This window comes from Crocuta crocuta, unplaced genomic scaffold (assembly GCF_008692635.1).
Source record: "Crocuta crocuta isolate KB4526 unplaced genomic scaffold, BGI_CrCroc_1.0 scaffold24, whole genome shotgun sequence".
Taxonomy (NCBI): Eukaryota; Metazoa; Chordata; class Mammalia; order Carnivora; family Hyaenidae; genus Crocuta; species Crocuta crocuta.
In genome coordinates this window covers 9,303,589-9,375,677 of record NW_027530974.1, presented here as the reverse complement: position 1 = coordinate 9,375,677, position 72,089 = coordinate 9,303,589, and the positions used below count along the sequence as shown (strand labels likewise).

Sequence of the window (72,089 nt, the reverse complement as noted above, 5' to 3'; positions counted from 1 at the left end):
CGGGGTTGCCATTAGCTAAGATGGGGTAGGCTGAAGGAGGGGCACTTAGGGGAAATGGCAGAAGGAGAGAGTATCAAGAGCTCAGTTTTGAACATGCTAAGTTCAAGCTACTAGATTTCTAAGTGAAGCATTGTGTAGGCAGTTGGTTATATGAGCCTAGAGTTCAGAATGGAGGCACAGGATGAAGATACAAATTTGGGAATCATCAGCATATTGTGATACAAGGCATTTATAGATTGTAAAATGCTAGTCCAATATACAGCATTGTTACTTAGCAATTCCTCATGAATATAACACAACAGCAATTATTGCCCCACTAACCGCTCTGTTTGGATCACCAAAGATACTTTTTAAAAGATATTGTTTTAAGAGAACATATTTTTTTTCTTTCTGGAAAATAGGTTATATACAAGGGATAATTTTTTCTTGTTCTACTTCCCAACTGCTGATGTTAAATGCTAAGACATTGAGAGGTTGATAATCAACTTTAGGCTTGCAAAGTATTATCAATTGCAAGTTCTAGGCGGCCATGTAATGACATCCTCTTCAAGAATGCTTATCTTCCTAGGGACCGAAAAGCTCAAATGTGAATTGTACAGTCTTAAAGAAGCATGAAGCTGCTAGATCAGCCATTGTCTTGATAGTAATCATGCACTGAAGGACATACTGCCAATCTCTGATAAGAAATATGCTGGTAGTTAAAAATATACACACTTTAGAACACTCTATCCTATAAAAAGAATTGAAAGAAAACTCTAGGATTTAACCACTAGAAAGACAATTATTTAAGGATGAAACAACACATGAGAAACACAAGGATGAGAGTATATGGGAGAATTCCAAGAATACTGATTCTATTCAATCACTGAAGTCTTGATGTTATGTTGAGAATCAGAATACATATCTTGCCATTTGGCTATTACATATGTACATTCATAAAATTCATAAAAGTCCAAAGAGAAGTATTTGGGGGTTGTAAAATGCAATCCCGTTGTGACATTTTTGAAGTATCAGTATGTCAAAGTAAATTCTTGAATTTCTAGTTCTAGAAATGGGTGGAGTGGCTTGTGTTGGACTAACTCTCCATAAACAGTTCTAAACTGTGGGCAAATATCAAGTTTCACTATTTGAAGACCTTGGAAAGTCATCAGATTTAGGTAGATATTGGAGGGCATTTGACCCTTGAGAGAAAGGAACCACACTGGCTGCGGTTCATGTTTATACAGTCCCTCTCCTGAGAGTTCACCCCAGTCCACACAATGAGGAATGTCTAGAGCTAGAGCATAACATTGCAGTGTTTTTGGCTTGTCAGAGGATGGAGTCTGGGGCTGACAAAGCAGCTGGGGACTGCTTGCTTATTTCCAAGACTCTGTCCCCAGTCTTGAAAAATAAGAAGCCACAGAGAGTATGCCCCAAATCTGTGTATAAACTCAAGTTAAATCTTGCCTGAACCCTGAGCTGTGCTTGCTTAGATGAGATACCATGTAGACCAATGTAAAACAACTGCTGGAAAGTTACAAAGGCAGAGGAATGAATCCTCTGCTATCCACTGCAAGGGAGACCACATTTGGAGTTCGCATCTCACCAAGTCAAAAGGGCCTGGTCAACACTGTAGGCTTTCCACCAAAACCGTACAAGGGCCACAGGGAGTAAAGGTTATATCCTACTTCTAAAGAATTTACCTTAAACAAATGGCAAACCTAAATCAAACCCATCTTTAAAAGCGTAATACCAAGCATTCACAAGTTCATGGTGATTAGTCGGCAATGTAATTGACTATGTAAAACAAAAATCAACACTCTATTAAGTTTCCCAAAATGGGTGAAAAACACACACAGATGTATTCAAAAAGCTTGATGAATCTCAGAAAGGATAAATATGAAGAAAACCATAGCTGGGCTCAGGACTGACAAATAGCTGAAAAATAAAAAATAAAGATCCTAAAATCCTCAGATAAAAATGGAGGGAAAATGATCAATGTAATTTCTGACATCTCATCAGAAATAATAAAGGACAGAATAACATCTCCGAAATTATAAAAGGGCAAAAAAAAAAATGTGTCAACCCAGAATTCTATATCCAGCAGAAATGTTTTTCAAAAGTGAAAGCACAATAAAGACACACCCTACAGGCAACAAAAAGATAACAAGGAAATATTATGAACAACCGAAAGCCAGGAAATTAGACAACTGGAATGAAATGAGAAAATTCCTTGGAAAACAAACTGACCAAAACTAATGCAAAGGGAAATAATATTTATGAATCCCTCTGTGTTTATTAAAGAAGATGAACTTGTAATTAGAAACCTTCCCATAAAGAAAACTCCAGGCCTTGGTGATTTCATTGATGAAGGCTAACAAACTTCTAAACAAGAAATAAAACAAGTCTATTCCAATGCTTTCAGGAAATAAAAGAGGAGGGAACACTCCCTGGCTGTCTTCATGAGTCCAGTATGGCCACAATATGGTAATCTGACAACACACTGCAAGAAAAAAATTTCAGGCCAATATTCCTCATGATGGTAATAGAAAAACCCTTCCCCAAATATTATTAAATTGAATCCAGCAATGTATAAAAAGCATAACACATCACTTTCAAGTAAAGCATATCCCAGTTAAATTTTGATTTACATTTTAAAAATTGACATACACTGGATATCCACCTTGGGAAAAAAATGAACTCCAACCCTACATTACCCTCTATACAAATATTCATTTGTGATGTGGTAGAGACATAAATGTAAGAGCTAAAACAATAAAGCTTCAAGAAGAAAACATAAGAAAATGTCTTTGTGATTTTGTAGTAGGTAAATATTTCTTAGAACACAAAAAGCACTAGCTGTCAAAGAAAAAAGTGATAAATAGGGCATCATCAAAATCTAAAACCTCAGCTCATCAAAGGACACTGTTAAGAAAATGAAAAAGCCAGGCACAAAGAGAAAAATATCTGCAAAATGTGCATCTGACAAAGAACCTGTATGTAGAATATGTAAAGAACTCAAGTTGAGCAGTAACAAGACAACACAATTTAAAAAATTGCCAAAAAGCTAGAATGCGTGTTTCACAAAAGAAAACATATGAATGGCCAATATATACATGAAAAGGCGTATTGGTTGTCAGGGAAATGTAAATTAAACTAAATGAAAAATTTTGCAGTCAGCAGAATGGCCATTTTTTGTTGTTGTTTTGTTTTTTAGTGGAGAATGCCAAATGTTCAAGGATGTGGAGCATCTTAAAATTCTCATGCGTTGCATGTAGAATCATTAGATGGTACAATGACTTTGGAAATCTATTTGGCAGTTTCTTTTGAAGTTTAACATACACCTCCCTTATGATGCAGCAATCCCCCTCCTAGGTATCTATCCCAAAGAAACAAAAACATATTTCCACAAAAGAGATTTGTGCGAGAATTATTGTAGCAGCTTTATTTATGTGAACGTCCATCAACGGGAAGATAAATAAATAAATTACGGTGAATTTGTACAATGGAATACTATCCCATAATTTCTAAGTTGAAGAAACCACAGTAAATTTCAAAACATTCTTTTGAGTGCAAGCAGAGCACAAAAGAGTATATTCTCTATGATTCCATCTACATGAAGTTCAAGAGCAGGCAAAACTAATCTAAAATAACAGATATCAGGGGCGCCTGGGTGGCTTAGTCGGTTGAGCGTCCGACTTTCGCTTAGGTCATGATCTCGCGGTTCGTGGGTTCGAGCCCCGCGTCGGGCTCTGTGCTGACTGCCAGCTCAGAGCCTGGAGCCTGTTTCAGTCTGTGACTCCCTCTCTCTCTGACCCTCCCCTGCTCACACTGTCTCTCTCTCTCTCTCCTAGAAATAAATAAAACATTAAAAATAAAGTTTAAAAAAAATAAATAAAATAACAGATATCAGATGCAGGTTACCCTTAGGGAAGAGGAGTAAGCTGGTCAGGAACATGGGACATTTGGGACTGTTCTACACCTCAATCGAGGTGGTGATTACAGGTACATACATTTATAAAAGCCCAAAGAATTACACATTTAGATCTGGCATTTATGTGTGGAAATCTTACCTCAAATTTTTGAAAAGTGAATTTTTTTTGGATTTCCCAGATTAAAATAGTAGCCTGCATATGTATATAACTCTAGAAAGAAATAACTTCAGAAAAAGGAGACTAACTTAAAGTAAGTCCTTTATTCCTAGTGAAAGTAAATTGGTGAAAAACTGCTATATTCTTTTTTTTAATGTTTATTTATTTATTTTGAGAGAGAGCGAGATAGCATGAGCTGAGGAGAGGAGCAGAGAGAGAGGGAGAGAGTCCCAAGCAGGCTCCATGCTCAGTGCAGAGCCTGATGCTGGGCTCAATCTCACGACAGTGAGACCATGTGACCTAAGCTGAAATCAAGTCAGACACTTAACTGACTGTGTCAAGAAAAACTGCTATATTCTTGAAGATGTATATCCATTAGGGGGTAACTCAAATATACTTTTAAATTTTTTTAGGTTTATAGAAGGAATATTGATTAGGCTTACACACTGTGGATCACTCAATGTCCCACTGCAGAGAGAAATATATAGAGGTCCTACACATTTAGATGCTACAACTTTCTCTTAAAATGATTGTTTTAAAAGGGGCACCTGAGTGGCTCAGTTGGTTGAGCATCCAACTCCTGATTTCAGCTCAAGCCATGATCGCAGGGTCGTGGAATTGAGCCCTACATCACGCTCCACTCTAAGCATGAAGCCTGCTTAAGATTCTCTCCTCTGTCTCTTCCCCCCCTTTGCACGCTCTCTCTAAAAAAGTAAAAAAAAAAAAAGGGGGGGTGGAGGGGGCTCCTGGGTGGCTCAGTCGGTTGAGCGTCCGACTTTGGCTCAGGTCATGATCTCACGGTTCATGGGTTCAAGCCCCGCATTGGGCTCTGTGCTGACAGGTAGCTCATAGCCTGGAGCCTGCTTCAGATTCTGTATCTCCCTCTCTCTCTGACCCTCCCCTGCTCACACTGTCTCTCTCTCTCTCAGAAATAAATAAAAACATTTTTTAAAAATGTAAAACAAAATTTTTAAATGATCTTTCTAAGGCAAGTGAAACCCATTGATCATACTCAATGATATTCCTCCCCCAGAATTTCCCATTTGGCTTCAAGCATAAATTAAATCCATATTTACAAAGTGAATGTAGAGATGAAGCCATTGTTGATATAATTGAAGTGGCCCCAAAGTTAAAAATCTGGAACTGTGTTTGTCAAGGTGGGGAAGCAGGGAGCTGTTGAATCGTTTACTCTCTTCAATTCTAATAAAAACAAAAGCAACACATTTTCCAAATGTCATTTCTCGCAAGTAAATATTTGTGGGTCACCTTTGCTTTATTGTATAATTATCTTTAGCTTGGCTCAGCTACAGGGACAGGGTAGGCTCAGGTTAGGCTTGGCTCAGCAGCACATATTTCCAGGGCTCAAATTCTAACCATATTTTAGCTGGCTCTCAGATGGTCCCCTAAGGAGCCAGACAACATAAAGAGTCCCTTAGAGTCGGTATTGTCACATCCTCACTGCAATAGGGAATGTGACAGAAGCCATTACAGTTTGAAAGCTAATTTTATTTCTTTTCTAAAAGTAATTTTTCCTTTATATAGTATATACACAAAATACATATATTTTATTTTTATTTTTTTTTAATAGTTTATTGTCAAATTAGTTTCCACATAACACTCAGTGCTCATCCCCACAAGTGTCTATTTTAAATATATGCAGCAAGAGAACATACTATTTTTACTATGTGTATATGTGTATTGTGTTATATATTTTATGATGTAGAGTAGCTTATATTAAATATTAATATGTTAATATTTTATGTATACAATAAGCTTCCCAGTCCCTGGGCTATCCTTCCCAATTTCGGATTCCCACTACCCTGAAGCAACCATTTTCAAATCTTTAAAGCATTTCTTCTGGTGTTACATATTTCTAAACCACAGGTTTATACCACTGTTTCTTCCTTCTACCATTTTCCTGGGAGTTTTTCCTCTCTCCTGTATTAGATCCTCTTATTCCAAGATCCTATATCTCCTTTTTTTGATTTATCTCTCCTATCGGTAGCTCACATTTTCTTTTTCTTTTTCTTTTTTTTTATTTATTTCTAGGAGAGAGAGAGACAGCGTGAGCAGGAGAGGGTCAGAGAGAGAGGGAGTCACAGACTGAAACAGGCTCCAGGCTCCGAGCTGGCAGTCAGCACAGAGCCCGACGCGGGGCTCGAACCCACGAACTGCGAGATCATGACCTGAGCGAAAGTCGGACGCTTAACCGACTAAGCCACCCAGGCGCCCCTGGTAGCTCACATTTTCAAGCATCCTGAGAAAGGACGCAAAGGAGGGTTCTTTAGGAGAAAGAGTGCACATCTCAAACTGGAGTGTCAACTACAAGGTGGAAATCAACTTTTCCTGAGATTTTGAGGCCATTGTTGTCTTTTGTTGGCTTGGTATTTTCCCAGTTTCCAGCATCAGCTACCGCTGTGATTCCTAATCGTATGTTTGTGACCTCTTTGTTTGTTTGTTTAAATGTTTATTTTGAGGGAGAGAGAGAGAGAGAGAGCTCGCGACCAAGTGGAGGAGGGACAGAAAGAAAGAGAATCACAAGCAGGGAGCCTGATGTGGGGCTTGAACCCACAAACCAAGAGATCATGACCTGAGCTGAAGTCAGATGCTTAACTCACTGAGCCACCCAGGTGCCCTGTGACCTGTTTTTGTTTTTGTTTGTTCTGTTGTTGTTGTTGTTTTTTTAATCTTTTTGGAAGCTTTTAGAATCTTCCATTTGTCATTAGTTTTTGTTTTGTTTTGTTTTATTGAAATTTCTCTGTGATGTGTCTTCACGCCCCCACTCCCAAATCTTTTACTGGGCATTCGGTGGGCTCTTGCAATGTGAAAACAAGTGTCCTTCAATTTTGTATTATTCTGCATTATTTCTTTGATTTTTGATCCTGTTTCCTCTTCTCTTTCTTCTGCTCATTCAATAGTTAGATGAAAGACTCCACCCTCTTACTTTCTACCCTTTCTCTCCTGCATATTTTATGTTTTAACTATATGTCATTCTGTTCTGATTTCCAGGAGTTTTCTTAGTGGATCTTCCATATTTTATTAATTTCTGCTTATCCTAGTTTTATTTTCTAACAGTTCTTTTTTGTTTTCTGCTTGTTATTTTTTATAGAATCATCTTCGTTTCATAGACGCATCGCTTTCCATTTGTGTCTTGGAGAATATTAGTCATTGTTTTGGTTTGTTTTGCTTGTTTTTGTTTGCTTTGTTTCTTTTTCTTTTTCTTTCTTTTTTTTATGTTCCCTGTGCTATTTTTCTTTCCTCTGAGTCAGAGAATTCCTTCAGGTTTCTCACATTCCTTAGTTGGGCGGCACTTGTGAATGAGGGGGATTTAACTATCAGGGTCTGCAGGGTTTCTTCTTGTTCCAATCCACTTTCCCAGAGAGTAACGTTCTCCTCTATTACCTATGACACAAGCCACATGCCATCTCTCTGGAAACCAAGCAAAGAAGGTGGCCTAGAGTCTCATCCCTCAGAATGCAAGTAACTCTCTTAGTCTGCCTCTTCCAGCAGGTGCAGCGCCCGGCCTTCTACCGTCCGAGGGAGGGGCGGTCTCTGGTTGGGAGCTAGAGAATAAGATCTAAGGATCCTCCTTTTACAGATTTTTTTTTCATTTTTTAAAATGTTATTTATTTTGAGAGATGGAGAGAGAGAATCCCAAGCAGACTCCACACTGTCAGCACAAAGCCCAATACAGGGCTCGAACAAGAACCACTAGATCATTACCTGAGCAAAACCCAAGAGCCAGAGGCTTAACCGCCTGTGCCACGCAGGCGCTCCTCCTTTACAAATTTTCAGCCAATCCTCCTTTCTTCAGCCGCACCCCAGCCACTCTCTGGGGGCCCTCAAAACATCCGATTGCTACACTTCATCTGAATGTGGCAGCGTGAATCCACTTTCTGGTGCTTTCACAGTTAGTCTTGGCAGAGTGTTTCCTGAAACGGGTGAATGTTTATCCTCAGGAAAAAGTACTTTACTTTTCTCGATTCACTCAAGATTTAGGGTTTGTGAGATTGTACACAAGTAAACAAAAAATAAGCATGGGTTGTTAAAATACCAAGTGGATTGGGCTAAGTCTAACCTTTAATTTATAATGGAACAAGCTCTTTTCTGTTAAAAAAAAAAAACTGTTAAGTCTTGACACTTAAACACACATCTAAATAAATACCTCTAAAATCTCCGTATGAAGCTGATTGAAAACCACACTTACCAATCAAAGACTTGTGTGGTGTTTTTAAAATATGAAGCTTAAATTTACCTCCTGTAACTAAAAAAAACAAACAACAAACAAACAAACCCTGCATTGGTTTCTTGACTTCTGTTTTTAAAAATAACCTACCCCCTCAATGTGACCCGAATCAAGAAGTATGCATTTAAAAAAAATTTAAAAAGCTGGGAATGAAATTTGGAGTGTCAATTGACACGTGTCTTGATCATGTCCCACTAGTATTTTTAAAATTTTACTGCAGAGGTTTTTCAGCTTCATATGGGGGCAGGAACTTGATGATATATCATCTTACAATAAAATCTTCTAAGTCAGTGAATAAAAAGTATAAACAAAGTTGCTGGACCTAAAAACATATTGATAAAGATCTGTTCCACAAATCCATTTGACAGAAGCAAACATACTTGAAGTGATATAATTTATTACTTCCTCCGGAGCAGGACAGCCTCTGGACTTATTCGTGAAAGAAACAAAGTGAACTGAATAGTCCGGTTACATGTAATGCAGGGAAGCACCTGCTTCTTGACAGACAGGCCGGATCTCACGTTCCAATTCTTGTCCTCTGGTCCTTCAGGACAGGTAGGGTCATCCACAGGGTGCTTTGTGCCTAAGGCTCCAATCAAGTGTTTTGGGTTTAATGTCTTTTGATCTCCTAGATGTGGGCCCTTCCTGGCAACCTCTGGGACCTCCCTGAGGTGGATGCACTTAGTCAAGTGCACCTGAAGGCACTTAACCAAGATGTTTTGTATATCAGTCAATGACACCAATGTCCTTGCTCTGGTAACACAGGCTGTGAACACTGGTAGAAATCAACACGTCTACACATATTCTTGTTTTGGTGGAAAATCTGTTTACATGGTACTACAGAGTGGTTTTCTTTGTTGTAGTGGCCACTGTTTGCTTGACGAAGTGATACTAGCTTTTATTGTATAATAAGATTTTTGCTCTAAAAATAAAGTGGAAAGAAATCCAGCAAAATACTACACAGTAAAACACGGGAAGATAATACATATTTTCTCCTTTTAAACTTGCCCAAGTTTTCCGATTGGTTTATATTTGAAAAAGTGAAAATAAATGTTATATTTTTAAGATAAAATTTTAAGTGCTTCTATTGCAAAGCAGTTGCTCAGAGAAACAAATCCAAGAAGCAATTTGTTAAGAATCTCTCTATAAAAACATAACTGAATCAAACCCAAAAGATATAGCATTTACCAAACTGTACACTCCTCTGGAAAAATTCAAATTCCTTTTTTAGAACATGAGCTGCTCAAGGACAGAATCTGTATCATTCATTCATTCATTCATTCATTCAACAAATGTTTACTGAGCACATACTCTGTGCCAGGCACACTTCTAGATGTCATAGAAACGACAATGAACAAATCACATAAAATCCCTGCCCTGTGAAGATTATAATCTCATGGGGATGGAGGGAAAAACAAGCAATAAGCACAATGAGTAATTAATTATATCATATATTACAAGGTGACATGTGCTATGAGGAAAAATAAAGCAAGTGGGGTCATTCTTAAAATTATGACCATATAGAATTCGCTTTGACTTTAGTTAAAATTTGACCATAATCTTATATCGTTGATAAATTTCTTTAAAAAATAATTTAATTTAAATCCAAATCATTTGAGGTTGGCTGGATCAGAGTTGGGAGCTGAGAAGAAATCTAAGGAGGACAGTGTGGTAAAAAGTGTATTGAAGCAGGAATGTTCTGATCCCTTTGTCATTCATTGAACTTCAGGGCTACATACTTGGCATTGAGACTGAGGAAGGGGTCGAGTAGGGGCTGGATGACCCTATACTCTGCATTCCAGGGTAACAGGGGAGGTATGGTAAGATGGAGCAGCTAACTTCAAATACTGGCAGGGTCAACATGTGGGAGAAAAAGTAAGTCATTAAGGGATACTTTCAACTGAAAATGGAAGTAAAAATCAATGGAAGTAAAATGGAAGTAAAAATCAAATGACTAAGCAATATGAGGAATTTTCTGGCTCTTGCAGGTGAAAAGACCAAGAATAGACTCAGGAATAGTTTTCTACAGGTGCGCAAATGCTGTTGTTTGGAAAGGGTCTCATTCCATCTCATCTCTCATTCGACTGTGTTCATCCTCAGCAAGGGCATGCAGCAAAGATGTCCCCCAGCCAGTCTGGGCCTTCATTTTATGCTAAGGACCCCTTGCAGAAAGAGTACCTTTTCCCCAGTATCTCCGAAGCATGTGCCCATCTACATAAGCCAAGCTCTGAGACTGAGGGGCCTCACATGTCATCCCAGAAGCTGAACCACGGAGTCGAAAGGATCAAGGTGTCTCCCCAAGGGAAAATTGGGGGTCACCTGACAAGAGGAGTAAACACTAGGCAGGCAAAACCAAGAAATCCACTGTAGATTGTACAGGGTAAAATTCAGGGTATGGTCAGGAACTACAAAGGGACACGTTGCCATTCAATAAAAGGACGATGTAAACCATCGAAACCATCCCAAGTTGAGATAACGGGAGATAGCTCTGTCATGGGAAGTTCAATCAAAGACTTGCATTTCTAAGTTGCTCAGGTTTCTATCAATCTGCTGAATCCATCAATGGATCAATTTGTGAATGGACACCGCAAAGCCTCCCTGTCTCTACTGCTTTTGCACTAGTCCATTCTACCATCATGTCTTAACCATTCAACGGCAAACTCCTCCTTCTAACTAGCCATTATCCCTACTCCCCGATGGCCCCCCTACAATTCATTCCCTGGAGAGCAGCCAGAGGAAATGCCCATTTATGCACTCAGCAAATATTTATTGAACACCTGCTTAAGGGACAAATCCATTGCTCACCAAATACATGCATCTCTGTCTTCAGGGAGCTTCTGTTCAGTGGGAGAGGCAGAAAGAAAACAACGTGAGCCAGTAGAATATATATAAAATGGTGAGAGCTGCTAAAAAGAAAAAAACTAAAGCAAAGTGCATGGAGTATTTAGCAGTGGGGTAGGTAGTTGGGATGGTCAAGGAGCACTTTGTGGAGAAAGTGATTTAAAATTTTTTTAAAAATATTTATTTATTTTGAAAGAAAGAGAGAGAGAGAATGATGATGATGATGATGTTAATTGTAAGGGCCATATAGATATTAAGGACTGACTAATATGAGCTGGGCAATATTCAAGTTCCTCTAACTATTCAAAATTATGCATCATTAGCCCATTTCACAGAAAAGAACATGGAGTATCAGAGATACTATGTACTTTGCCCAGAGAAAAATAATAACCATTGTCAGTAAGAGGTGGTAGAGGGATTAAATCAAAAGTCTACATACTTTCAACCAAACCAGCTTTCTCCCCTGAAATATTTATCCCTGAGGCCACCAGCAAATTCTAAATAACGATTCCAGTGAACACATTTTATTCCATTAGCAAGATGTAGCCTAAAGTATCAGAGAAGCCTAACTAAGAACAGTTATTTTTTTCGTCTGGGAATGCTTAAAAATTTTGCGGTATAAATTAATGGTAATTGTGTCTTTGCTTATCCCATTTTGGCTTACAAAACTTTTCATAGGAACACTCTCCTTTTGTATAGCAGGGGAAATTTGTATTGTGGTTTATATTTTCAACTCCAAAAATTATTACTGATTACTAATTATTAATAATTATTATTTTATACTGAGAATACTTTTACATTTATATATGTGTCAGTTTCTTTGCTCATATTATCTTTTTGCAGTTCAGCCCTTCCTCCTGGGATTATGCTCTTTCTTCCTTAAAGTACATTTTCTATTAGTTCTTTTAGAGTAGGTCTGTTATAAAATGTCTCATTTTTTGAAATCTGAAAATGTGTCTATTTGCTGTGGCTCTTGAAATATAATTTTGTTGGGTACAATTCTAGTTTGACAGTTATTTCTTCTCATTACTTTGAAGTTCATTGCTTTCATTTTCATATGATGGGAAAGCTTCATTTCATCTTCTAGTGTTCATTTTTATCACGACAGATCTGCTGTCAGTCTAACTGATCTTCCTAGGTCATTTCACTTTTCTCCCTGGCTGCTTTTAAGTTTGCTTTGTCTTTGGCATTCTATGCTTTTGTCACTTTGTGTCTTGATGTGTATATCTCTTACGTAACTTGCCCTGCTTGGCATTCTTTGTGCCTTCTTTAATTGTGGATTCATATTTTTATTCGGTTGTAGAAATACTCCGCCATGATTTTGCAAAAATTGCCTCGCCTCCAATCTCTTTATTCTCTACTTCTTAGACTCTAGTTAGATATATATTAGACTTTCTTGCCTTTCCATATCTCTTAGTCTGTCATTAACATGTCCTTTTTCATCTCTTTGTGCTACATTCTGAGTGGTTTCTGCAGATTTTGTACCAGTTCCCTAATTCTTTGTTTCTAACCTGCTGTTTAACTCACTTGTTTTTTTAAATATCTTGATAATTAGGGGCACCTGGGTGGCTCAGTCAGTTAAGTGTCAGACTTGGGCTCAGGTCATGATCTTGCAGTACGTGAGTCCAAGTCCGGCATCGGGCTCTGTGTTGACAGCTCAGAGCCTGGAACCTGCTTTGGATTCTGTGTTTCCCTCTCTGTCTACACCTCGCCCTCTCACGCTCTGTCTCTCTCTCTCTCTCTCTCTCAAAAATAAATAAACATTTAAAAATAAAAAAATTCATTTTAAACTATTTTTTCTCTAATATTTCTGGTCAAATTTTTGTCCATTTTTGTGATTCTGTATTCTTTCCTGTATACTTTTCCTACATAGCTAATGTATATTCTGAAATCCTCAAAAGTCTAAATATATTACTGCTTTTTTTGCTAATGTGCATTTGCGGAGCTCCATTTTTCATGCGGTTATTGGCTGTTGTGAAAACTCTGGGCACTTAAACTGAAGATGCTTTCTCCAGAGAAGGTTTGTGTTTGTTTCTTCTGGGATTTGGATGATGCTACCTCCCACTTTGGCCCCTTCCCAGTTTCTCAGGTTAATTTTTTAGTCTCTGGTTCAGCTCAGCCCCATGGCCACTGGTCCAGGGCTCCGTCTTTTTCTTGCTGTATAGATGGTGGATCTGTCTTTGGGCCAGTTTTGTCTTTCACACATGTTTATTGTTCCTAGTCGAGTATCAGGTACCTCTTAGAAGGAGTTGGGAGTGCTTGGCGATCTTCTATTCTTCCTATTGCAACGATGAGATAAAAGTTGTTTCTTAAGCATGATGGAGTTGTTTCAAACAAGAGGGCTCTTCAGAGGATCTAGTCTACCATCCTTCCCTCTTCTTGTTTTCTGCCTTGCTTCTTTTTTTTTTTAACCTACCTTTTAAAATTCTGAAATACCTTTTTTTTCGGGGATCTGCTACTTCTCTGAGTTTTCTTTTTCAGTCCTTCTCACTCCCTCACCTCCATTTTTCTTCCCCACTCCTTCAAATATGGAGTTTTCCAGAATGCCAGCTCTTCTTTCTTCTCAGTTGATCTCATCCACATGCTTGGACTTCAGCTGTACTTCTAGCTCAGACATAACCCTAAATTATACAACTATATTTCGAATTACCCTCTCGTAACCCCCATTTGGATTTTCCTCAAACTCAAAAATCTCAAAACTGGCTTTATGATCTCCCCCCATATTCTGCCTACAAATCTGCTTCTCTTCCAACACTTCTCAACTCCGTTTTGGATACCACTATCCACCACTCACCTAAGCCAGATGGTCCTGTCAATTTTAACTCCTAAACATCCCTTAAATTCTGTCTCCTTCCTCCTCTGTTTCCATCATCACTGCTGTAGTTGGATCTTCATTACTTCTGCCTGAGCAGTTGCAATTGCTTCCTTTTCTTTCTTACCTCCAGACTCACTGATGAAATGTGCCCTACCCAATGCTGCTTTCGTGATCTTTCTGTGATGCAGATATGAATGTGTCACTCGTCTGTGGAAAATTCCTCATCTGTTCCCCCATTAATGCATGGTTAAGTCTTAGGCTTCATAACTGGGCATGTAAGGCCTCCATGATCTAACTCAAAAAACTTAACTTTTCTGCCTATCTTTCTTTAAGCTGCAAAGAGGGCCATGAGAAATCTGTCTTGTTGACTTTGGCTAGTGCCAAGCCCAGAGCTGATACTTAATAGATAATTATTAAATGAGTACATCACTGCCCTATCTCAATCCATCTGATTCATAAACCCCTTTTCCTAGCCAATTGGGACATTTTTTGCTGTAACACAAGTTTGCCCTCCTCGCTCAACTGTAGGCTAGTTACTATTTACTCATTTATTCACACTTTCATTAGTTTATCTTGGAATTACCACTAAGACTGTAACCGGTACTTAGAAGGTTCTCTGAATGAATAAATGAAAACAAACTTAGAAGTGTGGCCTAGGAGGTCATAGTACATGAAGAATTGACTACTATAAAGGACTGCACTCCAAGAGCAATTTTTCCCCCACGTGGTTTATGCATAAACAAATAGAAGTACAGGCAACCTGTATCTTTCTCCTGCCCTTTCCAAATCAGAGAACCAGATATAATGAATCAAGTTCTTCTGTAGAATGAATCCAAACAAAACCAAAACAAAGGGCAAACCAACCTCCTACAAAACACTGAAAAGGTAATCAAGACTTTCCCAAGCACTAGCTCAATAGCGCCCAGGTGTAACGGAAGCCCCGCCCCTAGGGAGGCGGGGCTTGAATGGCGGGGCGGGGGTTGTCCGGATCAACCACGCCCTCTGTGGGCGGGGTGTAAGCCGGCGGGCCGCGCAGACGCCCGCGCACCCCCGCGGTTTCCTAGGAGACGTAACACACAGGACGCCAGAGCTTCACACGGGAGNCGACTACAAAATTTAAAAAAGGAAGTAGAAAGAAACTGGATCTAAATTCCATCCCCATTCGTGCATCCCAAATGACTCCCGGGTAAAAGCGGGATCCCGGCTTAGGGCCCTGGGACGACCCCTTTCCCGCACGCCCGCAGGACCCCGGCCCCAGGAGTCTTTAAGGCCCCAGTTTGCGAAAAAGGAGGAGAGTCGGTTTAATGAAAACTTTCTTACTGCAGATAATATTTTTAAATTTAGGGACAGAGTCGGGGGCGGGGAAGTGGGGAGCGATAAAACTGATTTTAGAGGCTTGTAATATCAATTCTAAAAGAGATTATATTAATCATTATATTATATAATCATTATGTTAAATAATCATCTTAAATGAGCAGACATCTGTCCTGATGACAACGAAATTCTCACAGAGTCAAAGTTATCGGACTTCCTTTATTCAGAAAACAACTCATTTAGGGGCGCCTGGGTGGCTTAGTCGGTTAAGCGTTCGACTTTCGCTTAGGTCATGATCTCGCGGTTGGTGGGTTCGAGCCCCGTGTCGGGCTCTGTGCTGACTGCCAGCTCAGAGCCTGGAGCCTATTTCGGAGTCTGTGTCTCCCTCTCTCTCTGACCCTCCCCTGCTCACGCTGTCTCTCTCTCTCTCTCTCTCCTAGAAATAAATAAAACATTAAAAAAAAAAAAAAGAAAGAACACAACTCATTTAGTCAAAGCAGTGGTGGAGGTGCAAGTTCGGCTCTCCTTTACGTTCCCATCCCCCAGTTCACCGTGGCAACTGGGGAAGGGAGAAACTACCCGCTTCTCCTCCACCCCAAGGCGGCCACTTAACTGCCGTTGCGGAGCTGGCCTTGGGCAAGGATGCTTGATTTCCCCGTTGGGGTGGTTTTTGGTTTTGTTTAGTTTTAGGATAATTTGTGATATTAGCACACAGCACAATTTCTTTTTTAAACCTGGAAGCTTTGTTGTCCCGTTGTAAAACTCTCCTTTTAATTTCTGCAAATACATATCTTGGTAACTTTTGAGATCTTTTTTTTTTTTTTTTCTGTTTTGCTCTTCAAACAACTTGGTGTTTTTAAGACGTTATTATTATTTTTTTTAAATATACACAATGCGAGCCTTAGAGTGATATAATTACAGTAGGTTCTACAAAGACAAGTTGAAGACTTCCAAAGGCTATCTGTTCAGTAATTGGCAGACAGAAATTTTACCCTCCATTTGTCCTCTATGTTAATCTTCTTTAATCCTATCTAAATCCCTTTTAGCTGGCAGAAGCCATTGAGCTTAAGTTTACACTAATTGTACACTCAAATAACAATACAAAAACTATAATAGGAGAGAAATTATAAGGGTGTTTATTTAATGTAGGTCTATAATTGAGCCTCTAAATCTTTTTCCTTTAAATCAAAATCTAAGGTTTGTTTAGCCATAGGAAAGTCACTAAATATTGTAGCCTGATTGTAAACAATTCCAAGTTCATAACAGTTCTGTTAAATAAGGATCATAGTTGTATTACATTTACTTGTGTTCTGCCTTGTTGCATATACATACATATATATGGAAATAAATATACAATTTGACCCTTGAACAACATAGGGATTAGGGGTGTGAGTGCCCAACAGTCGAAAATTCTAGTATAACTTTTGAATCCCCAAAAAATTAGTAGTCCACTGTTGACCAGAAACCTTACTGGTAACATAAAGAGTTAATCAGCATATATTTTATATGTTTTATGTATTGTGTGCTGTATTCTTCCAATAAAGTAAACTAAAGAAAGCAAAACATTAAGAAAATCATAAAGAAAATACATTTACAGCACTGTATGGTATTGATCGGGAAAAAATCAGCATATAAGTAGACATGTACAGTTCAAACCTATGTTGTTCAAGAATCAACTGTAGAGATGGAAATAAATACATAAGAAGTCATGTTGATAACATCTCTATCTTGCAGAATTAGTCTTCTATAGATGAACAGAGAAAAATAAATGTAGCCTATAGAGAAATATTATTGTGTGTGAACTGGGGACCCATAGGCAATCTATGTTTTCTTAAATTACATCTATTGCTTTTGACAAGTAATTCATTTAGGGCCTTACTATGCTACACTGATGAAAGTAGTCGTTTATGTGCTATAGTGAGTAGATACATGGGGGAAATTATTTTTAAAAAACCACAACAACCACCTTTCACCTTGATATCTATGCCTCTTTACATTAAGCCATTGTCTTTATATGTTCAGGGGGGATTAGGGGACAGCTGAAATGGTCAGCTTCTAACTCTGGAGAACTATTTATTTTGTCATTAAAATGACTCAAAGAGGCCTTTCTAAAGGTTTACTTAAAGGCTAGGTAGGGCTTAAACTGGACAGATTCTCTTGAGAGCCACAAATCAGACCTTTTTAAAAATCTTTGTGATATCCATAATCTTCATTACTCCACCCCTTAAATGAAAGGAGATGGGAAAGGCCCATGTTCCGTGTTTACTCTACCCTGAATATAAGTAGACCCTATGTGATAGCCACCCTCACTTGAAATAAACTGTTTCCAGGGCCACGTGGGTGGTTCAGTCGGTTAAGCGTCTGACTCTTGATTTCTGCTCAGGTCATGACCTCACAGTCGGTGGGATCGAGCCCCATGTCAGGCTCCACACTGATAGCATGGAGCCTGCTTGAGCTTCTCTCTCTCTCTGCTCCTCATCCCGCGTGCATGTGCATGTTTTCTGTCTCTCAAAAATAACCCAAAAAACGGAAAACAAAACTGTGTTTCTAGTGTTTATTTGGAAAGCGGTTGGTTAGGCTTGGAATGCATTTTCTACAGTTTCCATTGCAAAAATGGTTGGGTTTCCAGGCCAATGCAGAAAGTCATCAATAAGTGAATGATCTGAAAAGCTAATCCTACCGGTGATGGTGGTGGTTGATGGTGTTAATAGTGGAAGAAGAAGGAAAATAAAGATTAATTCCACTTTTGGAAGTTAAGTCACCGAGAGGTAGAATTTTGACTATTGTTTTCTTGCACACACTCACCTCTGCATTTCTGTTCCCACCCTGGCAGCTCCCTCTTTCATTCCCTTCTCAAGCAATATGTTCTTTTCCCAGAATTGCCTACATTCCTTCCTGCCTATCAGACCTTCCTTGCTTGTCCCCAATGAGGTCCTAACATGAAAGAAAAGATGATGCTATCATCCCACTGAAGTTAATTAAGAAATTAATTTTCGTAAGGGAGACCAGTTAGACTCTCTTCCTCCTGTGCTCCTAGTTTCTTTCCCTCCACTGTTTCTGGCCTGTATTTTACAGTGTCCTGGGCACTAGGCCAGATGCAGCCTCAGGGTCTAATAGGGTAGAGAGCACTGCTTGCAATTTCCATTCAGTCAGTAGCGTCTTGGTGGTTTAGGGTAAGGAATTGGGTTAAGAATCTGCAGGTGGAGGTGGGGGTGAGCAGCTTTCATAGTGGGGCAGAGTCTGCATGGTTTGGAGGCAAAGAGGGGGTGGGTCCTTGAGCTGCAACTGTGATTGTAAAAGCCGGTATGAATGGGTTGGTTTGAAGTTGGGGACTACCCTACAAAAAAAACCAAGCAGCTTCAAACCTAATGCAGGTACCAGACTGAGGCCATCATTGATTCTGAGTGATTACAGATACATTATTTTATAGATTAGAATTCTACTGATACAATGAATATATTCTCTATATTGTTACTTAACCACAAGGGATCAGTAAACCCATAGAGAGCGCTTTTCCTTAAAAAGGAGAGAAGTGTATGTCTTCTTTTTTTAAAAATTTTTTTAATGTTTTTACTTATTTCTGAGAGAGAGAGAGAGATAGCTTGAGCAGGGGAGGGTCAGAGAGAGAGGGAGACACAGAATCTGAAACAGGCTCCAGGCTCTGAGCTAGCTGTCAGCACAGAGCCTGACGCGGGGCTTGAACCCACAAATCTTGAGGTCATGATCTGAGCTAAAGTTGGATGCTTAACTGACTGAGCTACCCTGGCACCCCTGCCTTCTTAAATAAGGTAACTAGAAAATGTGTCAAGCAACGTAACACGTTGCTAATAAACTGCAAAATGCTGATTTAATTAAATTCTAAATGATAAGAATAAATACATTTTAGTCCATGTTTTGCTTAATCATAGCACATGGCACAAAACAACCAACCCAGGGGCTCCTGGCTGGCTTAGTCAGAAGAGCATGTGACTCTTGATCTTGGGATTGTGAGTTCAAGCCCCATGTTGGGTATAGAGATTGCTTAAAAATAAAATTTTAAAAAAATCTTTCAAAAATATATTTCCTTATACAGATAAAGGAAAAATTAAGAAAAGCAAATACATGTTTTGAATTGTGCAGAAGGTATGTTCACTCTATATTAATGCCATAATATTTTCTTTTTTATTTGAGAGAGAGAAAGAGAGGGAGAGAGAGAGAGAGAGAATCTCAAGTAGGCTCCACACTCAGCACAGAGCCTGAGGTGGGACTTGACCCTATGACCCTGGGATCATGAGGTGCCAAAATCAAGAGTTGGATACCCAACCAACTGAACCACCCAGGCACCATTAATGCCTTAATATTTTGAATCCATGTATATGTATGATGTAAAGACTACTTACAAAAAACTTCATTTTTAGGCAAATGGGGACTCATTTGTTGGCATCCATTAAGCCCATTAGCTCAGACTGAAGCTGAGAAAGAACTAAGTAGATGGAGAATCTACTACCGTGATCTCTTTTTTAAGATCCTGGCTACAGAGTTAGCACAACCTAAATTAATTCGCATGTGACTTTGAAGGGGTTATGATCTACATGAAGAAAAATAAATGATAAACTAATACACACTCCCTGTTATTTAAAAGCCCCACAGGGTTCTTCCCACATTTCCTGTGGACAAATACATTCCTGTCATAGGAAACAACACTGTTTTATGTCCTTCCCTGCACATGTTTGTTTTTTTCTCCAGAAAGTCTGCTTTTGGAAGCATCAGGTACTTTGCCAACTATAGCATAACTTTGTGGGTCCTAAACTTCTGCATATAATAGAGAAATGATTCCTATGATTTTTTTGTGTGTGTGTTAATGAAACAGTGCTACAGTGAAAGAAAAGTAATCTTTGAAGGAAGCACCAACTTATAACAGGCATTTTAAAACCAACTATTTTAATGGTGCCAAGCATTTTGCTATTATCTGCAACTAAGCGTAAAGCTGTATAACAGAACGACAGAGATTTTTTTAAATCTTTATTTATTTATTTTGAGAGAGAGAAAGAGCACAGGTGGGGGAGGGCCAGAGGGAGACAGAGAATCCCAAGCAGGCCTTATGCTGTCAGCAAAGAGCCCTACACGGGGCTCCAACCCACAAACTGGAAGATCGTGACCTAAGCTGAAATCAAAAGTCAGATGCTTAACCAACTGAGCCACTCAGGCACCCCCAAAATGAAAACTTTTTAAATTAATCTGTACAAATTTGCAACAATATTAATGCCATTACAGCCTTCATTTATTTTCGTGGGTGTACTTTTCATATATTTTTCTGCAGCTATATTAAGATGCTGTTTGGGAAATGTTACATATGGTATATTCACCATATGACTTTTCTAAAATGTGCAGATTCCTGGATTCTGAGCACATCTGGCCCAGAAGTTTCACATAAGGGATCATGGGCCAAATAAATGTAATGCAAAAACTGATTCAAAGAATGGATGTAGAATAGATGCCTGATTTTCCGGTGCCTGATTTGGAATAATGTAGGTTATATGCAGTATACAAGAAATTATACAAATAATTACGCCAGTATTTACTGAATATTCAGGGGATAAGTAATACAGTACCATGTAAGTGAAGCCTCCATAAATGAATATTACTGGTGTGTTATACATAAACTCCATTCCACATAGCACAAAGGACTTACTAACAAATGTTTAGCACATGGTATATATATTATAATTCTTCCCTGTGCTTAGGTTACCAGTAAATGTTTTGAAGAGATTCTTTAATGAAAATTCTTTTTATTCTTGTCCTTTTTTTTTTTCCTATAGGGTGTTCACAAGAATGGAAGCACTGTTTCCTTGCCAGATTCCTTATTGCTACATTTCATGAATCTACATAATCTTGGGGAAGAGCCTGCATTCAATGATGACACACCTGTCACCAGTAGAACAACCACAGTCCCAGGGAAAAAGATAAAAATAAAGAAGTCTTTACGTTTATATTCAACAAAGGAGTCACTTCCATCAACAACTTCTGCTGCGTTATTTTTCCAAGATGAACCGATACACGACCATGAAACAGTTGGGGGATGGCACATACGGCAGCGTGCTGATGGGCAAGAGTAACGAATCCGGGGAGCTGGTGGCCATCAAAAGGTACCGTGTGCGACGTGGCCAAGGGTGAAAGTCGGATCTTTCTTTTCCTTTTCTTCCGAGAGAGGTCTAGCTTAGACCCTGTTGCTTGTCTGGCTAATGTGGACGGCCATTCTGGAGAAACATTGCCAAAAGGGATTCCCCATGTACACAGTTTCAGTTTTCTGGTTTGTCCAGCTACATTGATAAATCGGAAAAATAGAAGTGCTCTGCTTTTAATGCATAAGAAATATGAACTGAAACTGAAGGCAATGTTTGGAAAGTTTTTTGCATTTCCTTAGTCTTTAAAAATTTTTTATAGTTTATTTATTTTTGAGACAGAGAGAGAGAGCACAAGTAGGGGAGGGGCAGAGAGAGAGGGAGACACAGAATCCAAAACATGCTCTAGGCTCTGAGCTGTCAGCACAGAGCCCAACGTGGGGCTTGAACCCACGAACCACAAGATCATGACCTGAGCCAAAGTTGGACGCTTAGCCGACTGAGCCCTCCAGGTGCTCTGGAAAGTTTTTAGAATTTAAAGTTGAGTGCAGAGTGGAACATATTATTTCCTTAAAACAACAGACCTCGAAAGATGGTATTCATAATATCAATGGAATTCTGAATGGTATTTTCCTAAGCTTACCAATGAAATAGAATTAATTATTAGTAACTAATAATTAGTTAGCAGAGAGAGAATCCCAATCAGGCTTTGTGCGCTGTCAGCACACAGCGCTGTGGGGCTCGAACCCATGAACCATGAGATCATGGCCTCAGCTGAAATCAAGAGTCGGATACTCAACTGACTGAGTCACCCAGGTACCCCAACTTACTTCTTAATTTACAGCATTTCTTATCTATTATTCATTAAAAAAAAAAAAAAAGTTACTCCAAAGCACAGTGATTTAAAATAAGAACAAACCTTTATTACTTCACACTTTGTGTGGGTCAGGAACTTCGGAGGAGCTTATTAGCTGGACGGTTCTGGCTCAAGCTTATTAGCTGGACTGTTCTGGCTCCAGGTCTCTCATGAGGTGCGGTCATCTGAAAGCTCGACTGGGACCGGCCGTCCACTTCAAAGGTGGCTCACTGGATGAGATTCCTAGGGCTGCTATAAAGAAGTCGCACACACTGGGTGGCTGAGACAGCACATTGCTTTCCTCACAGCTCTGGAGGCCGGAAGTCAGACATGAAGGTGTCAGCCGAGCTGGTTTCTTCCGTGGCCTCTCTCCTTAGCTTGCGATGGCTGTGTTCTCCCTGTGTCCTCTCATGGTATCCTAATCTTCTTATAAGGACACTAGTAGTATCAGATTAGGACCCAGCCTAAAGTCCTTATTTAACCTTACTTAATTCTTTCAAGTCTGTCTTCTAAATACAATCACACTCAGATACTGGGAGTTAGAACTTCAACATGGATTTGGTGGGGGGAAATTTAGCCAATAACAGGCTGCTGTAACAAAGTCGAGGCCACAGATTGTGCAGCTGATATAAGAGAAATGTACAATTTACAATTCTAGAGGCTGGAAGTCTAAAATCAAGGTGTCAGCAGGCTTGGCTCCGTCTGAGGGCCATTTAGGAAGGATCTGTCCTCGGTCCCTCTCCTTGGCCTGTAGATGGCATTTTCTCCCTGTCTCTCTTCCACATGACCTTTCCTGTGTGCATATCTCTGTGTGCAAATTTCCTCTTTTTATAAGAACACCAGCCATATTGGATTAAGTTCCACCCATATAACTTCATTTTAACTTCACTACCTCTGTAAAGGCCCGTCTCCAAATCAAGTCACATTCTGAGGTACTGGGGATTAGGACTTCAGCATCTGAATTTGTGTGTGGTGGGCGGCGCAGATTAGCCCACAATACTCACTCACATGGCCGACAAGTGGCCTCTTCACATGGGCCTCTACAGAGGGTTGCTTGAGTATTCTTAGGACATGGCCATCGGCTTCTACCAGAATGAGTCATGGAGGCCAGTTACCAAATCAGCCAAGGGATGGCAATCTAAACTTTAAATGCTTTAACAAATGCTTATCACATGTTAAAAACTTTAAAATATCATGATCTAAAACATTACATCTTTAAGGAAATAATTTTATAAAATATTGCCAGTAGCCATTATTATTAAATAAATGTACAATTGTACAGTAACTGAAATGAAATATTTACTGAGTGGGCTTAGTAAAAGTCAATACCCATTCATGACTGGGGGGAATAAAAAAACCTCTTAGCCAATAGGAATAAGAAGAAACTTCCCTAACTGAGTAAGACCTATATGATGCATCATCTTTATGGCAAAATATTACAAGTACTGGTTTTAAGACCAGACTGCCAGCTATTATCCCTACTAATTAAGATTGCATTGGTGACCAAATTTATGCAATAAGAGAAAAAGAAAGGATGGATAAGTATTAGCCAAAATGAGATGAAATCATCCTTATGTATAGATTAAATAATTGTATAAACTCACGCAAATACTTTAATATACATAAATTTCTATATAAAATGTTTTTAAAGATTTTGGAAAGCAATACATTCAATTCATGAAAGCTGTGGCTTCTGAGAAGTGGGTAGAAAATGAGAACTGAGATCGGGTCTGGTGGAATCATGCAACATTATAACCATTGTTCTGTTTCATTTACCAAAATGCTCAGTGTTCCTTGTGAATGGCAAAGTCACCTGTGTGTTTTACTGTTCCATTTCATAAAATAGGGAATGAAGCCTCACCTGCATAGATCTAAGTAAAGCCTTGAAAGAATTGAGGGCTCTAAAAATTAAGAAGTCAAATACAATGAGGGCTGAGAAGAGGCCATAAGCATACAATTTAGGAATGCATTGGTGTATGAAATAAAAAAACTAACCAAATAAATAGGGATTTAACTTAATTTAACAAGTAACTTAAATAGGGATTTATTTTTCTCATGTAATAAAACGTCCTGAGATAGGCAGCCCAGGGCTGGTACCTTGTGCGTGCTGTTATCACAGACTTAAGTTCTGTCTTCAGAAAATAGTTTCCTCACCCCTATCCAGAAGACCCCTGATTACTTCTCATTGGCTGAAAGTGTGTCACAGAGCACACCTGGCTCTACGGGAGGCTGGGAAGCTGAGTTCTTCACGGAGCACTTTGTACCCCTGTGGAAAAGCTGAGCTGTGTTAGTAAAGAGGAAGAAAAGAGTGGCTTTTGGATAGTCAACTCACAGTGTCTGCCACATTGGGTATCTACTATGTGCTAGACCGTATCCCTGTAAAGACACAATAAAAATCAATGAGGAGGAGGAGGAGTCATGTGGAAGGCTTGAAAAAAAGTTAAATATCCATTCAACACATAATTGTTAAGCTCCTACTACACAGGTGCTCAGGCCAAAATGGGGATGAGATAGATGAGTTAAAATGTAGTGAGGAAGACCAACAAATTAGACAAATTACAACATAAAATATGATAAGTCCTATGGTGGGGGAATAACGAGTCCTAGGGGAGCACAGAGAAGTGATGCTGGAGAAGTATGCTGGAAGCTTCCCTTGGGAAATGAGATCTCAAGAGTGAGGGAAAAAAATATCAAGAAAAAGGGAAGGGAGAAGAATGCTCTAAGCAGCAAGTATGATGGCCTGGAGGCAAGAGAATGTGAAGGCTTGCCTGGGCTGCACAGCTGAAAGAAGAAGGGTAGGTGGCCAGAGTATAGGTTCTGAGTACAGCAGAGGAGGGATATGAGGCTAAGGGTGAGGTCATAAAGCCAGGTTCACATATAGCTTGACTAGAAGGTGATGAAGGATTTTAACCAGGAAAGTCGATATGATCAAGTATTGCTTTATAATGGTCCCTTTAGCAAAAGAGTGGATACTTGATCAAAGAGGTCAAAACTGGACATGAGGTGACCAGTAAGCAGACTGACGTAGTTTTGGGGCACCTGGGTGGCTCAGTCAGTTAAGCGTCTGGCTTCGGCTCAGGTCATGATCTCGCAGTTTGTGGGTTTGAGCCCTGCGTCGGGCTCTGTGCTGACAGCTAGCTCAGAGCCTGGAGCCTGTTTCAGATTCTGTGTCTCCCTCTCTCTCTGACCTTCCCCTGCTCACGCTGTCTCTCTCTGTCTCTCTCTCTCAGAAATATATAAAACATTAAAAAAAAAAAAAGGAGACTGACGTAGTCATCTTGGTTAGAGGTGGTGGTGATCTGATCTAGGATGATAGCATTAGGTATGGACAGAAGTGGAAGCACTCAAGAGACATTTAGGACCTAGGTTCTGTAGAAACTGGTAAGTGGGCATGAGGGAAAGGAGGAAAGCATGTGAAAGAGTCTGGGCTAACTCCTGGAATTCTTGTTTAAATGCCTAGTTGTGGTGCTATTTGCCATGACAGGGGAAATCACAGGCTTAGGAGTAAATCTGGGTTCACTTGTGGGCATAATGACTTTAAGATGCCTATAGGTAACTGAATATTTTCATTCAAAACAGGTCTGGGCTAGGGGCACCTGGGTGGCTCAGTCAGTTGAGCGTCTGACTTCAGCTCAGGTCGTGATCTCATGGTTTGTGAGTTTGAGCCCCGCATGGGGCTCTGTGCTGACATCTCAGAACCTGAAGCCTGCTTCAGATTCTGTGTCTCCCTCACTCTCTCTGACCCTCCTCTGCTCATGCATTGTCTCTCTCACTCTCAAAAATAAATAAACATTAAAAAGAAAACAGGTCTGGGCTGGCAATTTGGGAATTGTTAGTCTTCAGATGATATTTGAAGCCATATAGAAGGAAAAGAGGTCTTCATTTAGAGGAATCCCAGCAGATAAAGGATGGGTCCTCGAAGAGGTTCTCACAAAGACTGAAAAGGAGCCACCAGAGAAGTAGGGAGAAAACTGAGAGAGGGTAGAAAGTATATGGACACGAGGGAAATACATAAAGAAGTACTCAATTAAATTTTTTTTTAATGTTTTTTATTTATTTCTAAGAGAGAGAGAGAGAGAGAGACAGCGTAAGCAGGGGAGGGTCAGAGAGAGAGGGAGTCACAGACTGAAACAGGCTCCAGGCTCTGAGCTGGCAGTCAGCACAGAGCCTGACGCGGGGCTCGAACCCACGAACCGCGAGATCATGACCTAAGCGAAAGTCGGACGCTTAACCGACTAAGCCACCTAGGCGCCCCAAGAAGTACTCAATTAAAAGACAGCTAAAAACTAGTGGCCGAAAATCATTTAGGTTAGTTAGGAATGTTTCTTGCTGTACATAACAAATATAGAAATTAATAGCAAATAACAGAACCAATGCTTAAATAAATAGATTGTTTTTCTTCCGTATTAGGAAATCTGAATTTTGATGGTTCCCAGTGCTCTTTCAAGGGCCCAGCTGTGAACTGAATCTAGGCCTTTTCTATCTTCTTTGTATTGAGCTGTTAGCATTTGTTTGTCCTCCAACGTGTCACTTAATGGGCCACATTATGACTACTTGATATCCAGGCGTTACCTCTCTGGTTTAGGATGGCAAGAAGGGAGGATAATGCCAGCAAACTCCTCTCTCAAATCCGAAGTAAATTTGTTTCCCAGAAACCCCCAAGTGACCTCCCTTTACATCGTATTGACTAGAAATGGATCACAGTGGTCTCCATTATCAACAGGGAGGCTGAAAAGTGAGAATTTACTCTTCCAGCATAAGGGAGGGAGCTAGAAATGGCTTTCTGGTATCCGAACAATATTATCTAGCAGGGTGTTCTCTGGGTTTGGAGAACATGACGTAATTAGTGGGTATGGTGAGAGTTGGTCTAGGGGAATAGGAGATACACCAGATTGCAGGAGGGCAAGGAGTAGTCAAAAGTGGGGTAAGTAGAGGCATTGAACTTTGAACAGTCATGAAGTACATGTCACTGAGTTGCTAAAAAACAAAAAGTTCTAGAAGGCTTGCCAAGTATCAGTAAGAACCCACCTGCGATTACTTGGGGTGAGTATTAAAGTGGAGCTACTGGAGGCATTTATGTGACTTTTCCTCCCCCCTGCACCAGTCTGTACACAGAGCAGAGGCTGGGGGATGGCAGGGCGGGAGTGGTGGAATGCTGGGAGAGGGGGACATCAGAATATGTACATGCTCTTGAGGGGACAGTGGTGGAAAGGCTGATCATGGGATCCAGGGTGGATGAGGGTGCAAGCAAAGCCAAGGTTGGACAAGCGGACACACATATAGCACGTCCAATGGTAACGATGGTAAAAGGATCGCAGGTTGTGATCACAGTCTGAAGTTTTAAGGGCTGAGATCTTAGAGAGCAGAACCATTCTTCATGATAACAGGGTGCTTAGGAGTGACCCTGGCATCACAGAAATGAACATCTTTTTAAGAACTGTGGAGCCAGGCTACTGGCAGGGTTATCAATATGAATGTTCACTCTAGCCATTACTTCTAAAATTCTGGACAAGACATAATCTTAGGAGAGTTTTTGACCATGCTTTGCCTGCCAGAGCCATACAGAAGCCTATGCCATTTCTCTCAAGCCTTATGCAAAGGAAAAAAACTTGGCTTAAGATATTAGACCCCTTATTCTCATTTTCAATGTATCCCTCTTCATTACCAAAACAACCTACATTCCATTAATACCCAATCAGGACCATCATCTTCTGCTTCGTGGCATAAAATACCATATGACTTAGGAATTCCATTACAGGGTATTAACCCCCCCAAAATGAAAAATACTAATTTGAAAAGATATATGTACCCCTATGTTTACCACAATATCATTTATAATAATCAAGCTAGGAAAGCAACCCGTGTCCCTTGATAGATGAATGGATAAAGAAGATGAGGTGTATATACATACATGTTTATACACACACACACACACACACACACACACACAGGAATACTACTCAGCCATAAAAAAGAATGAAATCTTGTCATTCGCAACAACATGGATGGAGCTAGAGAGTATTATGCTAAGTGAAATAAGTCAGAGAAAGGCAAATACCATATGATTTCACGGACGTGGAATTTTTTTAAAGTACAGCAAAGGGAATGTAGTCAATAATACTGTAGTTATGTTGTATGGTGACAGATAGGGACTGCACTTATCATGGTGAGCATTTCATAATGTACATGAGTGTTGAATCACTACATTACATACCTGAAACCAAAAAACACTGTATGTCAACTCTACTTCAATAATAAAAATTAGGAACAAAATCTTTTTAAAAAGAAAGCTATTTCTAAGGTTTAGTTACTTTTGAATTTTTGTTGACTTGAATCACTTAATTCTCTTGGCTTCTTGTTTAAAGCTGGGGTAATGATACAGAAGTTGTCAGATCAAATTATTTTATATTTGCTACCAAAATTGGTGATTTCCTTCCCCTGTCCACCTCAGTGTTTCATATTTATCTGTCAAAAAGAGAAGATTTGGAAGGGGCCCTTTTAGAAAAGCACAATTAACTGGTTAGAGATATATGAGAATTCCCCCAGAAAGGAAGATTAATGGTAATACCTTCACCGTTGTGTTTAAAGCATAATTTCAGATATGACATAATTGTGAACCTGTACCAAACAGCCTTGAGATATACAGAAGAGCGGTGACTCCCTTGTAAGGAGTTGGAAGAGAGAGAGCACAGCTTGCCCAACGTGGAGACTAGAGTAAGAAAGCCAGCAGTGTTACTTGTGTTGGAAATCCTGTCTCTGTACAGTAAACTTGTCTCATTTTATTTCAGGATGAAGAGAAAGTTCTATTCTTGGGATGAATGTATGAACTTGAGAGAAGTTAAGGTAAAAAATCCTACAGATGGAAAGAACCCAAGGAGGCCTTACCTCTGCCTCATCCTGTCTCATTTCTAAAGATGGCCGCTAACAGGATTGTTCTGTTCTTTGTAGGAAGCGGTCCAATGATCATTGTATTTCTTATGTTTCTTTCTTTAGCTTCCTAAGTAAAGTAACTTCTCATTCCTCATCCAAATGTCAGTGGAGAACAGAAAATAACTCTACCCTCTATTTAAAAGTATACACTCTCACTTTTAAAAGAGCATTTTCATTCATGCTATCAAAGGAAAGACAACGTTTAACAACTACATACCATTTCTTTCTGTGTTATGCTCTATGACTTGGAGAAGACATTTGTATGGAATGTCACACAGTTAAGTCAGAAAAAAATAAATTAAGCCTACTGAATAGGCCAAGACAAAAGTGACAGATTGAAATGTCGGGCAGGTGATTTTGACCTCATTGATTTTTGCTCTTCCATTCATTATTTAAAACAATTACTGCTTACTTTAAATTGGTGTTCTAAGATGTTCTTAGTCATGTAAAATATTATAGAACCTGAAACCTAATTCATTAACGAATTGAGAAGATCACTTAAGGTAATTATCATAGGTAGCATTGATGATATTTTGCCAACTTCTACATCAGTGGCTTTAAGAATTTTATTGCATATTTGCTGTGCTGCAGTCGCTAAAGAAGTTGAACCACGCCAACGTGATCAAACTAAAAGAAGTTATCAGAGAAAATGACCATCTCTATTTTATATTTGAATATATGAAAGAAAACCTCTATCAATTAATGAAAGACAGGTATGTCTTTATTTTACAAAATCTGTACTTTTTCCCATCACCTCCTCTCTGGGTGCCTTGGATCCCTTCATTATGTCACACTCTACAGCATCCAGGATTTGTCACTCCCAGAGTGAATCTAAACTAATTAGCTGTTATCTTTATAACTTGAAGAAGAACCATCTATTGACAGAGTCACCATTTCTCTGGTGTAATCTCTTAAAAGTCAAGAGAGGGGTGCCTGGGTGGCTCAGTCAGTGAAGCATCTGACTCTTAATTTCGGTACAGGTCATGGTCTCATGGTTCATGAGATTGAACCCTGTGCTGGGCTCTGCACTGACAGTGCGGAGCCTGCTTGGGATTCTCTCTCTCCCTCTCTCTCTGCCCCTCCCTGACTCGTACGTGTGTTCTCTCTCTTTTTAAAATAAGTAAACAGATTAAAACCTGTTTAAAAGCAGGTAAAATGGACATGAATCTCCCACATGTGACCAGTAGCTACCACCAAAATATTAACTTTCCCAAGCTCATGGCACATGACTGAAGCTCTCCCTCTTCATAGGGTTAGAAATTAAAATGAGAATGTCTTTGGAATTGGTAACACCATAAGTTTTATCATTCACTTAAATATTCTAATAAATGAACTTATTAAATCCCTCCATGAAAACTACTTCCTTCCTCCCTTTTATTAACCTTTCACAAAGTGCTTGAGACAGTAATGAAGCAATGAAAATTTTCTCAATTTCGTCCGACCAGTTTTATTACTGAATATTAAACTATAGACAGGTTCTGTTTCAAAGAGTATAGATAGATAGTGTGTGTTTATATGAAATATATATCTTGACTTTTTTTTAAAGTTTATTTATTTGCTGTGCTGACAGTGCAGAGCCCACACAAAGCTCAATCTCACCAACCATGAGATCATGACCTGAACCGAAATCAAGAGCCAGATGCTTAAGCAACTGAGCCACCCATGCGCCCCCATTTTACCTGCTTTTAAACCCAGAATTGCTCAGCAAAAGATCCTAAAATACTTTATAAATACATTTCCCAGTGGAATGCTTTCTCTGCATTTCTTTCATACACACATATATACCCACTCAAAGTAATCCTTAAGGATGGTGAGTGAATTTTCCTTCAATCATATTTTTCCTTCTTTCAAAAAATACTTATTGAATGACTGTTATGTTCCACAGGCTAATGTCATTATAACACTGATAGCAGTTAAAATAAAGGTAAAGAAAATTTACCTAAAATAAAGGTAAAGAAAATGTGGCTAGTCTGGACTGTGCTTTAAAGGTAAAATAAAAATACATACCAACTTTGAAAACTTGGGACAAAAAAAGTGAATTCGCTAATAATTTTTATATTGATTACATGGTGAAATAACATCTGGTATATATTGAAAAAAACAGATTGTTAAAAAATAATTTCAGCTGTTTCATTTGTTTTTATGTGGCTACTAGAAAAAAATAGCACTTAAGTGTTTCTCATTTGTGGCTCTTAATATATTTTTGCACTGGACAGTACCAGTAGACAATATAGAACTGAAGCAGTTTTGCCCCTAAACCTCTCAAAGCCTGTAGGAGACAGATTTGCACCCCGGGCTTACTTGATTATTAGTTTTCCAATTTACTTTGCTCCTCTTGGGACAGTTGAAAATGTAGCTATTGAATATTTGTGTCATGCATTCATGATTAGATTTGAGTTTTTTGATGTCCCAAACGTCAAAACAAACAAAAATCCTAATTGTCATGTTGTAAATTTACAACGTTTAAAAACTGTAAAGGTACAAATTACACCTTTAACCAATATCATGAGGCTAACAGGGGCCCCAAGGGAGAAGAACATCTCCTTTCTTGGTTTGATTGGTTGGTTAACGGAATTACATGACTGTTTATTTGTTCCTGTCTTCACAGAAACAAGCTGTTCCCTGAATCAGTCATAAGAAATATTATGTATCAAATATTACAAGGACTGGCATTCATCCATAAACATGGTAGGTTTAAATTTCATTTCCTGCCTCTTTAGATTATTGTCAAGGTCATGAGGTCACACACAGGAATTGGATATAAACTGTGAAATAATGTTCTACCGAATAACTACAAATGTGGAGTATGTGCCTGCACACACTGACATTTTTATTTTAAAAACTTAGAATTTCTATATTGTATATATAAAGTAGTATTTCTGTAATCTATAACTATCTGCCTCTAGAGAAGAATTTGTTAACACTTTTATCATCAGCCTTCAGTCCCAGTTATAATAAAGCCATCCTATAATCTCCTGCCCTGATTTTACCTTGGAAATGAGAACAAAACAGAATGCCCTTCTTTCGGAAAAAGATTGGAATGCTCTGGTCACATGACCACTTATTAATGTTTACATAAGTAAATAAGTTTAAAGTGCCCGTGCTTGGTGTTTTATAGTTTTCCTTAGTACTGACATTTAGTTGTTTCCATTCTTTGTGTTTGTTATTGTTGCTGTTTTTGTTCTTTGAATGAAATTAAGGAAAGTGCTTGTTCTTATTTTTATGACTTTCTCATTTATGTAGTCTTCATTTATAGTCTTTTATATACCTATCAGATCAGAATAATTAGTCCAAAAAGTTAACATTATTACAAAAATGTTTAGCAAATATTTGTTTAGAATCACTAGATGTTCCAATATTAAATTCGAAGAGTGCCAGACCACTGCTGCGTTCTGAACACAAGCATTAGGAAATCACCATCATTAGTCTCCTTTCATGTTTCATCCCATATTTTATATGAGAAAATATGAAAGGAGCAACTTTCCCCTTTAACTGTTACAGGAAATAATTTAATTTCTAAAAATGCTACTTAAGGGCACCTGGGGGGCTCAGTCAGTTAAGCATCTGACTCTTGATTTCAGCTCAGGTCACGATCTCATGGTTCATGAGATCAAGCCTCACATCAGGATCTGTGCTGATAGCGCAGAGCCTGTTTGGGATTTCCTCTCTCCCTCTCTCTCTGCCCCTCTCCCACTCACGTGAGCACACAATTTCTCTCTATCAAAATAAATAAACATTTAAATAAATAAATAAAAATGCTACTTATCATTTATTCTGACAATGTAAGCATTGTCAGAACATTCCTGAATGCCACTTTTCGGTCCATTAAAAGTCTAAAGCGTGTGATAATATACGACAATCCACTGGTAAAGGTCAGTCATTTATTAATTACATGGAAATAAAGGATATATGCTACTTTCATTGTTCATAATGGATTTTCCATCTTCACCCCATTCTTTAACACTCACCAGCATGGTAACTCATGATATTTGCCTGAGTTAGTTTACGCCAATAGAAACAAGTGCAGTGTGGAAAAATCAAAAGCATTATGAATTATTTGGTTTTTGGAAAGACTTTTGTGATTTACTGATATTTTTTAGGTTAGGAATAAAATTGGTTTAGAGTCCTTGGATATAGAGGAACTCCCAGCAACGTCAAAGCATAAGTGATTGAAGCAAGAAGTTGGCTTGGGGGTTGAAAATTGCTGCTAAAAGTAAAGAACACAAATAAGATACAGTTGGTTACACAACTGATGACAGTGACTTAGGACACGAGACTCGAAGAACAAGAGCTATTTTTACAGAAGCTACACTCTTCTTGCTATAGTGGATAAGCATGTAATACTTTGAGCAAATATTTTTAAAATCGTGGCTGCCCCAAAATAAGACTAATATTTTAGTTAAAACAGGACCAGGTTACTAATATCCTTACATCAGTGAGAATGGGAAAACCTCAACCGTACAAATATATAATTGGTTTGATTCGCTACGATTTATTGTGTCAGTTTACACACCACCGTCTGTGTTCCTGTTCTAGTCCCCAGGGTGTGAAAGTGCAGTGTATCTCCCTTGGAAGTTCGTGAAATGGATCCCAACAACTATTTTGAGTAAGAAGTGCCAGATGACACTGAGTACAAAACCGTTGTAATATCACAAGTGAAGCGCCCACCCTGGCTTAGAAGGAATTAGAAAAGCTTATAGGCTTAACACCTGGCTTAAAAAGTTCAGGCTGAAGCTAGGTGGCCCCCCTTCCCCCCCCTCAATGATCCCTACAACAGATGACCAGCCCACCTTGACTCTCCCACCTTGCAAGGTCATTAGAAAACAGGCCACCTACCTGCGTGATCTCCCTTAGAAATGTGCGAAGAGGGCTTTTGTGTCCTTCTTCCTGAGTTTTCCGCCTCATTTTCATTGACCTGCCTTTCAGCTTCAGTAACCATTTATTTTACACACTGAATTGGTAAGTAACCATTACAATTATTGGGTTTTTCAATAAAGCAGCTACCAGGGGAGAACTGGGCTGATAAATGAAATAATTGTAAATGAAAGAATTGGCTAAAATGTGTGGAGTTCTGTTTTTGTTTAATGGACTTTTCAAAGAAGTGACATAAACCTGAATATGCGGCTTTCCTCGGGCTTTGCTTAGGCTCCTCCTCTTCTGCACTGCCCCTTCTCATCTGCTGCACAATAATGACTATAATACGTCCTTAAGGTTGTTGAGCAAATGGGCATTTTTAATGACCTTATATATGGTGAGAACTTCTTGCCAATTTATTTTGAAAGCGGGGTGCTGCCTCTATCATTTTTTAGACAATAGTTATGGTTTATTTTTTCCTAAGTTCACATTCCTAATTACAACAGAGAAGTTCAATTATATTTAGGTTTCAAATATGTTTAAACATGATGATCAATTATTGTTCTTCCTCTCTGTTACCAGGATTTTTTCATAGGGATATGAAACCAGAAAACTTGCTTTGTATGGGTCCAGAACTTGTGAAAATTGCTGACTTTGGACTTGCAAGAGAATTAAGATCACAGCCACCATACACTGATTATGTATCTACCAGATGGTGAGTAGTTTTATGCAATTCTGTAGAGGTTTATGTCTGTGTTGAAGTTTTACTACAAAAGATCATTACATCACTTTCTGGAGGTTCCATATCGAATATTTAAAACAAAATATAAAATTGACTTTGCGTTCTGTGGAGAAAGAAGGATTGGGTCATGACTATTCTGAAGGAGAAAGGATTTCATTAACTGATTGACTGATTCATTCGACAAACATTTATGAACATGTACCATGTGCTAGATTTTATTTCAGGCACGGGGAACACAGAGGTGAACTGAACAGAAAAAAAAAAAAATCTGTCTCATGCGGCTTACATGACATCCAATATACAAATAACAAGTTAAAAACATCATGGAGGGGTGCTTGGGTGGCTCAGTTGGTTAAGCATCCAACTTTGGGTTACATCATGATCTCACAGTTTGTGAGTTTGAGCCCCACGTTGGGCTCTGTGCTGACAGCTTGGAGCCTGGAGTCTGCTCCAGGATTCCGTGTCTCCCTCTCTTTCTCTGCCCTTCCCCACTCACACTGTCTCTGTCTCTCTCCAAAATAAACTTTAAAAAAAAAACCCAAAAAACAAAAAACATCATGCGTTACCAACAGAAAGACATGCACATGCTCATCAAAAGACACGTAACAGTCCCAAACTGCAAACTACCCAAACATCCATCATGAGCAGCAGAATATATTCACCCAGTAGAATGCTTTATGGCAATGAGAATGAAAAGTCTACAGCTACACACAATTGCCTGAGTCTCACGGAAATAATGCTGAGAGCAAGAGGCCAAACAGGAAAAAAGTACATATGGTAGAAGATTCCATTTATACATAAAGTGAAAACTAACCTATGCTGTCAGCAGTCAGGGTAGCAGTTATGTGAACAGTGGCAGCGCGTGTGGGAGAGGGACCTCCTGGGATGCAGATAACACTCAGTTTCTTGAACTTGGTGCTGCGTCAATGGATGTGTTCTATTTGTGAAAATTCACCAAGCTGCCCTCTTACAATAAGTGTGCTTTCCTGCGTGTGTTACATATTAGTTAAAACAAGAATATTTGTAGATCGGGTGGTGACACGTTATTATGGAGAAAATAAAATATGGAGAGGGACAGGGAGTTGGGTCGTTAGGGGAAGGCAAGGGCACGTTGCTATTGTAAAGAGAGGGTCTTGCTGAGGAGGAGATGCCAGGGCAGGAAGGAGCTTTCGGGCAGAGAAAATGCTGGGTGTGAAGGCCTAGAGACAGGGAGGTCATGTGTGAGTTCTGCAAAGAGCGGAATAGAGAGGGACAGCTATAGGTGGAAATGAGGCTAGAGAGTTAATGAAGTGGCCAGATCTCACGGGTCCTTACAGGTCATTGTAAGGACTGTGGTGGCTTGTTAATCCGAGTGAACTGGGAGCCCCAGAGGGTGTTGAGAAGAGGTGTGATATGATCTGACATGTTTCAAAGATATCACTCTCACTGCTGCATTAAAAATAGATTTTGGACAAGCGAGGGAAGAAGCAGGGAAACGAGGTAGGAGGCTGTTACAATAATTCTGGCAGGAAATGATAAGGACTTGGATCTGGTGGCCATGGCGGTGGTATTTTTAAAGTAGCGCAACCATGACTTCCTGGTGAATCAGATGTGGGGTGTCAGATAAAGGAGTCAAAGACTTTAAGGTTGTTTTTTCTTTTTTTCTTGAGCAGCTGGAAGAATGGAGTCAGCACTAATGGATACGGGGGGAGCACGGTTCTGTTTTAGGATGAGTATCTATTTTCAACGGTGTAAATTTAGACTCTGTGCTGAAATAAGATAAAATTGGGAAGACTTGTTTTCAACATCCAAACTTGGCAAAACCTCCAAAACAATGAATTTTATCTCACAAAAACATCAAAGCATAGTGACAAGTATTGGCGAGGACGTGGGGAAACCGGATCCTTCACACATTACTGGTGTGAGCCTAAAATGGTGCAAAGTAGCTGATAGCTCCTCAGTGGTTAAACATCCAGTTACCACGTGATCCAGCAATTCCACACGCATTTCTCTGGTATATACCCCAGAGAAATGAAAACACGCATTCACACAGAAACTTACGCATGAATGTTCATAACAGCACTACTTATAATAGCCAAAAGTTGGAAACAACCCAAGTGCCCATCCACTGATGCATGGATAAATAAAGTATGGGGCCATATAACAGAATAGGATTCAGCAGGAAGAAGAATGAAGTACTGATGCATGCCACAACATGGACGAATCTTGACGACATGCTAAGTGAAAGAAGCCAGTCACCAAGGACCGAATAGTGTATGGTTCCACTAGCATGAAGTACATGCCATAGGCAAATCTGCAGACAGAGAGTAGGCTACAGTGGCACTGGGAATAGAGGGTTTTTGGAGAGGTGTGGGGTTTCTTCTGGGGGCAATGAAAATGGTAAAAATTGATTGTGATGATGGACTACACATTCCGTGAATATACTTAAAGCCCCTGAGTCATACACTTTCCAATGGATGAGTTGTATATTATGATATTATGCAAATTATATCTCAATAAACCTGTCAAAGAAAGGTACTGAGAATAGAAGCAAAAAGATAACACTATGAAACTTTCGGGCTGAAAAATCTACACATTTCAATATGGAAAAAAGAAGTTAGAAGTGAGAATATTTCCTACCAGTTACCTTTGCTCTCATGAATAGGGTATTTTGCTCCATGAAAGTTATTGTCAGTTGAGGGAACAGAATCAACTGAAGAAATCAGCACTTTCAAACTGATAAGTAAAAAGAAGGGAAAAAAACACACTACTTAGGGATAATCTTTGTTCATCTTTTGTTTTCTGTCCTTCATATAAATATATCATGGATACAATGCTTGGTAAAATTATACAGCTGTTCTCATTCAGAATATATCTGCTTCTGTTCAGAGCTCCCCCCCCTTCCCCCACTGTGTCTTATAGCACTTATTTCCATATTTATTCATTTGAGTTTCTATCTTAGGCCACATGGACACATCATTTAAATTTGTCTCCAGCTCCCCCAACTGCTTGTGGTCAGGGAAAAGAAGTCACATTCAACATAACCCCAACACATTGTACAAATGCCAGATGTGCAGAAGGCCCTTCATACCAATCCCTTGATTGAAATGCGTGACCAAACAGAACCTTACTGCCGCTCCATCTTTGAAACCACAGTCAAAATGGCCTATTTTCTTTTGTTTCTATTTTCATAGGTATCGTGCTCCTGAAGTTTTATTAAGATCTTCAGTTTACAGCTCTCCCATTGACGTGTGGGCTGTAGGGAGTATAATGGCCGAACTATATACATTAAGACCACTTTTCCCAGGGACAAGTGAGGTCGATGAGATCTTTAAGATTTGCCAAGTTTTAGGGACTCCCAAAAAAGTGAGTACTCTTGTCCTTAAGTTGTTATAACTTTTGATTATTTATAACTTTTACCTGGCTATTGATACCTTTTGTTTTCAAATAGGCTGATGTTTTAATGGTTTTTTTTTTCTTATAATCTTTTTTTTCTTAATTGGGTGAAATGAGAAGCCAGAGTCCCCACCAGACTGAAGAAAAAAAAGGTTCTTGCCTTTAAGAACTTAAGGGAATACTCTGTATTTAGCCTTCTGTGTAGTTAGTTTTGGGTTGATGGTCAGCTGCTGACTGCATAGACATCCTTGCTTAGATTTTCCTTCTTGCTCTGTGAATGTTCATTAATCCCAGGTGTCCTGGACCTTTTTCACTTTTTCCTGTTTCTTTTTATGTACCTCTGCCATGGATATCTGATTTCTTGAGCTGAGTGCTCTTCAGTTAACTATTGCATTCAGCTAGACCTTTACTTTCTGATATGTACTTCATAACTTTAAGTATGTATCATTATCATTACATTCTAATTGTATTCATAATGTGCCTTGCAGTTAACATCAGACAAGTAAACAGTTATTAGAGCTTTACTGAAATTTGTCATCTCCCAGCTATGTGCAGTTTTTAACCCTGGATGTGATGTATAACATATAATGAGGATCTTTGTAATGGTCAGCCACTTTATCAGTTGTCCTTATTTATTCAAAGTCACCTGGATGTCATTATCAAGGTCCAAAAACTAGACAAGAGTTGAATATTCTGAAATTTAAAAAAGTGCTTTCTCGGGGCACCTAGGTGGCTTAGTCGGTCATGATCTCGCGGTTCATGGGTTCGAGCCCCGCGCCGGGCTCTGTGCTGACTGCCAGCTTAGAGCCTGGAGCCTATTTTGGAGTCTGTGTCTCCCTCTCTCTCTGACCCTCCCCTGCTCACGCTGTCTCTCTCTCTCTCTCTCCTAGAAATAAATTAAAAAATATTTTTTAAAAAAGTGCTTTCTCATTTTTCCCTAACAGTTCTATATTCCTTCTATACTGTCTGTAGCACTGAATTGTATATGAGGTCTGGCCTTTCATTCTCTCATTTATTTATAGTAGTCAACACCAGTGATTTTTATATCATTTTTATGTTTTCAAATTGATTACTAAAAACCATTTTCCTTTTTTATTTTTTTTTTTTTTTTTTTTTTTTTGCTCTCCCACCCCACCCACTTCTATATCCCCTAAACAGAGTGACTGGCCAGAAGGACACCAGCTTGCATCCTCTATGAATTTCCGCTTTCCCCAGTGTGTTCCTATAAACTTAAAAACTCTTATTCCCAATGCCAGTCATGAAGCTATTCAGCTAATGACTGAAATGTTAAGTTGGGATCCAAAGAAGCGGCCGACAGCAAGCCAGGTAAGGTGAATCCCTCTGGTGCAGTGTTTTTTTCCTTTCCTTCCCTTCCCATCCCTTTCTCCTTCCCTTTTAGTTTTGAGAGTTTACAATACCAGGAATACTTTCATTTACAAAGACAAGTCTCTTCTCACCCAGGGTTTTACTAACAGAAGTAAGCCCGAAACCCGAAGGCATCCAGTATGTCATGAATTAATTTCTAGGCCGACGAGACCCCTGGGAGAATTGAGAAGACAGCCACACCAAAGATTTTCTGTGTCCTGTGGTTCAAATGAAGTTGAGGCTGAAAGGAATCAACTTCCCTAATGATAAGAATTCAGGCATGTGACAGCAAATTAGGAAGAAGCTCGTCACTGGTAGTAGAAAGGCGTCTCTTCAGTTAGGAAACAGAGTAGATTTTCTGTGCTCTCCTGTGGTTTACAGGTGGGTTCTTGGTCACGGCACACAACAGTGTCATCCCTCCACGGGACTGGGACACTGTTCAGTCTGCAGCCCGCCTGCCACCAGCCCTTCTACATCTTCCAGTCTTTAAAATGCCGTGGTTGTGTTTGCAAAGGGCTTAGAATTAAAAAGTCATAATAGACTTTATTGCATACTTACTGTTCTTTAAACATAAATTCAGTATTAAAATTGCCAAAACAGGGGCACCTGGATGGCTCAGTCGATTGAGCTGTCCGCCTCTTGATTTTGGCCCAGGTCGTGTTCCCAGGGTCATGGGGTTGAGCCCCGCTTCAGGCTCTACACTGAACATGGAGCCTGCTTAAGATTCTTTCTCTCTCCTTCTCTCTCCCTCTGTCCCCTCCCTGGCTTGCACTCTCTCTCTCTCAAATAAAAAAAAATTTTTTTAATTACCAAAACATTATTTAAGAAATAGTGTTGAGAAATGTTCTCGAAAGGTGAACTGGAAGAACAAATGAGAAAGAGTAGTCAAGGCCGGTTTGAATAAGAGTCAGTAATGGGACGACAGTGGTGGCGCAGACCGCGTGCCCTAGCACATATTAAAGCAATCTGTAAAGTGATAGTAATTACAGCAGGGAAGGCGCTAGCCTAAGAATGGACACGTAGCTCAGAGCTGCAGAAGCTGTAAGTCAGCAGAAGGTAAACATGACATCACAAACTGGCGGGGGGGAGGGGTACTGGCATTGGGACGATTAGTTACTTCTTTGGGGAAAAAAAAGTAAATTTAGGTTCTTTTCCCTTTGTAAAAACATTTTTTAATGTTTATTTATTTTTGAGAGACAGAGCACAGACAGGGCAGGGGTGGTGAGAGCTGGAGACACAGAATGGGAAGCAGGCTCCAGGCTCCAAGCTGCCTCCACAGAGCCTGACACGCGGCTCAAACCCACAAGCAGGGAGATCATGCCTGAGCCGAAGTTGGACACTCAACCGACTAAGCCACACAGGCCTCCCATAAATTTAGGGTCTTATTGGGGCGCCTGGGTGGCTTAGTCGGTTGAGCGTCCGACTTTCGCTTAGGTCATGATCTCGCGGTTCGTGGGTTCAAGGCCCGCGTCAGGCTCTGTGCTGACTGCCAGCTCGGAGCCTGGAGCCTGTTTCAGTCTGTGACTCCCTCTCTCTCTGACCCTCCCCTGCTCACGCTGTCTCTCTCTCTCCTAGAAATAAATAAAAATATTAAAAAAAAAATTTAGGGTCTTATTTCTCACCAAACTTTTCAATTTTTCAAATAAATCACAAAAAGCTTAAATAAGAAGAACAGACTAAACTACTAAAACTGAAGAAATTATAGGTGAGTAAATGATCTCAGGCTAAGAAATAGAGGAGCATAAAAGTAATAGAAGAAGCCACAAAGGGAAAACTCAGATTTTTTTTTTCATCATGATAAATATAAATCCTTAATCCCCTTCACTGATTTCCCCCTATTTCCTCTCTCCCCTCTGGGTGACCATCAGTTTATTCTCTGTATGGAAAAGTCAGATTTGATCACATAAAATTAAAATTTTTCTCATAAAAATCTTAAGAAGGCAAATAGCAACTATTCTTTTTAACAAACGGTGGCAGTGTATTTTCTAGTGTTTCTAAATATTGGTTACTTTTGTAATAAAAATAGAGTAAAAGTCTTTAAAGAAGACTAAAAAAACAATGGGCATGACACATTTTGGAAAGTCACAGAAAGGGGCTCCTGGGTGACTCAATCAGTTAAGCGTCCAACTCTTGGTTTTGGCTCAGGTCATGATCTCACAGTTGGTGAGTTCGAGCCCTACATGGGGCTCTGTGCTGACAGCTCAGAGCCTGGAGCCTGCTTCAGATTCTGGGTCTCCCTCTTTCTCTGCCCTTCCCATGCTCATACTCTCTCTCTCAAAAATAAATAAAAAATTTTTTCAAATAACAAAAAAAATAAAAGTAGGCTAGCATATTATAATATGATCTTATTTAAACACACACACACACATATTACATGAGTAGGAAATACTGGGGAAAAAACCCATCACAATGTGAGTAGTATTGTTCTAGTACTGGCATTAGAGAGGATTTTAATTTCTTCTTGAGAACTTTCTATACATCCTTTTTAAATCATTCTTTTTTTGTTCTTGGTCATTTTTTTAATTTGAGAGAGAGAGAGAGAGAGAGGGAGCAAGCAGGTGAGGGGCAGAGAGAGAGGGAGACAAAGAGAGAGAGAAGCCCAAGAAGGCTCTGAGCTGTCAGCCTGGAGCCTGAAGTGGGACTCAAACTCCCAAACCATGAGATCATGACCTGACTGGAAACCAAGAGTCGACACTTAAGTGACTGAGCCACTCGGGCACCCCTCTGTATATCCTTACTCTGTGCAATAATCAAATATCCCCTGCATAAGGAGCAAAAAATAAATTTTTTCTTAAAGACTCTCCTCTTCTGGAAGGATGATAGCTGATATCTTAAAGAGGAAAAATTGTTACAGATGAAGCCTTGAAATTATAAAACACATTTATAAAGGTTCTATTTCCAAGATATAGTTGATTTTAAACTTAGGAGTATTGACATACTAATTAATATGACTTAATTAATTCGGAATTTGAGTGCCTTCTGTATGTCGGGTACTGATGTATTTAAATTTTATTTGCAGAGCTCCACTTAATGGTGTCGGTGTAATTAACAGGTACATCGGCTGTGGTGGGGGACATCTCAGAATTAAAAACTCTTTCTGTCTCTGCCGAAATACGCCTCCCTGCCCTTAACCTCTTTCTCGTCCACTGTTTCCTAGCCCTGCTTTTTAGTGGAGGCAGGGAAACCTAGTCAGGAAGAGGTGAAGTTACAGGATACAGGGGCCATGTGCAGAGCTGCTTCTGTCCCTCAAAAACTGCCCTTGCAGGCCTGAGAAGACGCTAACTGTGGGCCAGGGCTGTGCTCACACACAGGTGGGGACTGGCTTCCGGCCTTGGGCAGGATGGGCTACCTCAAGGACTCTCCCCACCTCCTCTCCCCCCTCCAATCACAAACAGCAGAACTGGGAGCTTTCCTCCTTCATCCAGGCACATGCTTACTGGTAAGGGGTCAGCATCCACAGCTGAGCTGCACAGAAGGCTTCGGACGTTCTCTAGGTTAATTTCCATCAACCTTGGCACTCCTGACACTTGGGTCAGATCATCTTTGTTGCAGGGCAGTCGTGTTGTTATGCTCGATGCCAGAAGCACCTCCCACCCCCAAATTGTGACAATAAAAAAATGTCTCCAAAGGGGACAAATCGCCCCCAGTTGAGAACCTCTACTGTAGACCATGTCACCAGACAGTCGTGAGGGGTCCCCTCCCCTCCACCCACCACCTCCATGCAGCAGCAGCAACTGGTTGACTGGTCAGGTTAAAACTCAGACAGTGATCATTTTGTATTATTTTTATATTTTCTTCCCATAAATATCTTCTCTTTGCTGGTATGGTGCTGAATACACTCTAGCTCATATGCATTTATCATCTTTCTTAGAATTTTTAAAATTGCTAGTAGGTATGTAATTATCCTTAGGCTAAGAGTAGGCCTGAGTTTTATATAATGTGATCGTTCATTGTTGAAAATGAACTACATAGAAGGTTTTCTTCACTCATTTCCTAACGCCTGTGGACCATGATCAGTATCTAGCATTTCAGTTTGAGTTAATCACATCAAATTTAGCCAGTGTTTATAAGCTAGACTTTGTTTTCATACAGAATCTTTCAACACAACGGTTGCTTTGCCTGGATATTAAAAAATCACATGTGAGTTTGACATTCTTCCTACTCTGTTGTACTTCGTTTTTTAAGTGAAATTTACCTCCCAAATCATTATTTCCCAGTCCTCTTTTTGAAGGTGTCACACAAGGGGAAAACAATGCTTTCTAATCCGTGGCGCATCTCTTGGCTAGTGCTCGATGTTGAGCTGGCCGCCGGTCAGTAAGTGTATGTGCAATACTTTTAGGTGAGACCATTTTCCATTGCTTTTTTCCATTCTTTTTCTAGGCACTGAAACACCCATATTTTCAAGTTGGTCAAGTATTAGGCCCTTCCTCACATCATCTGGAATCAAAACAATCTTTAAATAGCAAGCAGGTGGAGCCACCAGAATCGAAGCCATCCTTGGTTGATCCAGAGTCTAAGCCTCTGCCAGACATAAATGATCTGACTGTCAGACAGCCCCCGCCGAAAAACAGACACCAGCCACTGCAGTCCATCCAGCTGCCACAGGACACGGGTGACCTACAAGCACCAAGGCAACAGGGTCAGCAGAATCCGCCGCAAACACTATTTCCGAGCATCGTCAAGAACATACCAGCCGTAAGTAGCCCGTGATGACACTCGAGATGCAGTCGTTTGGTTCAGTTAGGGTTTTGTTTCCTAGGCATTCCTATAAATGCTGGGCAAGATGTTAAAGATGATTCGGGGCGCCTGGGTGGCTCAGTCGGTTAAGCATCTGACTTCAGCTCAGGTCATGGTCTTGTGGCTCATGAGTTCGAGCCCCACATCGGGCTCTGAGCTGACAGCACAGAACCTGCTTTGGATCCTGTGTCTCCCTCTCTCTCTCTGCCCCTTCCTGGCTTGCTCTTTCTTTCTCTCTCTCTCAAAAATAAACATTAAAAAATTTCAAGATATAAAATAAGATTCTGTGTTGAAGTCCCTGCTTCCTCTGGCAGGGCCTTAGCATGAGATAACTTAAAATTCTAATATGGTTTATGCAAAGAAAAACTACCAAAACTAGTGAAATAAGGTCTTGATGCTACAGACTTTCTTTGTTACTTAGATACAGAGGAACTCAAAGCATTTAATAGAATATAGGACTCAAAAGAGCTGGCCCTAAATCTTCAGGATTTTAACAGTAATTTTATACTGTTTTTAAATACCAATGAATATGAACAGAATTTTTTTTAAGTGTCAAGCATAGTATAAAAACTTCCTCTTCCTACTTCTGTTGTTCAGTTCAGGGAGCTCGTCACATGCCATAGTAGCCGTCTCCTCAATGTGTATACTCCCAAATGCACTTCGTTACGGGCATTTTAGGACAGAGAGATCTCAAAGAATACTAACTCCTTATCCATTCCTGCCATCCTTGTATAAGCAAGCCCTGCTCACAAAGCCCTAACCTTATTCTAACATACGATTAATTACCTGTATCTTATGTGTATTGTTTGTTAGCTGGCTCTTCCTACTAGAATATAAGCTTCATGAGGTCAGGGATGTTTGTCTGTTTTGTTTATCAATACAGGCCCCAAACCCAGAATGGCACCTGGCATATGGTAAATTCTCAGCAAATATCTGTTCAAATATCAAATATTCATTCAAATATCTGTTGAACAAATGAATGAATAATTGTCCACATTATTTCTGAGCCACTCCCAGGGTCCTGAGGAGTCCACATCATCTTTGGGGGCATTTCTGACTATTAGAAAGTTCTTCCTTATACTGAGCTAAACTCTGGTCTTCTTTAGCTTTTAATAAAAGTTCATCACTCTTTGAGAAAGGCAGCCATTCAGATATTTGAAAATCGCCCTTAGATTGCCTGCCCTGCTCTCTAAGAGAAATACCTGTGGTTCCCTCACGTGTTCCACACACGACATCATTCACCAAGGACTGAGTGATCCTTGGTTCCTGTGTAGGAAGGAGCCGTCGGGTCCCCTCCCCATCCTGCTTCCCTGTTAGAATGAGGCTGCCAGGACCAGAGGGGAGTATAAGCCACGGTGAATCCCAGAGCCATGGGTCCGCTCATGCCACCAAAGATTACATTGTTGTTTTTTTCTTGGAAGGCACATCAAATGTTGACTCATACTGAAAGAAAAAGAAATTAATATTTACTGAGTATCTACTAAGTGCCATGCACTATACTCAGTCCTTGTATGCACTGGCTAAGTTAAAGTACCCAATACCCTAGCCCTACATTTTTAGATAGCCAATATAGGTTTCAGAGTTGGGACTGATCATTCTGTCAGCTAAAAGTCCTAAGTCTGTTTTTTACAAGTGCTTCTGCTAAATCGCATATCCTTTACTTCTTGCTTGCTGTGTATTTGATCTCTGGGATTCAAAACATTGTAAGACCTTACTTTTACTTCCCAAATTTCTAAAGTATTTTGTCTCCTCAGTTTAACCATTTTGCCCAGCATGTCACCAGCTATGCATTGGTTTGGTTGTTCATTTGTTTTTTGTCTCCTGTACCTTCATGATGAACAGAATGGCAGTGGTGAGCCCTTGTTCAGGCCACTAGAACTTTCTTCTAGATGGACACTGATCCATGAGCAGGACTCTTGGTCAGACTACTGAACTATAACAAATATAGTTATTTGCTGCTATAACAAAATACCATAGACTGGGTGGCTTTAAGCAGAAATTCACTTTATCACAATTCTAGATGCTGGGAAGTCCGAGATCAGAGCGCTGGCCACTTTGATTCCTAGTGAGGGCCTTCTTCCTGGTTGTGGATGTCACCTTCTTGCTTGGTCCTCAAATGGCAGAGAGAGCAAGCAAGCTCTCTGGAGTCTCTTTCAGAAGGGCACTAATCCCCGGTTACCTCCCAAAGGCCACTTGTCCAAATACCATCACATTAGACGTGGGGTCTAAATGGGGGGGTGGGGGGTGGGCAGCAGTACTGGCCGTGCTCTGTTGTCCTTTTGTTGCTTCACTGATAGCATCAAAGCCCCTGTCACCCACCTTGTTGAAGGCCACACAGACTACATACATGCACTGTTTGCTTTTTATAAAAAATGGTGGCCTATATGATCTACCACTCCTTTCCCTCAGTGCTCAAAAACTTCCTCTTTAATAACTGATTTTAGAATCTTTGCCCTCATCCTATGCCAAACGTATTACAGTGGAGTTTTCAAAACTCCACCTTCTACTTTATAAAAAACTATGTACATTTGCTCCTTTCCAGTCTTCTCAGGCATCCTACTTGATATTACTGACACTGTTCAGAAGCATATAGCCTCAGAGCCCTAAAAAGTAAGCGTCTCAAACTCAGCTAAGTATAACCTTTGATTAATCTTCTTATCTGGGACCTTAGAGCTTTTTATTCTCCTTAGTCTAGAGCTCATTTTCCCTGGCAAAGAAAGCAATACTCTAACGGAAGGTGGCAAATACTGTTTTTGTCATCAGCTGTCACTGTGACACCACGAGCTCCAAGCTATAGTATATCCGTTCTTTAAACATCTTCTTGCTCCAAAGATAACTGTATTTGCTGATCTCGCTTTCAAATTCCCTAATTTTCAATTGCCTTTGGATTTCTCAGTTTACAAGCCCCAAGACCACCCCAAATAAATTTGAAGAAAACCACTGTCCAATCCAAGCCGAGTCTTTGTCCTCATTCTTTATTTTTGTTGACAGAGCCACCATCCTGAAATGATTCCTGCCTTTCCTTCTCTGCATCCATTAGGATTACAGTCAGTGACTCAGGATGGAAACCTGACCACTGAGGCCCCAACAGTAAATGGGTTTTCTCACATGACAAGAAGTCAGTGGTGGGCCAAACCTGGGCTGGGGCAGCGTGTAGGAGGAACCAGGCGGCTTCTGCCTTCCTGTTCTACCACCCTTAGCAGGTGGTGTTCCTTCCTGTGGCCACAAGATGGCCGCTGCTCCTTTGGGATTGCATCTGCATTCTAGAAGAGGGAAGCGTGATGTGGGCGCCTGGGTGGCTCAGTGGGTTAAGTGTCTGACTTTGGCTCAGGTCATGACCTCACAGTTCCTGAGTTTGAGCCTTGCATCGGGCTCTGTGCTGACAGCTCAGAACCGGAGTCGGCTTCGGATTCTGTGTCTCCCTCTCTCTCTCTGTCCCCTCCTCACTTGTGCTCTTTCAAAAATCAATAAATGTTAAAAAAAAAAAAAAAAAAACACTGACATGTCTTGCTAGCTCCCCAGAAGTCCCTCCAGTAGATTCCCACTGACAACTCTTTGGCTAGATTGTGTCACATGGCTACATGTAGCTGCAAAGGCAGCTGGGACTTCAGGTATTTAAGTAAGCATATTGCTGCACTGAGTGCTGCCACACTCTTCTCTCACCTCTGTTCAGATAGATGCAAAGTCTAGGCCTTTTATTACTTGTTAAAAGCAAATGCGTTCTTTCCCGAGCATTCCAACCAGTAGGAATCTGTCGCCCTTGCCACCAAATGCCAGTATAACTGCAAAGGCCTCCTATCTGAAGAGCCTGACCTTCTAGAACGCTGCCTTTATCTCATCACTTTTTAGCTCAAAAACATCCAGTGTTCTCCACTGCCCACAGGAGAGCTGCAGCTCGTTAGGCAGACACTTGAAGGCCTTCAGACTCCAGCATCAGTCTGTCTTTGCGGCCCTGCCTTCCTCTACTTCCAGCACCAACCATCTTCTTTGATAAGCACCAACCACCTTTCCTTCCCAGAACACATTCTGGCACTTTTCCATTAAAAAGACATACTCTATATATTTCCTCTTCCAAACTCTGCAACAACAACAATAACAGTAATAATCACAACCGTACCACCTAACTCAGTGATTCTTCTTCTGTGTTAGGCCCTAACCTAAGGACTTGCAACGTATTTTACTATTCAATTCAGAAGTACTACTTAGATCGGTACTGCATATCACCATGTAAGGAGGAGGAAGCCAGGGCTTTGAGAAGTCAAGTCACTTGCCCAGAGAGACACAACCACACATGGCAGTTCTCCAAATTATACAGCAATGAGGAGTCAGTTCTGATCCTTAAGTACTTGAGTCCTCCCCCAATCCAAATTCAGAGATCTCTCCTCCCTCTGAATGCCTATCCTATTTTTAGTCCATGCTACCTATTTTTCTTAATACTTTTCATTGTGTGTATGTGTTATCTTAACTATATGGCAGAACCCTTGAGAACGGGTACTCTTAGTATAAAGTAAAGTAGCTTGTGCATTAAAGGCATTCAGCAAATGAGAAGAGATGATGATGACTGATTTTCCACCACAGAAGCCAAATGGCACACTGGGTCACAAAAGTGCTAGGAGGCGTTGGGGTCAGATGGTGTTCAAGTCTGGAGACAGCTGGGCAGAACTCGAGGACTATGATCTTGGAGCCTCCCATTCCAAGAAGCCAAGCATGGGTGTATTCAAAGAAAAGAGGAAAAAAGATTCTCCGTTCCGGTAAGATTTCAAATCCCTCAGGAAAATCTATTTTTATCACATATCAACTTTATGTTACTCAGTACATACAAATGAATGAAGATATTAAAGGCAATAAGTAGCTTAATAGTATTCTCTTCCACAAACCCCAAATCTCTACGCATGGCTCTGGGAAGGTAAGAATCTTGACTTCTCACAGTAATGTTTCTCAGTATTAATGGCTGAGTGGTGTGTGTGTGTGGTGGGAAGGCTTCTTGTGAAGTTTTTAGCATACTCTGCTGAAATACGATCACTATGATTCCCATCTGGAATCCGCATGCCTATTTGAAGAAAGCAAAGCACAATCTACAAAGGCAATGATTTCTTCCGATGGTGTTCAGATTCCCTTATTTGTTTGCTTGCTATTCTAAACTTTTTTGATCATTTCCTAAACTTTTTCTGGAAATTTAATATCTCTTGCAGTCCCTTGTCTTTTTCTAAGTCAAGTCTGGGAAAATATTCTTTTTTTCTCTCTCTCTTTGGACTAAAAGAATAGGGAGGAAAAAATATTGGCAAGAGGCAGGTAATTTTATCTAATAGTTATCTGGCATTCATGTTGCGGTCCACATGTCTCTGAAGGTACATGGAGATTCTGTGAGAGGGGATCTATGCATGGATAATCCTTGGTCAATAGGTTTCTAGATCCTCAAGTTCCAGAGGTACTCTTCCCTAAAATACATGAACTTGAGAGTAAGCCTGCATAATCCCCCTCCCAGTTAATGGCAGAAAGTCACGCCTCTTAAGCATTTTCAAACTTGAGTGCCATGAAGGCTGAACAACCTTTGAGATGCTAAACAAAGGGAGAAGTCAGAAGGCCAACACATTCAACTCAGAAGGTGTTGTCCTGTAGTATTTCTCTTAAGGGGAAAAGCCCACAATAGAAATAGGGTATTTTAGCCTTATGTTGGAAAGCATGGAGATTCAGAACCACTAAAGCACCGGAACCCAGTGATGCGTGTTCTTTTAAGTGTACTAGAATGTTCTGTGAAACTGTCTGCTTTTCCAAAACCTATGGATATACGCTGTACATAATTTTTTGAGGATTCAGAGTATTTATGGACTAAGGGTAGTTAAGACTTTATTTTATCAAGTCATACCATGAAATACTCCAATTATAATCATTCCTCATAATATTCCACTTTATAAATTATTTATTGTTTTCTACCTACTGTTAACAAGAAATAAAATTATTTAATTTATGATGAGAAATTATAGATGTCAGCTTAAAGATGTCAACACCTTAAAGATGTGTAGAGAGCTACATAGTTCCTTTCTGTAAAAATAATTCTTTGCATCTTCATTGGTGTACTATGTAGGTGACCTGAAAACTTTTTTTTTTTTAACCCACGTCATTCTAATTCCAGCTGAATTTTATCATGTATTTTAGGAGTAGAAGAGATTTGAATCAAAACCTATAGTTAAGATCAAGTTTGTAGTCCATATACTTAATTCTGGCAAGGGAATGATTGATAAATTTCAATATCAGTTATTCCTTTTCTCTTGAAGTTCTTTAGAAAAACTGTGACAATTTTTAATGTATATTTCTTCCATTTTTTCTTTTTTGGTATCTTCAAATGGCTTTATATGATTTAGACATAATAACAGTAATAATACAATTCCATTTATTAAGCGCCTACCTAAATTTTAATTTATAATCTTCATACTCCAATAAAAATATCTACAGAATAGGATATTGAGAGTCAGATAGGTTGAATGAATAGGCTGCATAAAGTCAGATGAGGCCTAATTCAAAACCAAATCTCTCTCTGTCCCGCACCACACAATTCCTTAAGCAGTAGGAGCTCAAATACTTGGCGCACTGAATGGACTCTGCCATTCTCTGCTCAGTTCCTCAGCCAGTCTAGGCTTCCTCACAGAGAATACAAAAGACCAAATACGCAAGTGTGAAATGTTTACTTATTAGGTTATCTCTTTTACAGTCAAGAAAAGCAAGGTATTTATACTTGTATGCACACTCGGTGGACACTCACTAAGTACCTCAATGGTGTTAAGCCACGGTAGGAACAGGATGGAGTCTGTCTGCACCCATCAAATGTACAGCAGCAGAAATGAGACCTTCAAGTCAGCCTAACACCAGGGCAGAGCATTATGAAGTGCTGCTAATGAAGGAGCTACAAGGAGCTCAGGAGTCCTGAGTCTGGGCAGACCGCTTTGAGGAGGAGAAGAAAGTTCTTTTGAGCAGTTCTGTTCTTTTGAGCAGTTTTGAAAATGGGTAGAATCTCAGCAGTTGGTATGACTACAAGTGGGCTGAGTCACAAGGAAAAAGAAGCCAGAAATGGGTGGGGCTGTTTCTAATGAAAGGGTCCTTCTCCCTGTGTTGAGGGCTACCCCTGCGCGAGTGGGGGTAGCCAGCAGCTCAAAGGGCCAACCAGGCCAGTGTCAGTCTCCGAGGGGGTCCCACACAGCCTTCCTGCTCACACATTACGTTGGCAGGCAGTGATGGTGGCTCTGACGGTCTTCCCTTTCAGCAGGCGGTCTTCCCACATGAGAAACCCACAACGGCAGCAGTGGCTGGAAAGCTAGAAACATTATGCACGGGCAGTTCGCTGCTCAGTGATGAAGCTTTCTGTCACATCATGGCTGGTACTAGAAATGATTCTATGGGCTGCCTAATATCTCTCAGGGGAGAAGCTGTCACTCAGTGTTCCCGTCAGCAAAAGGACTCTGACAGAAACCGTGTTAAGTGGGGTGGCCCTGCCTGACTTGAAAAGACGTGCAGGGGGCGGGTGAGGACATAGTAGCTGTCGTCTTCTCACTTGTCACATCCTGACACTACCTTCTGTGGTCTTTCAAGGCTTCCAGAGTCGGTGCCCTCAGGCTCCCACCACTCAGCAGGGGAAAACAAGAGCTTACCCGCTGCTGTTTCCCTGAAATCAGATTCGGAACTGTCAACTGCTTCCACCGCTAAGCAGTACTACTTGAAGCAATCAAGATACCTTCCAGGTGAGTAGAGAACATACAATGTTAATGCCAACTAGAGTAGGGGTCAGGCTCAAGTGTCCTGGGATTTTTGCAGAAAGGGCACCAGTAAAACAGCCTGGTCAGTCCTTGTTCCCAAGTACTTTTCTGGGTCTCCTGCCTCTGGGAAATCTGCTCGAGAAATGCCTAGCAGTGGAAAATCAAGATGAGAATATCCTTAAAAAAAAAAAAAGAAAAGAAAAAAAAAGCCTCTCTCTCCTGCCAAAGCTATGCCTTTAGTAAGTGCTAAATTTTATTAAAATAATTCTTCACCTCTGCTATACCATTTTATAAAATGTAGGATTTTATGCTGTTTCCTAAGTGATCGGGGTTGTGTGTTTGAAAGATCATTGTGGGTAGAGCATAGGGGCTCAAGAGGCCATTGCTCGTGTCTAGAACGAGAGGGTAGTGGCTTGCTCCAAGGTGGTGAACGTGGACACAGAAATGGGTAAGATCTCCACGTATTTCAGTAGGGGAAAGATACGACTTGCTGACAGATTGGTATGGGTGATGGTAACTAATGAGGAATTAGTATTGGCCCCTGGGTGGGCGATGGTGACCTCACCTGAGAAAGGGAAGATCAGGAGGAGACAGGAATACAGAAGTAGGGAATCTCAGGAGTTGGGGTTGGTGTGTCTAATAGACGACTATCTAGTAGATGACTGAATATATAAATCTGGAGCTTAGAAGAAAGATCTAGACAGATGGTGGGTAGTTTCTGTCATGGCTGCAGGTAGCATTTTCTCCCCAAAATCCAGTTTAAAAAGAAAAGTTTAAACCCAATCTAGCCTAAAAGGGAACTGATTTTTAAGTGGCCATATATCTATACAGATATATCTTTAGTCCCAAACGAGGAAAAGATCAAGAGCTGAGAAAAGATGTTTTAGGTAGAGGGGAAAACACTGGCTTCTCTGAGTAGAATAGGCTGCACACTTGGAGTTTAAGGGAGCTCAGGGGAGAATGAGGAGAGGTGAGGTAGGGAGAGCCAGCAGGGGTCAGGTGAGACAGCACCTTGAGGGCAGGGGAAGGAATTTGGGGTTTGTTCCAGCTCGGAAGGAGGCCTTTGGGGGGAACCTTGCAAGGTGAGTGGCGACCTGACACATGTGATAAAAAGACTGTGTAAATGATGGCTCGCACAGGGCAAGACCAGATGCAGGGAGGCCAGGTGGAAGCCACTGTAGTCCTCCCGGGACAAGATGATGACGACTGAGCGGGAGCTGGGCTCCTCATATATTTTGGAAATGGTCTTGCTGATGGATGTTGTAGGAAATAAGGGAAAAGCGAATTTGTGGCTTGAATCATAGGTGGCCGGTGGTGCCATGCTCTGAGATGGGGAAGGCTGAGGAGAAACAGGATTGGGCGGGAAAGAGGTGGTCAGTCTTGTGTGCGGGCTGGGCCGTTAGAGTTGAGAGGCTTGTGAAACATGCCAGCGTGGAGAGGCCATGCAGGAGGTGGGAGGGAAGAGCCAGAAACACTGAGGAGGGACCTGGGCCAAAGAGAAGGGCGACTCCCAGACAGTATTTAAGTCCATGGATTGAACAGGATCACCCACAGAGAGACTGTGAGCGGAACAAGGGTAGTGGGAGAGGAGGGCGAGGGGGACTCAAGAAAGAGGAAAGGAAGGAGCCAGGCAGATGAGGGGAGGCCATGAACCGGTGGTTTGCAGAAGCTGAGATGGGACAGTTGACCTGGAAGAGTTTCCTGCTGAGCGGTTAAAAGGAGGGACAGAGCCCGATTAAACTGAACAGTGGGGACATCCCTGTGACCTTGGTGAGCAGTTTCAGTCTGGAATGGTGAGGGAGAACGAGGCTGGGGTGGGTGGAAAAGCGAAGAGAGGTGAGAAATTCGTGACTGAACAGGTAGACAACTCTTCAGGGCTGTCGGCTGGGAAGGGGAGCTCAGAAATGGAGCCGTCCTGGAGCGGGGCTCAGGGCACGCTCCGGTCATGGTGATTCCGGGTCTTCGCAGCTCATATACATGTGGACAGGAATGACCGCTTACAGAGGCTGGAGAGAAGAGGAATCGATGAGGGACTGAAGTGCTGAGGAAGGTGAGGAAAGATGAGGGAGGCACTTTTAAAAGCAGCAAAGATAACTTGCCTTGTAATTTCTATCTAGATACCCACAGGTTTGTACACTTTGGTGTTGAAGCTATGAGGAGTTCTGATCCTACTGCAAAAGCAGGGATGTAGCAAAATTCCCAGAACAGATTCATGGGGGATATTTTTCCCTATTTAAAAATCAGTCAATCAATCAATCAATCATATAGCAAATCGGTATTTTCTTATCTATACAAGGGAGCCCTCTGGCGGTAGGAAAGGCAACTGTAAGTTTTTCTCAGGATAAATAGATCCAAAGCACCCTGTTTTCATTCTGCTCCCTAATATGGTTTTCTGGGACATATTTCAGGATATCTGAAACTGGTCTGTCATTTCCTTTTTAACCAGAAAGATCAGATTCTACAAAATACTGTGGGTCAGAAGCATGGCTGTAATTGAGACAATAAGCAGACTTGAAATTAGAACTGCTTGAAATCTAAACCTGAGTCTTCCTGTTCCCCTGTTGGCATTTTTCCCCTTGAAGATGCCCCTCTCGAGCTGGATGAGATTTGAAACTAGAATTGAGCTCAGTTCGGTCACATGGGCAGACATTTACTGAGCACCTATCATGAGCCAGGGATGACTGCAGAGGATAGAAACCGAAATAAGAAGCGATGCTTGACATTTATGATCCACAGTTATTTTTTATAATTAAGTGTCTTCAGGAATAAAGAAAAAGCATATCTTTGGGGACCCTCTTTTTTTTTTTTAAACCATAAAGCCAAGCATAAAAGGTCTTCTTAAGCATCAATCTTTAGGATCACGGGAGCTCTAGAAACGTACCATATACTTTCAGGGCAGCATGACATCATTCTACAAGACTTGCAGATCTGTGACACTGGCCTTCAGGGAGAGAGGCACAGGAGTCCTAGTTATTGACCTGCTACTGACCGGCTGTGTACTGGACCAAGACTTTGAGACTCTGTTTTCTGTTATTTACATGGGACTCCACTCACCTCTCGGCTCACCCTGTAATCCTTAGGTACTTAACTATAGCAAGGCGGCCGCAAACAGAGTGTGCAATGGAAGCAAAAACCATCGCTCAGAGGTGCCCTCTGGTCTCACCCCCTGCTCTCAGAATAGGACCCTCTGGCACGAACTGATGCCACCGAGCAGGCAGGGAGAGTGGTTCCTTCCACAGCACTTTTGAAACCCTGCTCCTTCTCAAGTCCGTTTATCACTTCTGTCCTTTCCACCCTGTGTATTCAATGTCCTATGTCATTTCTACACTTGCCTCTCCGACTGCATTTGAAATTTCTTAACCTGGCACACAAACTCCTACGTGATCAGACCCCTGCTCCCCTCTCCAGCCTCATTTTGTGCCAGCCCCTGTTCTTTCTTTCTCCATGGAATGTGGCAGGTTCCTTCCCACCTTGGGCCCCAAGTCTACACTGTGGCCCTTCCCAGGAACACAGCTCCCATCCGCTCCAGAGTCCCAATCAGATTCACATTTCAGCTTAAAATTACTTTTTTTTTAAAAAAAGAATGACTGGTGGAACTTCTAGAGAAAGTTTCTTCTGTTATTTGCCTGCCTTCTCAGCACCAGATTCCTTTAAACAGTTTATATACCGTTATTTACCCATTTGCAACCATTAATGTTTCCCTTTCCTTAAAGTAGACTGTAAGACCCAAAAGGGTAGAAACTATGGTTTTGGTCACCACTTCCTGTCCAATGCCGCATACAATGCCTCGCGTGTGATAGGTGCTCAGTAGGTATTCATTCAGTGATTTACTTTCCTCGGAGGCAAGGGATGATGTATTCATTGCTACCTCTATCAGTGTTTGCTATGTAGAAGGGGCCCAGTAAAAGCCTGTAAACTAATATGTAAATGACTTCACATTCTAGATTGTGTCAATTTCCAAGAAATCTGGAATCTTTAAAAAGGCAGAATTAAAGCAACTGTCTTTGCTAATGGATATATTTACTTAAGGAAAAAAAAAAAAACTAGGGATATCACCAGGCTAACTGGATTAACAGAACAATTTAAGTACTCAGGGCCCATTCTTTATTGAACTACATTTATGAAAACTGTTCATTGAAGGAGATTATTAGTATCCCTGCCTACCTTGCCTTTTCTTTGGGGGTAAAGGATTTTTTTGTATCGATTTTTTCATGAGTTATTGCTACCCTTTTAGAAAGCGCATCTTCTTTCTGTCTCTCAATAATAAAAATGTTAAAAAAAATTTTTTTAATATATTAAGTTAAAAACCACCCTTTAACCACTAGTATACTAAAGTCTAAGGTTGACTCCACATTTCACAGATTTCAGAAAATAATTAACAGTTTAGATTATTGTCTAATATGCAAATAAGGTTCACAGATCTTTACACATCTACGTGCAATCTCTCAATTCTCCTGGCTACACTAAGTGTTCCTCAAGGGTCTGGTGCACAGACATATAATTTTAAGTATATACTTAAATCAATTTGAAGAAAATTTGTGTACCACCTCAATTCTCATAAGACATCTAGCCAGAAATGTCCCATGTTTAATGATTATTACTTGTATTATAGAAAATACCTTGCGTTTACAAAGCACACTATGAGGATTCTGTATTATTGGAAGCATTCTGGGTTAAAGCAAAGATCTACTACATTGTAACATAAATTTATTTCCATTCTCCTCCAAGTTATTTCTAGTGTCCATTTGAATGTATTATGTACTTTTCCGTCAAGTTAATGATCACATCTTAACCTCTGAAACAACTATTTTGTTCTTCTAAGGTGTTAATCCCAAGAATGTGTCCTTGGTAGCCAGTGGAAAGGATATAAACCCATATACTTGGAGTAATCAGTTATTTCCTAAGTCACTGGGACCCATGGGGGCAGAACTTGCTTTCAAAAGGAGTAATGCAGGTAAAGCAAAAATCCATTTAAAGTATACCTTTACATTGTTTTCCTTCTGCAGATTTTTACTTTTAACTAGATTGCAGCTGCCTTCTTCCAACCGGGATACCCTTGGGGGCACCCAAAGTTTTCAAACTGGTACTTGAGCACAGGTGGTTTTAAGGGAGTCACACGCCAGATCTCCACTTCCATACGGATTCTTTCCTCAAATGGATCTCCCTGAGCAGTGCGTCTCTAGTCTCCTACTTCACAAAACTAAAGACACGTTGTCTTGTTTACTATGGTGTGTTTCCACTTTCCCGAAAGTGTTAAAATATCAACTATACCTGGAGTGCCAATCCAAGAGACCGTTTCATAAAGTTGGGATCAATGTTGAGAAAGCGAGTAGCGGTGATAATGGGGGAACAGGTCCTGTTGAAGTCAAGTGGTTTCCAGTTCTTAACCTTCACGACATTGAAGAGCCCAATTGAATTATTAGCTGACAGAAAATTAAAGTTCATTTTTAAAGTCACGATATAACTTTTGGTCTAGAACTCTGAATAGGATTCAGACTGGTGTGACAAAGCTGTAATAAAAAAAACCTTTCATTCCCAACTATCTGTTTTACATTAAACAAGGTTTCTCAGTACTTACATTTCCAAAAAGGAACAAGAAAAAAGGAATGGAGTTGGCCCTGAAACCTGATTTTAGCAATAAGCAATATTCATTTGTGGACACATGGACAGCTTGAATAAGCTGCCATCTTTCTCACTGAGATGAATTTCTCCCCAAATAATGCCTTTTAATGTTTAGCAATCAAAATTTATACTATTCAGCTTTTTTGATTAACTATAAGCAATGAATTGTCATAATTATAACTAACCTAATCCAGAAAAAAAGTATTTTAACATACTTATGGTTATAAGAAACTTTTGAAAGATTTCAATTTATACTTTTTTAAAAAATATGTTTAATGTTTGTTTATTTTTGAGAGAGAGAGAAACAGAGCATGAGCAGGGGAAGGGCAGAGAGAGAGGGAGACACAATCCAAAGCAGGCTCCAGGCTCTGAGCTGTCAGCACAGAGCCCAACATGGGGCTTGAACTCAGAGGTGGTGAAATCATGACCCAAGCTGAAGTCAGATGCTTAACCGACTGAGCCACCCAGATGCCCCTATTTATACATACATTTGAGTGATCAATTTAAAGACTTTTAAGCCTAAAACTATATTTGTTTTTTTTAACCTAAAATAATATTTGGATAAAATTTGGGCTTTGACATGAATGAAAATAAAATTTGAGAGAGAAATGAAATTAAATTGAAATTTCCAACTGTTAAAAAGGAATACTGGTAGGCATAAAATCACCATGGTATTGGGGCGCCTGGGTGGTTCAGTCGATTAAGCCTCTGACTTGGGCTCAGGTCATGATCTCACCATTCATGAGTTCAAGCCCTACACTGGGCTCTGTGCTGACAGCTCAGAGCCTGGAGCCTGCTTAGGATTCTGTGTCTCCCTCTCTCTCTGCCCCTCCCCCACTTGCATTCTGTCTCTTTCTCTTGAAAATAAACATTTAAAACATTTTTTCTTTAAATCTCCATGGTACTTAGATTCCACTGGTTATAGTTAAAGGAGAGATATAGCTAAAGGAGAGATTTTTAAAACTGTCTTTTAGTTTTAATTTTAAATGTCTATAATTATAGTATGCCACAAAGGACAACTTTTGGAACTTATAAACTAATAAAACTTATGCTGAATAATCTTACATATCAGTTTAAAATGTGTGAAGAAGTAAAGAGCTTTTTTAAAAAAAAAAAAAAGATAGTGTTTTGGTATTAGACACCCAAAACACCTGAGGGTCACTATAGCAGTCTACTGGAATATTCTGATGTGACATTAACACTGTGGACATTTTAAGTGTCAAACACTGCAGCACTGTAGTTTACTCCTTTTTGCCAGTATTTTAAAATAATATCCACTGAACCGACTAGTTAAATACAAATGAGTTATGGTTAAATACAACTTCGGGTCTCGGGGGAATCTGTAACTGGCTAGCATCAAATGAAAGCTATGACCACACCTGAGAAGACTTTCTCATGTTAAGGGTGCTTCCTGATCTTTTCATTCATCATCTAATCAATCCTTTTTTCTTTCCCTCTGCTTTTCCTAAAATATTCTTCTTATTCATTCTTTCTTTCTACCTGCCTTCTCTTCAGAGGAAAGCATAATTAAACCAATTGAAAAACTATCATGCAATGAAAGTTTTCCTGAAAAATTAGAGGACCCACAAGGTAATTTCTGGGCATTCTAGATGAGCACAACTTGTTCTTTGAATATCTTGTCCAGTGTTCTTTTCCACATTTGCCCTGAATCGTGTCATACAAGGCCACTATGAAGGCCAAGGTCACCTGCTTTTAGAAGTCAGACCAGGACCAGGAGAAAGAGAAGCATTCTGCAGCATCAGGAACTCCTTTCTTCAGTAGTTGGGATTCTAAGACTAACGTGCTCTCAGAAAGTTTTATGCCTGTCTTCTTAAATTAATTATGACAATTTAAATAACTGAAGCATATCTACTGAAAAGAATTAAAAGATTTCCCAATTTCGTAATCGGTATTCCTGCAAAAATTCTGTTACATTCTGAAACTCATTTTTAAGCGTCAACAATCATTTAAAATTAAGAGCTAACCAGGTTAATAGAGACAGTAGATTTCCTAGAGGTTCCAGGTCGCTGATTCAACAGTCCTAACTACTGGCTCCAGCCTAAAACTCTGCAGCTCACCAGGTGCTGCAAAACGAACTAGCCAGAATAATTTAAGAAGAGTTCATTTTCTGTGCATCTTTCCCTAGCAACTTCTTCCTGTAATAGGAAGACGCAGCCTGTTAAGTATTCAGCACATGACTTTTAGAGTCTAATATATCCCCATACTGTCGCTCAGTGGGCCTTGTGATTGTGGACAAGTTACTTAGGTTCCCTGCGTCGGTTTCCCCATCTCCAAAATGGAGGAAATAACATTTATCAACATATTATTATATAGCCATACCTAGGATTTTTGTCACAGTAAAGCATTTAATAAGTGTCTGCTCTGGTGAGGAGGAGGAGACCAGGGGCGATGTTGTGAAGCTCTACTGAACTTTCTTTCAAAAGTCTTTCACAGTAGAGGGCTGCCTGGGGATTTCGAAGGCGCACACAACTGTGTAAGCAGATAACGCACTCGCTGTGTAAAATCCCATTTCAGTGACGGTGCTGCTGTTTAACATTTGTTAGTTCAAGAGCAGATACTTATTGGGAGCCTACTGTGTGGAGCGCTGTGGCAGACTCAGGGACAAAAAGTTCAGAGTCCACACTTGTGGACAAATAACACTGTGAAAAAATGCTTCAGCCGTCGCTGCCAAGCAAGCAGTTCTTGAAACCACCACCAGGGCCAGAGCCCCGCTTCACCCCCAGCTGACAAACTTGTCCCCTTTCCTGCACAGCGAGGCCCCTGAAGGAGGAATTACATCCATTTCTTCCTCTTATTTCCACTTTGCTCTTCAGCTCACTGTAATTTGTCCTCAGATGGCTTCAGGCCACTGAAGCTCCTGCCAGGTGCTGACATCATCCTAGTGGCCAGTGCAAATCCCACCAGACCTCAGCCTCCTCCGCCTGCCTTCCCTCCGCACACTGTGCCCTCTCGGCTATTCAGACCCCGCTCCTCCCAACACCTACCCTCCCTATTCCCTCTCCTCCGCGGGCTCCTTTTCTGTCCTCTCCCTTCATGCTGGTGTTCCCTGGGATTCCATTCTGGGTCTTCGCACACCCACCGTCCCTCTGTGCTGGCTCCTCCAAGCCCATGGCCCGTAACTGCCATACTCGGTAAGTCCAAATCTCCAGGCCAGCTTGATACTACAACCCGAATATCCCTTGGCCACCATGTCTTTCTAACAAACCTGACCCTCCTGTATTGCTGTTGTTNGTTCCCCCCCCCCCCCCCCCCGCCCCCAGACACCCCTTCCGTTCTCTTCTCCATTGCCTCTTTGACTCCTGGAGTTCAGACTCTCGTACTCGCTCATTTCAGCTACAGCAATGTCGACCTGTCTTCTGCCTCTAGATTCTCCCCCTTCGGCCCATCACTCTACTGCCCCAGTTTGATCGTTCACTAATAGCAATGAGGATGAGGACGATGACAGCTGACGTTTTCTGAAAACCAGATTCTATGCTAAGTGCTTTGCATACATCTCATTCAATCCCTACAACAACCCTATGAGTAGGTGGAGTAGATGCAGTCATGATAGTGATTTTACAGAAGGAAGATGAGCAGAGAGCACTGCAGGGGTGGGGGCTTCCTGGCAGGAAACATCGTCTCAGGTTAAGAGAGTCATAAAAACACTTGGTATATTCAGGGCAAACAGCCTTGGGTTCATGTGCTAACCTGGTCCCTTACCATGATAATGTAGGCAAGTTCTAAGGGCCACGAGGTGTGGATAAAATATACATCTAAAAGGGTTGTTATATGGACTGAATAAGATGGTCTATAAAGCCATAGTGCAGTGCTTGAAATAGAATCTAGAATTATCAGGGATGGTGGTTCGTATTCAAGATACTCTCGGGTGCTTTAAAATGTTCACCTTCTGACCATGAAACTTTATGATACGTCACTAGGAAATCTTGGAAGTTATGCTACTTACAATCAGTCAGGATATATCCCTTCCTTTCTCAAAAAAGAAGTGGGGTCCGCTGGCCAGAGGATACACTTAGCACCCCTCGGTGCAACCCCTTCAGGTAAGAACAGCTTTAGAGTTTTTAAGATTTCTGATCAGAAAGGAGCTTCTTCTAAGTTTATACACTTTGCCCACGCGGAGACTTGTAAATCAGCCTCACCTTTTTAACGCAATTCTAATTATTTTTGGCAAAATGACCCTTCTTCTGAAGATGTGGTTTGAGAGTCTGTTGTAAGAGCTGCCTTTAATGAAGTGGTGACTCTCTGCCAGGCACACGGATTATGCTACTGAATCTTCACAAGACTGGGTGAGGCAGACCTTTCACGGATGAGGTACCTGACAGGAGGTAATTTACCGAGGGTCACGCAGCTCCTACATGGCGGAGCTGCGAGAGGAACCAGTTTGTGGAATTGCAGAGAACATGCTGTGCGACCCAACGGGATGTAAAGAAGGTGCATTTTTCAGAGCTGCGCACCCAGTACCTGGCACAAAGTGGGGGCTTCATAAATACGGAGATGCTGTTCGTGGACCCCTCCACGGTGGTTCCTCTGCCGAGTGCATAAGTGAGCCGTGGCAGAACTCTCCCACCCGGGCTCCTGCTCTGCCCCTGGGGCAGATGGTGGCCGGTCTGCTTGCTTCTCCGCCCTCCAGTTATGACCCAGTCGGGTGCCGGCCCTGAAGCCGCATGGCACCACAGCCACATTCGGGGTGGTGATTCTGTACTTGAACTTGTACTTGCCTGACTGTGAAGGTCCTCAAAACCACACTAAAATAGAGGTCCTCGTGAAGGCACTTAAAATAAACATCAAGGCAGACAATCAGAAGTTTGGTATGACAGGCAGTTGTATCAATCCACTCTGAACTTCGAACTCCTGATTAGAGTTCACACTCTAAGGTTCTCTGAAGTTCAACCTCTAAGGTTCACACTGTTGGAGCGAAAGCTGTGAGAAGCACTGGACTTCTGTAATTTATGATTTTGAACCACAGCAGAATTGCTTCAACAGTACTTAGTTACCTTATCTGTGAAAAGCATGGCTTCATTATCTCTGCTGAAACGAAATATGTAAGTAAACACTTTATCTACAGCAAGTGATTTTTTTTTTTAAGCCTCGGGTATTTTAAGCCAGCCTGACAGTGAGTCAGCAGCCATGGCTTCATAGCAGTTTTTAAAGGATGAGCAGAAAATCGTAATGTTTCACATTGTTTTGTTATCTAAGTATCTGCTCTTACAAAATGAAAGAGTGGGCATTTTAAAGAAACAATTTTTATAATATGTTGAAGGCCTTTGTGTATTAAGTATTATATGTCAGATTAGCGTGCATGTTCCTGTTTTTATTTTTTTTTTTAAGGAAATGCTTTCTCATAACTTTTCATCTCTTCATTTCCTCTGCTCATCAGATGTTCCTACAGATGGTGACAGGAGGAAAGGTAAAAAAAAAAGAAGTAAATATTAATCACTGTCAAGTGGTCAATGCAAATCCTTAGGAAAACACTGTTCTGTAAGAGATGTGTCATCCAGTGCTCCCACTGGTGTGAGTTTCCCACAAGAGAATAAAACCAGGTCATTACCGTATTTACTCAACTATCTGCCCTTCTCGCAAAGCCTTTCTTTCTGCTCTTCCTCAGCCTCACCCCGTTAGAGAAGAAACATCGCATTAATTTCTTCCAGCTTGCCCATGTAACCTCTCATCCTGAACTTCCCCACCCCTCCTCCCTGCCTCCCTGCTGTGTGGTAACAACAAAGACCTTGAGGAGTGACTTCTTCCTTTGCAAGGGCAGGGAGGGTCCTGTTTTAAGAGTGCTACATTCATTAACTCTATTCCAGAAGGTACTATTATTATGGTCTCCATTTTACAGAGGTTTTATTTCTTGCTGAAGGGTACATAATCGTGGCACTGATTACGGGCAAACATCTTTCCTTTAGCAAATATTTTCTGCAAGAAGTTAAATGCTCTTCATAGGACACGTGCTGTTTTTAACATAAATGCACAGCAAGGGTCAGAGGGCTGACTGCCCCACTAAGGAGGTGCGGGGCAAGGTCCAGCTAAGACACAAGAGCATTTCTTGCCTTGCCACGAGATCTCGGCCTCTCTGTCAGCTACTGAGTTCTTCACCAAGGGTGCCTGAGACCTAAAATTATGATTTTTCAGAAAGGAATCCTAAGTGTCCACACTACAGCCTCCTTGGCAGAATGACTCCCTCTTCAAAGTTTTAGAAATGTTTTCCTGGACATGGTTTCCCTCAAATGCCTTCAGGACTTGACACGGCTAGGTCATGAGCTGGGAAACAGTCCACTATCACTCCCCAAATCCCTCATTTTGCAACCCAAGAGCCTCACCCAGCTGTTAGCTGAAGACTGCATCCCCTCCCCCATCACCCCCCAGGGGACTCTCTCTCTCTCTCCCTCTCTCTCTCTCTCTCTCCCTTGCTCCACTCCCTCCCTCACCCCCTCCCTCAGATCTGCAGCCCTCACAGACTGGTGTGTGTCTGCACTCCCCTGGGTTAGAACAAAGGGGCTGCTCCCGGAAAACTTGGTTAACTGTTTAACCAGTCCTTCCTTCACGGTTCAGGGCTAACTGGCTCTTCTGAACACTTCGTCCCCACCTTGTTAGGTAGCTTTTTATTGGTTTGAGCCTGGAGAACTTTAAACCTGGTAAGTGTAGGATGACCGGACAGGGTGACTCTCCCCAGGGCAGTTCCTCACTTAATGCTTTGTTCCCATCATGCTGAGGTTGGCAGCACCCTGGGCCCATGTGCTCCCATAATTTCCCCTCAACTCCTGGTTTCACAGAGAAAGTTTAGGGAAAAACAAAACAAAACAGGGAAACCACGTGAGTGAATACGGTATGGTTCGTGTTAGGTGTACAAAATGGTCAGACTTGTCTCAAAATTGACACTTGGTTTAATCCAAGAGTAACAGCCAGCACACAGTGTGAAATGATACTTAAATCCCAAATTGAAGGATCAAACACCCCTCTTCAGACAGGGCACCTGGGACACTCAGCTGTAAATGTGAAGTGAGGGTGAGTGAGGGAAGGACTGGAGAAGAGATTAAAGTTCTCTGTAAAATGATTTACTGTTTTGTCATTTGACGTTTAAGCAATTTTAGCTTGTAAACTGTTCCATAACAAATACTTAACAAATTAAAATTTCACAAATATCTAATCAGCCAAAGTTATGAATAAAGCAAACCTTATGACGAACGGTTCGGGATCTTAGGACCAGCTCACCTTTTAAAGGAATTGTTATTGCTCTTCATTTTCCCAATTAAAAAAGTGAAGTTTCTGGCTTCCAAAAACCACATTTTCATGTTTAAAAGAAATCTACTATGGGATCCCATCTATGTAGCTCCACAAAGGCAGAACTTTATAGGGTTAACAAGTACAAATGACGTTTCTCCAGTAGGTATTATGCTTGAATATTATTCATATGTAAACACTGTGTGATTTTACAAAGTCACTCACACTGTGGGTATTGCCTGCTCAACAGGAACCAAGAATTTTCTTGGTCATCCTAATTGACGTTGCCTTCCCAAATGTGATAGGCATCGGAGAGAACCCAAAAAATCAGCAGCAAGAGTATCAGAACTGTAAACCAGAAATACTGGCTCTTAGCTACTGAGAATTCTGTATCAACCTAACACTACACTAGAATTTTGAGTTTTACTATTAAAAGGAAAAAACACCTTAGGGACCACTGAACTAATCTTTTAAAAATAAATTCAGAACTTCCCCATGGAATGAAAAGATTTAGATTGCCTTATTTTAAATTTGAGAATCAAATGAATAAAGTTGTAACTTCCAATTCTGATTTCTTCCAGAATATACCTGGAACACAAAACCCAGTCGGGGGCAGTTTTCAGGACCTACTTACAATGCTACGGCCAAGAATCTCAATATTGTGAACCGCCCGCAGCCTGTTCCCTCAGTGCACGGGAGGACAGACTGGGTGGCCAAGTATGGCGGCCACCGGTAGGAGTCGGGTGCCAAGTCCCACCGCATTGCTCCATAGAGTCCCTGCACGTCCCCTGACCCTGGGAAATGTCTACAGATGTCTATTTCTACAGAGTTCTGGAAGAAATATGCAGCAGTGGGTACTCTGAAGAGCAAAAATCATCTCCTATTTTATTTCTCTCCTAGAAATGAAATCCAATTTCTTAGCATCAGTTGCCCACAGTGCTGATATACGGGTAGGACTTTATAAAGTATTGAATAAACTATTTGCCAAAGTATCAAGTATTTGATCTACAAATTACTAGTTACTAAGTATGGTAAGACACATTTTTAAAAAGGCTTCCATAAGTAAGTGTTTAGAATGTTTTTGGTTTCATCTGTCATTTGCCTAAATTAACTAATATTTTGATTGGCCTCNAGGGGGTTTTTTTTTTTTTTTTTTTTTTTTTTTGTAAATAGCAAACCTCTGTGGTCTGTCAGTTACAGCTCTATTGGGCTAAGGCTCTACCTTAACCAGTTTGGCAATGGCAGACGATGTTCCTTTATCATCTGTTTTTCTACTTTGAATTATGGAAGCAATGGTAATTCCAATCTTGAGCAGGGTGTCTTTCTTAGGAATAAATTTAACTTTAACATAAAGATTTCAAAATTATGACACCTGATTTTAGTGGAGAAAAGAGTCTGCTGTTTAATTTTGACCAACACAGCTCCTGTGAATTCATGGTGACTATCAAACTCAATGGCTTGATGACTCCCAGATCAACCAAGTCAAGGTTCTCATCTTCACATCATTAAGAGAGTCCTTGAAACTGTGATGTTTGTTCATCAGACTTTCAAAGTATCTTGTTTCCATGTTCCTACCAGACACAGATGAGGTGTGCCAGTTTGTCCCCCAAAGCAAACTCTTGCTGCGCTGCAGATCACTGACCTGGCTCTGACCTTGACATTTACTCTGAAGAGCAAATGTAATTCAGTTACTATAGCAGTGATTCACTTAGTATAAATTTTTTTTTTCTTAGTTCTGTTTCTAAACTGGTACTTAAAATAGACATCTTGAACTTGGGACTATATTTAAATTTGCCATTTTACAGACTGAACATTAATACTGTATATTTTTTTTAAAGAATAATACTGTTATCAACTGCTATTTTAATGTATTTTATGACTTTGTAACAAATGCTAATGTAACTGGCATCATCTTGTGGACATTTTCCAAAGATATCATAAAATAATAGTAATATGGTATTTTTGTATAGAAGATTCAGCTCACCTCGCTGAAAAATGTTAAAATCTGAAGAGTAATTTATGTTGATGGTAATGGCTATATATATTTGTACAGTTTTAATTAATGTCTCAAAGCTAAAAAATTATTTTGTGTTGCTGGAAGCTCTTACACTTCTTGACAGATATTAAAATTAATATGGTTAACTGGTGTGTTGTCCTTATACTTTTAAACAGGTTGTGAGATCAGTCCTGCACTGGGCTTGCGCTGGACATGGAACCTGCTTAAGTTTCTAGCTCTCGCTCTCCCTCTACCCCTCCCCGACTCACGCATGCTCTCTCTCATGGGTATGCTCTCTCTCAAACAAACAAACAAATCAGAGTAAGAGGCTTATTTCTCAACTGATCTAGAAGCCAAAGTAAGTAAATGAATATTTGGATAATGCAAAAAACAAAATTTATCTGATAGAGCTTCAACCAATAAGGAAAAAATTCATGTACTTCACAAATATATATAGCATTCATAAAAAGTTGACCTTATATTACATCACAAAGAAAATTACAATCTCCCAAATAAAGGAAATACATAAGCCACATTTTCCCCCACATTTTAACAAAACTAGACTATCACAATAATAAAAGGGTATACGCCCCCAAATTTTGTCCACTTAAAAATATGTTAAAAATATCGTTCTAAACAATGATTCAAAAAGGAAAAATAAAAACACTCTTTAGAAACGAACAATATGCCTCTGTATTAAAACTTGCAAAATTCAGCCAAAACAGGTCTCAGAGAAAAAAGTATACAATTGATCCATTTATGGAAATAAAAAAAAAAGCTAGGAGCAGTGAAGATATGCTGAATTTGAGCGTTTAACTTAAGAAATTAGAAAAAAATAACAAGTTTAAAATAAAAAAAGGATTAAAGATATAATTACAATATAACCAAATAAAATATTTCAGCCCAGGGGCAATAAGCATCTCTAGCATCCTGATCTTGATTTCTAATTCCATTGTCCAGTAAAAGGAACAAGGGCTTTCCGGAGAAATGGCTGATTCTAGTGCTGAGCATGAAACAGATGACACTGGAGAATCTTACACTGCTAGAAAGGAGCGAAGTTATAAAAAAATAAAAGCAAAGGCAATCAAGCAAAAAAAGCCTATGCTGATGGGCTGTGTCAAAGAGACATAAGAGTCAAATGGAAGAGCGCCCAGTGGCCAAAACTGCAACAATTTGAGAAAGAAAATTAATAAATGTTGTATTCCCAAAGTGGGAAATACATATCCTTGAGTCCATACTGATATAAATAAATGAATAATTAAGTAGGAGAGAAGAGACAAATCTCCTGTACAGAATCTCAAATAATTTGTGTAGATACTCTGCCCTTAAGGAGGCAGCATACAACTCCCCAGTCCTTATGTACAGAGTGTGTACAGTGACTTCCTCTCAAAGAGTACAGTAGGGACACAGGGGAAAAAAGAAATAATTTCACAGTGGAAAAGCCTGACCGAACACTACCTCAAGCTAGATAATCAAGGTCAAAGTCAACAATAATACATTCATATTATGTGACCTTAGGATTGAAAAAGACACTTGACCTCTGTGGCCTTCCTCCTAAAATTTTAGAACTCCAGTCTAACCATAAGAAAAACAGCAGACAAATTCTGACAGAAGAGCATTCTATAAAACACTTCATCAAAACTAGCAGAGTCATCAAAACAAGGCAAATCTGAAAAAATCATAGCCCAGAGGAGCATAAGAAGACACAATAACTAAATGTAACATGGGGTCCTAGGTGAGATTCTATAATAGACAAGCAATATTAGTTTAAAAACTTTGAAAATTTGAACAAAATATGGACTTTAACTAAGGTACCAACACTGACTCATTAATTGTAACAAATGTATCATGCTAACATATTAATAACAGGGAAAACTGGATGGGGGGGTATGTGGGAACTCTGTAGTATCTTCTCAAAATGGTCCCCAAAAAAACAAGTCTATTTTTAAAAAGTAGATTGGATCAGTCTATATTTTCAGCAAATATTTACTAAGTGGCTACTATGTACTAAGTGTTGCATATATGGTAGTGACAAAAGAGTCATTTTTCCTGACCACATTAAATAAACATGCTAAAACTGTATATTCACAAATTATGATGGGTGTTAAGAAAAAGAACAGGATGCTAGTGAGACTAAAGAAAAAATCTAAATGTTGAGAGAGAACTGAATGGTTCTAAGTCTAGGAATCTAAATATACTTGAAATATGCCTCTGCCTCTCAGGTAGAGAAATAATTGTTGGGCCAATTCATGAAAACAAGTTCTACTTGAAGATTAAAAGATAGTGAGGCTTAGGGGCGCCTGGTTGGCTCAGTTGGTTAAGTGTCCAACTTTGGCTCAGGTCATGATCTCCCCATTCATGGGTTCGAGTCCCGCATCAGTCTCTGTGCTGACAGCTCAGAGGTTGGAGCCTGCTTCAGATTCTGTGTCTCCCTCTTTCTCTGTGCCTCCCCCCCGTCACTTGTGCATGCTCTCTCTCTCAAAAATGAATAAATGTTAAAAAATTTTTTTAAAAAAGATAGTGAGGCTTAGACTTGAGTATTATCAATGGTATGGGAGAGAACAGAGTATAACTGATAATAGAAAGCTATTGGATTCTAGTGTTTATCTTCTTTCTTGCTGCTTTATAGAACTTGTCCATTAATTTATTATGTTTTTAATTGTCTTGGGTTTTCTAGATAGACATATATTAACCGTTGAAAATGTTTAATTTCTTTCTTTTTCCACTGTTAATTTAGACCCCATTTATTTCTCAGTTTTGTTGCTTTATCTAATGTCTCTAGAACAATGTTGATCTTGTCAGTAATATCAAATATATTTGTATTTCTAACTTTATTTAAAATTAAAAAAAATTTTTTTAATGTTTGTTTATTTTTGAGAGAGAGAGAGAGACATAGCATGAGCAGGGTAGGGGCAGAGAGAGGAAGACACAGCCAAAGCAGGCTCCAGGCTCTGAGCTGTCTGCACAGAGCCTGAGACGGGGCTTGAACCCACCAACTGCAAGACCACGACCTGAGCCGAAGTCAGATGGCCAACCAACTGAGGCCCCCAGGCACTCCTAAATTTTTAAAATTTTTATCTTTTTTGAGAGAGAGAGAGAGACAGAGTGCAAGTGAGGGAAGGGCAGAGAACAAGGAAGACACAGAATCCAAAGCAGGCTCCAGGTTCTGAGCTGTCAGCACAGAGCCTGACACAGGGCTCGAACTCACCAACTGTGAGATCATGACCTGAGCCAAAGTTGGATGCTTAACTGACTGAGCCACCTAAGTGCCTCATATTATTTTTAATTTTAACATAGAGCCATAGGACAAGATAAATGGTAGCTAATAAAAACCTAAGGCAGGTAATATTTGAGTGAATCAACAGAAGCATTTATAGTACTGTCAATTCATTTTGTTCAGATTGCTACCTAATTTTAAAGAGTTACCATTCGCCATAACTATACAATATCCTACAATAATCTTAATAGAAATACAAAGAACTAAATAAATATACCTCTAAAATATGAAGACGTTTAAAAAACTACATTCACAACCAGAAAACAATGAACAAAATGGCAATAAGTCCACATCTATCAATAATTTCTTTAAATGTAAATGGCCTAAATGCTCTAATCAAAAGACATAGTGGCTGAATGGATAAAAAAAACAAGACCCATCTATATGCTGCCTACAAGAGACTCATTTCAGATCTAAAGACACACACAGACTGAAAGTGAAGAGATGGAAAAGATCTTCCATGCAAATGGAAACAAAAAGCTAGAGTAGCAATATTCATCAGACAAAAGTGACTTCTAGGGGCTTCTGGGTGGCTCAGTCAAGTGTCCAACTCTTGATTTCAGCTCAGGTCATGATCTCATGGATTGTGAGATTGAATGAGCCCCGTGTTAGGCTCTGCGCTAATGGCATGGAGCCTGGTTAGGATTCTCTCTCTCCCTTCCTCTCTGACCCTCCTTCCCTGCCCCGCCCCGCCCCAGCTTGTGTGTGCAAGTGTGCTCTCTCTCTCAAAATAAATAAGCATTAAAAAAAAAATGACTTCTAAGACAAAGACTGCATTGTGGGGATGAGCACTGGGTGTTATATGGAAACCAACTTGGCAATAAACTATTTGTAAAAATAAATAAATAAATAAATAAATAAATAAATAAATAAATAAAACAAAGACTGCAACAAAAGACACAGACATTACAAAATGCTAAAAGGGTCAATTCAAGAAGATAAAGCATTTGCAAATATCTGCATACCCAACACAGGAGTACCTAAATTTATAAAAGAAATATTAACAGACATAAAGAGGGAATTGACAATAATACAGTAATAACAGGAGACTTTAATACCCCACTTACATTAATGGGCAGATTATTGAGACAAAAAAATCAGTAAAGAAACACTGGCCTTAAACGACACAGCAAACCAGACAGATTTATTAGATAATATACACAATGTTTCATCCCCAAAATGCAGAATACACCCTTTTCAAATGCACAGTGAACATTTTCCAGGATCACACTAGGCCACAAAATAAGTCTCAACAAATTTAAGAAGACAAATCATATCAAGCATCTTTTTCCAAACACAACAGTATGAAACTGGAAATCAATGACAAAAGTAAAACTGAAAAAAAAAAACCTCAATACATGGAGACTAAACAATATGCTACTAAACAACCAATGAGTCAACAAAAAACTCAAAGAGAAAACTCAAAAAATACCTTGAGATAAGTTAAAATAGAAATAAGACTTTCCAAAATCTATGGGACACAGTGAAAGCAATTCTAGGAGAAAAGCCCAGAGTTAGTGAAAGGAGGGAAATAATGAAGATCGGGATGGAAATAAATGAAATGGAGACCAAAAAGAAAGGACCAATGAAACCAAAAGCTGGTTCTTTGAAAAGATAAACATAATCAATAAATCTCTAGCCAGATTCATCAAGAAAATATGAGAGAGGGACCAAATTAAATCAGAAATGGAAAAGAAATGACAACGGACACTACAGAAACACAAAGGATGGTAAGAGATGCTACAGTTACACACCAACAAACTGGAAAGCCTAGAAAAAAAATTAATTACCAGAACCACATAACCTTCCAAGACTGATACTGAATAAAGAGAAAATATGAAAAGATCAATTACAAATAATGAAACCAAAACAATTAAAAAACCACCCAAAACAAAAAAATCCAGGACCAGACAGCTTCACAGATGAATCCTGCCAAACATTTCAAGAGTTAGTAACTATCCTTA

The 72,089-nt window shown here is 40.2% G+C and overlaps 1 protein-coding gene across 5 annotated transcripts; it reads left to right on the top strand.

Annotated features, from left to right (window-relative positions):
- The first annotated feature begins 21,088 nt into the window (after positions 1–21,088).
- On the top strand, positions 21,089–67,130 carry MAK (male germ cell associated kinase). Of its 5 annotated transcripts, XR_013336544.1 has the most exons (15): positions 21,089–21,411; positions 29,032–29,086; positions 29,765–29,886; positions 31,782–31,861; positions 34,610–34,742; positions 37,943–38,114; positions 39,303–39,470; positions 43,890–44,204; positions 48,825–48,997; positions 51,831–51,979; positions 56,817–56,948; positions 61,555–61,674; positions 63,012–63,041; positions 65,434–65,802; positions 67,025–67,130. XR_013336544.1 is itself a non-coding variant. In XM_077770095.1 (14 exons), exons 1-14 carry the CDS (start codon positions 21,311–21,313, stop codon positions 65,586–65,588), a joined length of 1,905 nt encoding a protein of 634 aa, XP_077626221.1. In that variant the 5' UTR covers positions 21,089–21,310; the 3' UTR covers positions 65,589–65,844. The 5 variants fall into 5 exon arrangements, 4 of the variants coding, with proteins under 4 accessions (XP_077626221.1, XP_077626222.1, XP_077626223.1 ...); XM_077770095.1 differs by lacking the exon at positions 67,025–67,130 and having other exon boundaries at positions 65,434–65,844; XM_077770096.1 differs by lacking the exons at positions 63,012–63,041; positions 67,025–67,130 and having other exon boundaries at positions 65,434–65,844.
- The last annotated feature ends 4,959 nt before the right edge of the window (positions 67,131–72,089 follow it).

Coding starts and splice junctions, on each gene's coding strand:
- MAK (XM_077770095.1), top strand. CDS start 21,311: ATGAACCGATACACGACCATGAAACAGTTGGGGGATGGCACATACGGC. Junction 39,471..43,889: donor AGCGGCCGACAGCAAGCCAG/GTAAGGTGAATC, acceptor TTCTTTTTCTAG/GCACTGAAACACCCATATTT. Junction 48,998..51,830: donor AAAAAAGATTCTCCGTTCCG/GTAAGATTTCAA, acceptor TGGTCTTTCAAG/GCTTCCAGAGTCGGTGCCCT.